The 72,089-nt window shown below is 38.9% G+C and overlaps 1 protein-coding gene across 2 annotated transcripts; it reads right to left on the reverse strand.

The window, feature by feature from the left end:
- Positions 1–310: 310 nt before the first annotated feature.
- atp1a3a (ATPase Na+/K+ transporting subunit alpha 3a) lies at positions 311–36,197 on the reverse strand. 2 transcript variants are annotated; one of them, XM_030146836.1, is made up of 24 exons: positions 36,071–36,183; positions 35,793–35,908; positions 22,531–22,644; positions 21,442–21,501; positions 21,126–21,329; positions 18,392–18,505; positions 17,982–18,116; positions 16,622–16,739; positions 15,951–16,039; positions 14,622–14,801; positions 13,028–13,226; positions 11,255–11,499; positions 10,970–11,162; positions 10,159–10,334; positions 9,784–9,920; positions 9,112–9,262; positions 8,804–8,972; positions 6,387–6,541; positions 5,894–6,017; positions 4,663–4,808; positions 4,071–4,201; positions 2,620–2,721; positions 2,433–2,524; positions 311–1,933 (listed from the first exon to the last, which is right to left on the reverse strand). In XM_030146836.1, exons 2-24 carry the CDS (start codon positions 35,796–35,798, stop codon positions 1,905–1,907), a joined length of 3,069 nt encoding a protein of 1,022 aa, XP_030002696.1. In that variant the 5' UTR covers positions 35,799–35,908; positions 36,071–36,183; the 3' UTR covers positions 311–1,904. The 2 variants fall into 2 exon arrangements, with proteins under 2 accessions (XP_030002696.1, XP_030002695.1); XM_030146835.1 differs by having other exon boundaries at positions 35,793–36,197.
- Between the last annotated feature and the right edge of the window lie 35,892 nt (positions 36,198–72,089).

Genomic DNA, 72,089 nt, shown 5'->3' on the forward strand with positions numbered 1-72,089 from the left:
AAGTCTGAATAAGTGTCTTATACCTGTAGTTTTCTCACTTTTTGATTTAATTGGTGTTTTGTTTTTTTTTTTCATTTTCTTTTGAGTGGAGGGCATGTGGCAATAATGACATCACGACTGACTGACTTAAACTGGCGTCAATGTAAGAAATAACAATGTACGTCTCTAGTTTCAATGAAACTAAGTCGCTCAGTCATATTCAACATCTCCTGCTCCTTATACTTTTTATTCACTTAAAATGTGTAAACACTCACGTGTAACATGTGACTCTTGAGGTAAAAAACACATGACTTGACACTACTACCATAAATAAGAGTTGGTCACAGCATTTATTTCCATTTTCTGACAAAACTCCACACAAAACAAACTGGAGACCAAGCTGAAAAAAGAGAGATCCTTCTATTTTATTTCATTTTCTTTTTTCTTTTTTTTTTGCTGCTGTTTCGCAAGTTAAGGTACAGTGCCTTATTCCATATTTCCACTGCTTTAAATAATGAAATTGGAGAGAAATCTCTTTTTCCGAGGACACAGAAAGATTGTATTTTTTTAACAGGGAGGGGGGAGGGGGGGTTAAAGGTGGGATGGGGAGTCGTGGGCGGGGAAAGGGGCGGGAGACTAAGAGGAGGCAGGTGGTGAAAAGTGGGTGGAAGTTTACAAGGACGGAGGGTTTGCACGGTGTTCACAAACAGACAGACAAACAGGGACAGATAGACAGGCAGGGTGAGGAGGTGGGGAAGGTAAAGGGGGAACGTGAGAGAGAAAGAGAGGAAGAGGAGAGGAAGAGGAGAGGAAGAAGAAGGAGAGACAGTGTGCTTTGTCATGTCCGAATGAAAACAAGCAGCTCTCAGACCCACTCCAAACTTAAAAAAAAAAAGAAAAATAACCTTTACCAACAATTTTGTTTTTTAAAAAACACCCAGTCGTCTATTAGAAAACAACAACAACACAAGCAGAAAAAAAAAAACATGGGAGGAGGAGGGAGGAAGGAAGGGCGGAGGGGAGGAGTCAGAAGAAGTGACCTTTTTTTCCACCCTCTTGAGGGCGTGAGTGAGTGCTTCGGTTTCACGGTGAGATTTATTGATAAGGACAGAGGAAGAGGAGGAGGACGAGGAGGAAGAGGAGGAGGAGGAAGAGGGGACGGCAGTAGAAGATTGGCAGTGAATAAATAGAGACAGAGAGGGAGAAAAGGAGGGGAGAGGGGAGAGAAGAAAAGTCAAAATGGCAGGAAATGGCAGTGATTAGAGAGCTGGATCTGGGTGGCTTTGGAAAAAAACCCCAAACAAATAAATAAACAAATAAACAAACGCTGCCACCGACCCGCTCGAATCGCCAGTTTGGAATCTAGACGGAGCTGCCTTGTCGTTGTTCTGCTTGGCAAGAGTGATCGCAGTGGAACAGTCAGGATTTTTGTCGTTCTTGTTTATAATTAGAATCTTTATTCGGTTCCACACAGCGGTGTATTTTTAGTACACATATGAAGAGTGGCTGCATCTAACAGTGTAGTAATAAGCATTGGCACAACAGTGTTACTGGCAGACTAGTGCTGTAGAGACTCTGGATAGAAAAGAAAAAAAGGGGACAGAGGGACAGAGAGGACTGGGAAGATTTACAAACCCACCCCTCCCCCATCCTCTCCTCCTCTGTCGTTGGTCCTCTCGTCGTCTTGGCGTTTGGATTTTTTTTTTTTCTCGTTTCTTTATGAGATGAGGATGAGAGAGTGGCAGAGGGGGGAGAGAGGAGGAGGAGGAAAAGGAGGAGTAAACATAGTTTTCTTGTACAGTTTGAATATGTTGAGAGGAGAGGAGGGATGGATGGAGGGTAGGAGGAAAGAGAAAGAGAAAGGGAGATAGAGAGGGATGAGTTTAGGGAAGGACGGGGTGAGAAGTAAATGATGCTTTGATAATTTAATAGTACGTCTCTTTTTCCACCCAGCCTGCGGAAACACAGGAGAGAAAAGGGGAAAGAGAAAGAAGAGAAGGAAGAGGAGCGTTATTACTTTATAGAAGGAGTTCATTTTTACTGGTGCAAAAAAAAAAAAAAAGACATCTAACTTGATAACATGCAGACAATTGTCTATTGTCAAAAAAAAGAGAAGCTGTGTTTGATGTTTTGTATGCTGTTATTTTTGTTTTGAATTAAAATGGTACAGAAAAGTAAAGGAGGGTAAATTGTGATTGAAGTGAATACTGTGCTTTCATTATTGTAAACCTCAATTACAATATTCTGGCAAAAAAAAAAAAAAGGCCATATTTTGCTTTGAGGAGGAAGCGAAAACAGTGTTGCACATGTACACCGCCTGATTGAAAATAAACCTATGATAACGCTGTCATTGTTAAAGTACAAATATGAATAAAAACTACTGCTGTTTTTGTTGGTTTGGAGTCGATACAGATAGACAGTACGACACAGTGCACAGATGTGTGTTCGCTCACCTCCAGGGTTTCGGCGAAGGATGAGTTTTCGGATCTCATCGTAAACAAAGATGAGGAAACTGTACGGGAATGCGCAGAACCACCAACTGGGCCTGAGAGGGAAAGGAGTGACGGAGCAAGTTATGAGCAGTTCTGGTTTCAACGCACAGCTGATCTGTTTAATATAAAAGCAGTTCCATTTGCTTACTTGAGCGGGTACATCCGTAGTGCCACGTCCATACCAGGGCAGTAGGACAAGAAAGCAGCCAGAGCTGTTTCCTCAAACAGGCCAAAGATCAAAATCTTATTCCTGTGAAAACAAAGACCAAACACACATCAGATACAGTAGAAGGACCTGCAGATGGTGAAGGAGATAAGTCAAACATCATTTTGTGTTGGAATCCACAGTAGACGAATCTGTGCCCTCGGGTTCTGTGGTGGTCTTTTGGAGTCTCGAGTTTTGCTCCCTCTTACTCCTAAACACATGGACTACAATGCTCTGATACTGTTGAATCATAACATACTTTTAAAGTTGATTCCCTGCAGACAGACTGTGAAGACCGCTGCAGCAACAACCAGTGTGAGTTTGTGTGTGTGGAATATAAATGTTGTCCAGGTGAGGTAGAGAACAGACTGAGGCAGAACCACGAAATAAGAAGATGAACAGTGATTTCAACCATTAAAATCAGTCACACCTGACTCTGGAGTTACATCTAATAACTGAAAAAGAAACTAAAGAGAACATCGGGGTTCCTACAGGTTTCTAAAGTTAAACTTAAGACTTTTTAAGACTACTTAGAACTGAATTTAACACCCATTTCACACCCAAACATAAGAACGAAAGGCCCGTTGTTCACTTTTGAAATGAACTCTATCTTATTGTAGACTGCTAATCCAAATTTAGCCATATAAATATCATTTTTTATCATTTTTGTCAGCACCACAGATAAATGCGCTAGCTATATCTGAGTCAGGGAACATGCATTTAAACAGTTCGGCGAGTCTATCGTTGGCATTGTAGGACGTGTGTTTAGCTACAGTATTTAGAGTCCATAAACCCTCTGCTTTTAGGGTTCGGGTCAAACCAAACATTGTTCGGAGGTCGGTTTTTGCAGCTTGGAAATTTCCCACACACATTTAAACATAATACAGTGAATAAGTTTATGGCAGCATAACGTAAGACCTACCATATCAAGCTTAATACCTTTTAAAGACTTTTTAAGGGTTAAATGCAGATTTGTAAATTCAAGACTTTTTAAAACCCCATGGGAACCCTGGAACATGTTTTTCCTTTTTTCTCTCACATTATTTTGATAACTATCTATACATTAGAAAAAATCTAAGACCTGATAAAGATCTGCCTATGTTATCCTGTTTCTGTATAACTAGTTTTTTAGGTGATATCATAGATAAAGTTTACATCTATCACAAAAAATGAAGACAAGCCACATTAGGAATAGTGTTAAATATTAAAATTAGTTGAACAGATGTTGATGTGGACATTAGCTCTATCCATTCCTCACTACGTTCTGCTCCTTTTACGGCTCCAACCAATGAATAACAAATAGAGTGACATTAGTGAAGCTTGTTACAGTCCCTACATGGTGGGCAGTTGTTGTTCTGCTGCAGCATCACTCAGATAAATGCACTTTCACTTACTTCATGCCCTGCTGGAACACAGAGTTACGTCTGGTCTTGCAGATGATGACATCTGCCCACTGCACCACCACAATACTGACGAAGAAGGCTGTGTGGCAAGTAAACTCCACAATCTTTCTCTGCTCATAGGTCTGGGCAAAGAGAAAAGGGAAGAGAGAAAAGAATGTAGAACTTATGGATGTTTGGTTAAATGCTGACATGAGGCTTCATTTGCTTTTTGCTTCTTTTTCATCAGACACACATTAAACTGAGGGAATACTTTAGAAGATATGAATGAACAAACTCCTATGATAACAAATATGGATAATGATATAGTATAGCTGTATACAGTATTGTCATTTTGGTCTCTTTTCTTGCCATAAAGTGATTCTATTGGTCAGTCACATTGGCCTGATGGTTTTATAAATATTTAACCAATGAAAAGTGTTGAACTTGTGACTAGATCTCTAAACTCCATTCGTTTATTTTGAATATACATCGTTTTTCAAGTTTCCTGAAAAATAACTGTTTTGGACATAAGAGGTTTCTGCCTGACAGTGACGATACATGACATAAAAACAGGATGCGGGTGGTATTTTGGGGTGACTCATACCCATTGCTGCCCGTAGCTGTCCTCCAGGTCGTTGTTGGAGCGATCGTCCCAGTTGAGTCTGATGCCGACCAGTAGAGACGGCAGGAAACCGTTTTCAGCCATGATGACGAAATAGGCGAAGAATCCACCAAGAGCCTGGATCATACCTGGAGACACAGAGGGAAACTACTGGTGACTTTTAACTAGCATGGTTAAGTTCTGTGTGTGCAGTAGGGATGTGATTGGGATGTTGACTGAATAATATCTGAATGTCTGCTCTGAAAAAAAAAAAAGACTTTGAAATAAAACTAGGAACCAAAAACTGCAGTTATGTGTTTGTTTAGGCTGCATATTTTTTTAGTTACTATTATGTCTGTGGTGTCACTTTATTTAACTGTTGACTCCTATGGTAAGACTCAGAAAAGAACTGAATGAAGATATTAACTACTCCAGTACTACTATCAATATAAAACAGATGTGGACTGTATAGATTTCCACTAACATCTCACGGTTGGGAGCCTAATTAACCTCTTTGCTGATAGTTACAGCAAGCAACAAAAACTAACAAATTCCTCATCCAGTGCTACATCGTGGCAGATACAGTCTTCATGGTCACATGTTTAACACTGGGGTCATGATGTCAGTGATAACTGACTGGCGTTTAACCCATAAAGACGCAGTGTTACTTTTGTGGCAATTACAAAAATAATTTTTTCTTTATATTTAACCTTTCTTAAGTGTTCTATCACCATTTATTATAATAAAATCTTCTACATTTTGCATTTTTTAAGTGAAAATAAATTATTTTTCTATATTTAATGTACTGATCGTGTAGATGTTCATTAAAGCTCAGATTAAAGTTGAGGGTTATTATATCAAAAACAGAGAAAACAAAGAAAAAGTGTGTTTTCCAGCAAATATATCATTAACTGAACATAAAAAAGTGTCGCATTTATCAAACTCTGTGGGTTTTACTGGGAAATTGATGTTGTAGAAGATGACGGTGTTTCCACGGTAACTACGGAGCCTCTGAACATCCAAATGGGTCATATCTGATGACCATGAAAAGATGACAAACTGCATTTTATGTAAATATTTACATGTATTGATAAGATTACCAGAGAAGAAGTTATTAAATATTTTAGATCAGTAGATGATTTTGGTCTCCAGTGGCTGTTTGGGTTTTTATGGGTTCAAAACTGACCAGTATCCTTAATTCAATATTCGGAAAGGACATGAATGGGGCCCTCACCAATCTGTCCATAGGCGATACTGATCAGTCTCTCGTTGACCAGTTTGTCCCTCAGTGGGTTCCTGGGCTGGCGCTTCATGATGTCGCTTTCTGCTGCTTCATAGGCGAGAGAGATGGCTGGTACCTGATGGAGAGGGTGTCAGAATAAACAGCTCCTTCACTGTGATTTTACATGGTTCAATTCACTGAAATGGAAGGAGGAAGATGTGTATTTGTGTGACAGAGCTGCTTCCTGACAGTAGAGGTGTCACACTGCCATCTAGTGATCTTTATGTGTATATGCAGGTGTTGACTGTCTCACCACTACCCATTTGATGGCTCATGTCTACATTTTGCCATCTGGTTACCTGTCTGACATTCATTTTTTTTTCACTGTACAGCTGATGTTTACAGGTTTACTGCTCCAGTGTTATCAAATGCATGTATGTGTGAACATTAGTGGCACCAGTTAAAACATGTCGGACTTGTGATACACTGTTTCGCTTTCTCTTACCATGTCAGTTCCCAGGTCGATACAGAGGATGGTGATGGTGCCCAGAGGCAGTGGGATGTTGACCAAGATGAAGAACAGGAAGGGAGTGATTTCTGGGATGTTGCTGGTCAGAGTGTATGCGATGGATTTCTTCAGGTTGTCAAAGATCAGACGGCCTGTAAGTACAGAGATGAGCGAAGGCGCATGACTTACGAGAAAGTACCTCACATTAATGTTGACACCGCAAGACATTTTTTTGTTTTGTTTTATTTTTTTAGGGATATGAGTTAATTTATTCATGTTTCCTTTAAAATAGGTTGTGTATGATTCAAGGCTTAATAAACACTGTAACTAAAGGAAACACAACTAAGACTGGTTTCAGACATATTTTTCATAGTTTGCTGACAACAGTATGCTAAGCTAGCTAATGTTGGCTAATGTCAGACCTTAGAACAAATAAAGGAGTTCTCATTAATACTGATGAAGGGCAGATTATTAAAGTAGCTCTAAATACATTCTGTGGTCCTTACCTTGATGATATTCCTAACTATTATTATTTTTTTCATATATAATTTCATTTTTTTCATTTGGAGAAAAACTTTAGCAAGACGTTTCTTATTAAGGTGATAAGTAATCGGTGTGATCCTGAACTGGGAAATGAGTGTTTTGCAACTTATAACTGTAAGAAATAGAAAATCAAATTACTGCCATCAGGGATGGGTAATATTTAGGTTTGATTTTGATTCCGATTCAGAAGATTACAGTTATTTTTTTGTTTAATTTAGTTTATTTCAAATATGCAACAAGACAAAGTAATTCTTAGTAATTCTTAGTCCTTAGAAATAAAACAGGTAGTAAGAAGTCATGGAAAAAAACAAAAAACAAAACTTATACATACACATGACTGCATTTGCAAATTGGAAAAGGAGTGGGAGGAAGTATAACTTAATTAATCCCACCCCTTCTCCACACAACAGTCTATCCTTCGCTTTTAAACGATTATGAATGCACCCCGCAATTAAATAATATTTTTCTCACTGTATGACAAGTACTTGGTATTTTTAAAACTAAGTGCATTTTTAATGATCCACAATGAAAACAAGCTAATGAATTTGCTTCCATTGTCTTTTATTCAAACAACAAAAATGTGTCAACTGGAAGGTTCTACAAGTATCTGGCAGCATATTGGACTGCAAAGAACCAACAGGGAGATGAACATGCTTAATCATGTTCGTCGAGTTCCCATAATAATTAATTGGCCCTTGACACATCCTGCAAATACTGTGGCTTTTGTGCAGTTCCCCTCTCCCCTTGACTTCATAGAAACCAAAATGTTTCCATATATTCCCTTTTAGCCAAGTTGTATTCGTCGCATGGTTTGGTTTTTCTGCCATCTTTTTGTTTAGAGTGCGCGTCACCGTAAACTGTTTGGGGCAGAGCAGCGGTTGGACTTAAAAAAATAACATTACATTCAGAACATCGATTTTTGACATTTCTGCATCAATCCACTGCGAAGAATCAAATTTTTTTTCTGCACCCCTAGCAATATCACAACCAATTGATACAAGTGTGATTTACATTACAGTATTTATTTTGATCAGATACAGTTTCCATGGTATAAAAAAATCAAAGCAAAAGCATTTGAGACATTTGATGGACATTCAGAACAAATTTGGATTTAGACGTTTCAAATACATGTCTGTGGGGTCGATTTAAATTATCAGACAAATTAATTGTGTTTCATCATGATGTTGACATGATGTTGACCTTTTTGGTTAATATTCTTTTTGTGGCCGAAATTCCAGTTCCCTGCGATGAACAGGCGAAATGTCCAGGGTGTACCCCGCCTTCGCCTGTAAGTAGCTGGGATAGGCTCCAAGCGACCCCTGTGATCCTAATGAGGATAAAGCGGGTTCAGATAATGAATGAATAAATTCCATAAAAGTGATGACTCTTTCCTTTTTTTGGCCCAAATCCTCCTTGTCAGTGTTTTTCTGCAGCTTCTTGATCATTTTCAGGTAATAGTGAGCGATTATCCAGGGAAGGGCCGGTTGTATGTCACTGTTTATAAAAAAAAAAAAACTGTACTGAAGAACCCTCAGACTGATGTGAATCCTATTTTACAGCTTTGTCTTGTTACTTAAAGTCAAATTTCAGCCATGTGAGTTTGTCCTTTTATAAGACGAAGTTAAACATTCGTACTTTGACATATTACTTGACACTACACGTCCACTGTCTGACTAATACATGTGGACACTTTGAGATAACAGTACTCAAATGTGCAGCAGTTTAACATGTTTTAATTTACCACCTATTAGTTTTTGTTATAAAGAGAGGAGGTAAGAAGATAATCCTTCACAGCCTCACACCACTGCTTCTATGACTCCTTTTTTTCCCCCACCTCCTACCCACCGCCTCTTGCTTGGTTCATCTCTCACCTTCCTCTACTCCAGTGACAATGGAGGCAAAATTGTCGTCCAGCAGGATCATGTCGGCAGCTTGTTTGGACACATCAGAGCCTGAGATTCCCATGGCAACACCGATGTCAGCCTTCTTCAGGGCAGGGGAGTCATTTACTCCATCACCTGTCACAGCCACAATAGCACCCTGATGGGAAAAAAACACACACACACACACTAAGTATCAGGCAATCATGTCTTCATTGGAAGCAATTAGGAGGATAATATTTAGGATCTTTGTGCAGGTACAATGTCCAATTATCTGCATGCTCCAGTATATTACATACCTGTCTCTGACAACCTTCGACAATGATGAGTTTCTGCTGTGGTGAGGTTCTGGCAAAGACGATCTCTGTATGATTCCTCAAGATGTCGTCCATCTGCTCCTGAGTGAGGTCTTTCAGATCTGTACCATGGATCACACATGCTTTGGCATCCCTACAAACAAAAACAGCACTGGTCAGAATGTTTTCTTTATAAACAAACACTTCACATGCTTTTTGCCTTGAAACTCCCCCTCTGAAATTGTGCAAAATATCTTATTCTGTGAAAATACAGTTGCAGAAAAAATTACTAGACCATCAAAAGTAATTAAAAACAATGGTTATGCAATCAAGTACTAACTCCTGTGTGTATCATGTGACTAAAACAGACAAAAGAAAACATGGAATGTCTAAAAGCACTGTTTCTGTCAGTACAATGCCATAGATATTGATGTAAGAGCTTAAGTGATTTTGGTTATTATTAAGAAAACCATGGAAAATGGATAGATATCAGCTCTGAAATTAAACTACTATGAGATATTTTTGTTGTTATCATTATATTTGTCCAAACAAATGTACCTTTAGTTGTACCAGGCATTAAAATGAACAAGAAATTGAAGAAAACAAGGGTGATCTAATAATTTTTTCCGGAGATGGACATTTCTGCTTAGTTTGATTACATTTTTGTGTGTTTACCTTGGGTTAACTTGGCTGACGGGGATGTTGAGACGGGCAGCAATGTCTTCCACCGTCTCATTGCCCTCAGAGATGATACCCACACCTTTGGCAATGGCCTTGGCTGTGATTGGATGGTCACCAGTCACCATGATAACCTAGAAAATAAAACCGAGATGATAAGTTAGAAGAGTAAGATGGAAAGTACAGAACCGAACAGGAGTTGATAGAAGGAATACCTCAAAAAACACAAAACATGAATGTGGGAGATTCATTCTAATTCATAGTTTTATGAAAATATTCAGCGTATCGCATTCATCCACAGCCTTCATATTGAAGTGGGCCAAATGTTCTGCTTTTGGTGTCCTTTAAATGTCACATCTGAAGGGTGCCCACCTTGATGCCAGCTGAGCGGCATTTTCCCACAGCATCGGGCACGGCAGCTCGGGGAGGGTCGATCATGGACATGAGACCCACAAAGCAAAGGTTGTCGGTCTGGAAGTTAACGTCATCTGTGTCAAAGGCAAAACCTTTGGGGTACTTGTCTTCTGGCAGAAACAGGTGGCAGAAACCTGGAGAATTTAGGAAACAAAAGAGAGGACGAGATGGATGGATGGATGGATGAAAGAGAAATGATAAAACTATGCCAATAAACCATGTCACGACTAAACTAATTCCAGCTCATGACCATTTAAACAGTGAATTAAGACAGCGATTAAGACGGTGCTCCCCTGTGGGCGACGTTGCAGAGCTCTCAGAGTCAAACTTGTGTTTTTAGTACTTTTTCTCTCATGTGCAATATCCTGAGGTGCAATGTGTGGATAGTATTTATTTTTTGAAATTTCTTACAAGTCACTGTACAATTGTCTATTAATTGTTTTTTATCCTGCTTTCATATTTTTATACTTTTATACTGCTTATATCTTTGACTTTTATTTGATTATATCTTTTAACTTTTATGCTTGCACTCTGAGAGACCTCTGCATAATAATTCCCATGTACCTGAGTATACAAATAGTAAATCAATCAATCAATCAATCAATCAATCTATCTATCTATCTATCTATCTATCTATCTATCTATCTATCTATCTATCTATCTATCTATCTATCTATCTATCTATCTATCTATCTATCTATCTATCTATCTTCCGTCTGTTCGTCCATCCATCCATCCATCCATCCGTGTTATCCTGTCTCATCCTTACCCAGTACTCTCTCTCCCAGTCCTCCCAGTTCAAGATAAGCGTTCTGGAAAGCCTCCTTCATCTCATCATCCATGGGCTGCTCTTTGCCCTGCAGCATGATTGTGGTGCAGCGGTCAAGGATCCTCTCGGGGGCTCCCTTCATCACCAGCAGGTAGCGGTTATCGTTCTCGTCCTCGGTTTCATGGATTGAGAGCTGATGGGAGAACATGCAGCCTTGGTATTAGAGACGTGTAAGAGGCTGTAAGTAATAACTGGAACGGTCTCTCTGTGATCATATACACACACCTGGTACTTGTTGGTAGAGTTGAAGGGGATCTCAGCCACCTTCTTGTTCTTGTCCCTCACAGCCTTGACAGAGCCACAGGAGAGCTCAATACACTTGAGCAAGGCCGACTCAGAGGCGTCACCAGCAACGTCTCGCTTGAGGATCGGCAAAGATTCCTGGCCTGCCTTGAACACAGCGCGGTTGCAGAGAGCGGCGATGCGGGCCAAGGATACCCATGTTGTGGAACTCTTGTCAAAGGAGGAGCCTAGAAAATAACAAATCAACAGAGGTCTGAGTTTATCGCATTGATGGAAGATAATCTGGAAAATCCACAGTCTGTCTAATGTAGAATGTGGTGATTCTTAGTTGGACGACTGGAAAACAAATACTGAAATGATGAACAGGGTTTCTTTCAGCTAGGAATGACAGAGTTTAGGCTGATAAAAACTTATTAAAGAAAAGAAAAAGCGACAAGTGTTTGTCAAAATGTCTGATAATAATTCTCACTGCCTACTTAGACCATGAAGTGAAATGAATCAGCAGCCCATGTCTCACTGGTCTGAAGTGCACATGGCAAGATGTGAAAGTGGAAGTGATGACAGCTGTTGATGCCTTTTAACTTTTGCAACAGGGTGCTTCTTTAGGATCTCAGCTGTGACACAGTGAACACTGCCTGTGTTTTGTTCATAAGAAACATACCAGCAGAGAAAAACCTGTCTCTGCTGAATCAAATTAAAAGTGGTACTGCAATGTCATCTGAATGAGGAGAGACTGAAGCAACAGGTACACGTCACAGTCTGCGTAGACAACTGGACATGTACGAGTTTAAGTTTGTTGCAGAGAACTGTGTCACAACCAGAAAAAGGAGCAGCTCATTGGATCCATTTGGAGTCATGTAGGCCTAGGCCTGTCACATTAATAATAAAACATTCCAGTTAAAGGTGTCTTTCAAAACTCTCAAGGTCATTGAACAGAGAATTAGAACAAAAACAAAAAACCAATACAACAAAAACTAGAGTTTTCATTTGAACTGTCAGTTCATAATCTTACAAATAACTGTGATTAATGGGATTATTGTCTTTTAAGTTTATGCCACCTCAGTGTTTACGTCTAATAATAGTTTACTTGTATATATAGACCTTATGAAGAAGAGTTTGAAACATAGAGGGAATCTTAACCCTTTAGCTGCCAGAGTTATTATTATTTTTTTAAATATTCAATTTTGATATCAACATTTCAAAAAGCTGTTTGTCTCACTCAGTTATGTTGCTTGTCACAATATTGCGACTTTGGCACTTAAAGGGTTAATGAAAACATGACAGATATGACATAACTTGACTATACAAAGATATTTACTGCCATTCGATGGTCAATAAGGTAGAAATAATGAAAATTTTTCATTTCTCTTACTTTCACCTGAGTGTTTTTATACACATTAATGGAAAAATGGTCACATTTATAAAAAAATAATCATTATTCTAAAAAGCCACAGTAATATGGCAATCATGCATGATGTGACAGGTCAGTATAGGCCTAACTTGTATTTTAAGCAGCTTCAGAGTTTTACAAAAACTTTGTACAACTTTGTACATTTTAGCAGCTAATACTTAAGTTACTGTTACTGTTATTGATTTGAAGTGTCTTTTTTTTTTAGCAACCAAGTCAGCATTATATTTTTCTTTATAACATCAACTGTAAACAAGAACATGCCCCGATACTACATTTGAATATTAATTTAAAAAATTTGCTGTTAAAGACATCTAACATGAACATATGCTAATAGTGTATCTCACCAGACTGGTCCTCAGTGGTGTCGGCCTCGTGGATTTGGTTGTCGAACCACATGTGGGCCACAGTCATCCTGTTCTGGGTCAGAGTGCCCGTCTTGTCGGAGCAGATGGTGGAGGTGGAACCCAGAGTCTCTACAGCCTCCAGATTCTTGACCAGGCAGTTTTTACGAGCCATTCGTTTAGCGGTCAGCGTCAGACACACCTGAGAGAAACGAACGATGCAGAGGAAGGAAGGAGACGGAGGGAGGGGGGACAGAGCAGACAGGAACAAGTGAGAACAGACGCAAATAAAAGGAGAAAGAGTAAGAAATTAGTATCTATTTGTGAAACTAAAAAGAGGAATGAACACCTCCAGCCACTAAAGTCACTCATTTGAACAGACAGATCAATAAATGAACCAATAATAAAATCATCTCTAATGCCTGGAGATGTCCATTCAGTTTACCAAAACACAAGTCCCATAGCAAAATGCACTTATTCAGAAATAAAGACACAGCCCAAGGAGCGATGCAGAGAGAACACGATGCATGAACGAGTGAAGCGGTGAAGCAGAGCAGCGGTGCATTATGTTATCATGCCAAGTATGGCAAGACCCACTGGCCAAACAGAGCTAGCAGAGATCAAGCAGAGAAGGCCGAATTCTGTTTATGCAGCTAACTAGTGATTAGCCTATTGTTATTACATTAGCTAGCCGTTGTCATTGCAGACAGCACCGCAACTGGCCTGGAAGAGAGAAAGAGACATACAGAGAGAAAGATGGAGAGAGAAAAAGATACACAAACACAAATGGACTGTCCTGGGAGAGAGAGAGAGAGAGAGAGAGAGAGAGAGAGAGAGAGATGGAAAGAGGGATAACAGAGACAATACACCACCATCACCACACAGATATACAAAGATACACACTGGAATGCAAACTGACACACGGCGACATCACAGAGCAGAGGAAAAAAACAAGACAGCACACATATTAGAGAAGCAGAAACAAAAGCACACACGATGAGACAACATCAGCCAAAACACTCAACACAACACAACATGACAGAGGACACATATTCACACAGATGCATACACACACAACACAAAGTCAGACATGGGTGAAAGAGTTGTCACATTGTACCATTCAGTGAATAGTATGGGATTTACTGTAGGGACGACCTGTACTTCAATGAGCTGCACTAAATAAAAATAAAAACAAGGTGGCAAACCTACAGTGCCACCAGTCAAGGATTGTGCCCTCTAGTGGTACTATAAAAATGTCGAGGGATTTCCTAAAGCATATGCATCTAAATGAAGAAGATTTTTGAAGCTCCTTGATACAAATATTCTGAAAGAATGTTTAAATACAGTTTTCAGAATACTGTTTGACCCAAGTCTGCATAAAACAACTGGAAACTGACTCGAATCTCACAACTGCACAACAATACTGATCTCACTCACACACACACACACACACACACACACACACACACACACACACATACTGTAAAATCATCTCTGCCATCCCCTCCTAGACAGTGATTCCCACTGAACTGTTCAACACCTACCTGTCCCCATCTAACACACAAACACACAGCAGCGTCCTGCTGGTCCTACTCACAGTGACTGTGGCCAGCAGTCCCTCGGGCACATTGGCCACAATGATGCCGATGAGGAAGATGACGGCTTCCAGCCAAGAGTAACCCAGGATGAGTGACAGGATGAAGAAGGTCACGCCGAGGAAGACGGCCACGCCTGTGATGATGTGGATGAAATGCTCGATCTCCTTCGCAATGGGTGTCTGAGGAACAGGAGAAATGTCAAAACAGTGCTCGGACTCATAAATTACAAGTCAATTTGGAGTGTAAGAAAGGGTTTCTATAGAATAAAACAACTTAAAGATCATTTAAAGACATTTAACAATACAATTTATTTAATGCTCACAGTGACAAAAAAGTACAAAGGATGTTAAAAATCAAGTCTGACATGTGAGTCTATTATTATATATTGTCTACAGGCTTCAATCCAGCACTAAATGCACTCATCTGAAACCGGATCTTGCTGAACATGCACTTATGTCAAAGAAAAGTTAAAAAAAAAAATAAATAAAAAATTCTGATGTGTTATTTCAAAAAGTAGTTGTTATTTTGATGCAATGACACACTGCAGATATATAAGATGGGTGTGTTAACTGTGTTTGTGCTACTGCAGGGTTTTTAGTCGTAACATCCAAGGCATTGTGGTCAGTCCGTAAAACAAATTAATGTAAAATCCTCATGTGCAGCATCAAAACTAACTATATGACTCTTGCCTGATGTAATAGTTGGACTCCAGTGGATGTATTTTACAAGTTTTCTTTAATTTTGAGCGCTAGTGTGACATGTTGTAAACTGTATTATCTGTTTTTCTATTCTTACTGTTAATAACTACTCCTTTTAAAAACATATAATTGTAAATATTGTACATAATACTCTCCTTTAGCACTATTATGGTTCATTATGTAACTTGTTTTTTTGTTTTGTTTTTACTGTTTTATCTGCCTGTTATGCTGCCTCTTGCCCAGGTCATCATTTTAAATGGGAACTGGTTTTTAATTTACCTAACTGGTTAAATTAAAAAAAATAAACACTTTACTAGCTTTTCCAAAATTCGAACAAAATTGTAATAATAATTGGCAAAAATTATGTAAAATGACATGTTTCAATGAAAAATAATTATAGCAGAAGCCCCACACCTCTTTAGCTTCAACTGTTCCACATACCAAATGCTTTAACCCCGACAGAACTTAAAACTTATAGAAAACCCAGTGCTTGTTGGTTTCATGTTGCTTCTCCCTAAAACACGCTTAAAAGCAAGACATACAGCTCTATAAAAGCAATGCTAATTATGTAATCATGTCAAAATCCTACTTCAGACATTTAACACAAAACACTGACACAGAATGTGGTACCTTTCCAGTCTCCAGGCCTGAGGTGAGGGTGGCGATGCGTCCCATCACTGTACGATCACCGGTGCACACAACAATACCACGTGCTGTTCCTGGAGGGAAAGACAACACTTGGAATGTTAAATCCTTTTCTATATCATTACTAGAAAAAAACACAGAGAATGAAAAATGAACAGTATAGACGTTGTGACATGATAGCAGACAGGGTTGTAATGTTATGTAACACAGTGTCCACAGGAGGGCAGCATATACATTTCCCATCCTGCTCCTGTAAAGCTTTATTTGTCCTCTCTGTGTTTCCACCCACTGGTTTCCTCTGATGACCTCTGACTGTGACTGACCACTCCCTCCTCTCATCGCTGACTTTGACCATGACCTACAGTAAAAGCTCATCTGCAGCGTGTGTTTAACAGGACTATCTGATCACTGAACCGCAGCAATACAAACACAGACACACATGCAGCCAAATGAGTGAACACACACTCAGTTAAACAAGCGTGGAACAGAGACACTGAGAATAAACACACGCAGGTCGGAACAGCCTATTCTGTTTCTGCGCTGGGACAGAAAATCGACTTTTTCCGCATTAAATGTACAGTTGAAGAAGAATAATGGTTTTAATAATGTGATGGCCAGAAGCTGTTGCTTACACAAGCGGAGCGTTGTGACCTTACCTTCAACACAGTTGGTGGAGAAGAAAGCAATGTTCCGGGTTTCCAGGGGGTTGTCATGGGTACAGTCAGGTGACCTGGTCTGGGGCTCCGATTCACCAGTCAGGGATGAGTTGTCCACCTGGATTGAGCAAAAATACACCAGTTTATGCCTTTTTGATGTTAAGTGTAGTATTTTACCTGCCACTACTATTACCCCGCCCCCGGAAGAGGAGGCAAGGAGTACTGTTTTTGGTTCGGTTGGTTAACATTTTAGCAGCAAAACTATTGGTTCAGTTCAATCCAAATTGGGTTTATAGATTGCCGGTGACCCAGAATAGACGTGATTACATTTTGGGGAAGGTAGGTCAAAGTTCAAATGTTTTTATGATTTATTTTTGTTTTAAATCTTCCCATTTACTTAAAATGGGCAAAATACAATATGTGCTAGGGGCGGGGTTTGTTGTGCCTGGCATCACTTGTTTTCATTCGTATATCTTTCTTTTAAACATCTGGCAGATCACAGACAAAAATTAGCCTCATCAGCCAACACTGGCTCAGTTACAGTTCTTTTTGGCTTTATTAATTAATGAGCACAGACCCTGTCAAATAAAGCCATAAATGAAATGAAATATGATACATCGTCAGTATTCTGCTATAAATGTTTGTGTGGGAGAGGCAAATAAATAAATAGGCAAATAAACAGGCTCAAGCACAGTTTTTATCCACAAGTGGTTAAATGTGCCCCCCCACCCCCCACCTGAATAACCACCGCCCCCAATGTAATGGATGGTGCTATACTCATCCTACCTCAGTCCAGTAGCCACAACACATGCACCTTGTTTTTCTTAATCTACCTAGTACATATTCCATACTACCTGTATATATCCCATATAACCTGTATATATCCCATATTACTTGTATATATCCTATATTACCTTTTAATATCCCATTTTACCTGTATGTATCCTTATTTTTTGTACATTTCTTATCTGTAGTATAGAGATGGCGTTTGCATATTTCAGCAGTTTTTGTAGTACTTTAGTAGCATATGTATATTTAATATTTTATCCTGTAGCTCTTTGCACAAGCCTACATTTTCACTATTTTGTGTGATATTTCTATACAGTCTTTTTGCACTAAGTGTTTTTGCTGCTAAACTGATTTTCATTGTTCCTGTGGCAGTGACAATAAAGATCTATTCTATTCTATTCTAAATGGATAAACCAGGACTTTAAATCTATATCTAAACTTAAAATCTTTTCGTTGAGTGCTGAAGAAATGTTTATGAATGTACTAGTTCAAAGTTACTGGTCTAACTGGTCAGAAATGTGTGTTTTCTCATATTCTTCGTCCTGTACATTTATGTCTGCCTGTAACTGACCTTGCAGCCGTGGGAGGAGATGATGCGGAGGTCAGCAGGGATCCTGTCTCCACCTTTCACCTCCACCAGGTCTCCTGCCACCACCTGTTCAGCGTTGATCTGCATCTTCTCTCCCTCACGGATCACCAGAGCTTGCTGCAAATGGGACACAGAGACAGAGACACGGGTGAGGAAGTTATTTTTAAGAGATTACAGCGTTTTTAATAAACTGCATGGTCTGACAGAAAGCCAAAGCGTCCGACTGTTTCATGCCAAAAATAACAGAATCTCTGTGAGGTGACTATTTACAGAAGAGTGAGAACGAGATCACACGGCACTGGAGCAGATTAAGTGAAGCAACTAAAAATGAGATCAGAAAGACAGTGATTAAATAAATGAAAGCAGTTGTGTGAATATGCAGTGTCCAGTACCTGCGGGACCATGTTCTTAAAGGACTCCATGATCTTAGAGCTCTTAGCTTCCTGGAAGTAGGAGAAGCAGCCGGTGATGATGACGACAGCTGACAGCACGATACCCAGATACAACTACAGAGGAAAGAAGACAGAAGGTGCAAAGACCGATGAGAGTTTCATATTTAATGCACAAATTAATTAAGTGACATAGCTTTGATCTAAAAATGTATCGCATCAGAGAAAAGGAGAAGAAAAATAGACATAGACTAACTTCATCAGGCAGACAATTTGACAAGAAAAGGCAGACTTTGGAGAAAAGGCACCGGAGCTATTTCAGGAAAATGTGGCCTTTGTAAAGTTAGACTTAAAATACCATGAATCAGCTGAAAGCCTTTGATTTCACTTTCCTGTCCTGTAAGTGACAGCAGCATGTGCTCGTGTGGACTCGCTGACCAGAAAGTCGCCCATCTGTCTACTTGGTGAGCGTTTTTAGAATACTACTGTTTATACTGTCTCAGCTTTAATGGAGAGTGTAAATCCAGCCCTCTGATAATCCTCACATATTCCACTGCCCTCGGTGTCCTGCAACAACTAATTATAAGAGTCCAAATGTTTGTTTTGAGGGGGTGACACTCTCTTGTTCACTGACTCATCACTGTAGCTGTTTGACCTCCAGGCCTGCCCTGTGGTCGGTCTGATTCCAGTATTTTGTCCTCACGCTGTGTGTGTCACATCCTTTTAGCCTCAGCTCCCAGATCTCCTCTGCACTCTGACCCACCATAAAACACTCCTGACCCATAAGCACAGTTCTCTTACTATGCCATTACTGATGCCAGGAGTTGCACTCTCCCCTTGGTAGGCTCTCGGACTGGACGATATCTGTCACTCTATAGACGGGTGGGACGGCATGATTTGGACAAATCGCTGATGCAACCTTTTCTCTAGCAGAGGTCTGTCTCTGTGGAGTAGCTCCGTAATGACTCAGCACTTCACTTTGCCAAGTGATGTGCTGCACAAGAAGGAGCCCAGAACAACCTCAGGACATCCACTGCTTCACTTTATGCCAACTCAGGTGGTGTTTGATATCTGCAGGGTTCTGTAGCTTTCAACAAGATTTATTTAAGACTTTAAGATATTTTGTTAAAGGAATGATATTTTGCTTTTTAAAATGGAATTATGCATTTTCAAACATTTCCCTGTGGTCTACATAAACTGTAAATGCTCTGCTTGGGTCTGAATTCTTCATTAATTCAACTACACAGGTCCATCTTCAACCCTATTTCTGAGTAATGACGCCAAAAAGGTGGTTTTGAACGCTGGCCCTTTAAATGCAAATGAGCCACTTCAGGTCCCACCCCCTTCAGGTTGTTGGCTGTGCTGCTCTGTCCTGTTCGACCAACAACTGAACATTTTAGGTAATCGGCTCAAAGTTTGGACATATTTTCAGTATGGACTACAACTGCTGCTGCTGACAAACAATTATGTCATACTTGGAGAAATGTTCATCAGAAGTCTTGACCTTATATGCGCAAATGTCGTGATGTAACTAGTTATAAAACGTAATAAATTAAGCAGGAATTGAAACAGGTTGTAGAAATCCATTCAGTTTTTGCCAAAATGAATATAAAGATAGCTTTGCAGCACCTGGAGGGTTCAAATTCAAACTGTATGAACTATTAGGGTCCAAATACACAAATAAAGGAACCAAAGGCTAATAAAAGTGGGTTTAGCAAAATATGACCCCTTTAAGTCCATTTTGGAAGCAAATTAACACCTATTTACCGTCCCTCCTGGCAACAAAGTACAAAGGATATGAAGGAAACTGGAGTCCCAGAATTACTTGCAAAACACTCAAGCCCAATTCTTTAATTTGATGAGATTCCACACTAGCCCCTGCCCTACACTGCAACATATTAGCCGTCTAATCTAATAGGTTTAGGCCAGGCTGTAGAGTTTACATTATTAGTAGTACATTGGTTTTGTTTAATAGCTTTGTTGCAGCTTTATCAAAAAATTTTTTCTCCAAAACTCTTTTCTTAGTGAGACTGAAGTTAATACAACTTTAACCTATAAAGACCCAAACATCCACCGCTGACCAAAAGCATCTACTGATCTAAACTGTTAATCCATTAATCCTATAAATCCATGTAAATAATTGGTGTAAAATGCAGTTGGTCATCTTTTCATGGTCATCAGATATGACCCATTTGGATGTTCAGAGGCTCTGTGGTTACAGTGGAAACGCCGTCATCTTCGACAACATTGATTCACCAGTAAAAGCTATGAAGCTGGATCAATGACAGTGGATGGACACATTGGGTTTATGTTCAGTTAATAATGTATTTTACTGAAAAAGTCACCTGTTCTTCATTTTTTTCTGTTTTGATATAATAACTTTTGACTTTACCCTGAGCTTTTATGAACATCTTCATGATCAGTCAATTAAACATAGAAAAATACATGATCTTCACTGGAAAAAATGCTAAATTCAGAGGACAATATTATGTTAAATAGTGATAAATCACTTAGGAAAAGTTAAATAGAGAGAACAATTCATTTGGAAACTGCGACAATAGTCACACTGGGTCCTTATGGGTTAAATCTACTTTTAAGACCTGGCATAGTCATATTTTGAGGCCTAAAATTCAGATAACTGCATTTAGGATTTTAATACATTCACATGACTGTAAAAACAGCTGCTAAATATTTTTCTGTAAGTTCCAGTGACAGTGTCATGACATAATGGTCTTACATTATCCCCAGCAGGCTCGTCCTCTGTGGCAGCCTGGATTGCGTAGGCCAGGAAGCAGAGGATGGCTCCGATCCACAGCAGGATGGAGAAGCCACCGAACAGCTGGCGACAGAATTTGACCCACTCTGGGGTGGTGGGGGGTGGAGTCAGAGCGTTGGGCCCATCCCTGGCCAGGTACTCTGCTGCCTTGGCATTGGTCAAACCCTGTCAAGACCAGATTGGATGGAAAGGAAGGAGAAGAGACGCATGAGAAAACCCAAAAGAAAAGAACTGATGACAGGAAGGTGCCAGTTATGATCTAGAGTTAACAACTCACCTGGACGATATCAGTACTGTATTTCCGGCAAACCTCCTCCACAGACATTTTGTGTTCCGTCTACAGAAAACAAAAAATACAAATAAAAAATCAATTGAAAGCACTCTCAACATTTGTTGATACAAGAGATCAGATGTTCACATACACATTGTGTCTGACCAAGTTTTTCCACATTGCATTTCATGATATATTCCCTCTGTTATTTCAGTTAACAACCCAATTTCAATAATGTGAAATTTCAAAATTTACATTAAAATGAACATTAAAAATATTAACAGTCTATAAACTCTTCTGAGAATGTAAGAAAATAAAAAATCTGACTCCGTCTGTAATTTCACATCATCAAAAGAAACTAATTGTGCTAAATGAATTAGAGTAAAACTGAGTCTGAATGTATTTAGTTAGGGTGTTTGTAAGCCTCTGATCTAATGATACTGAACAACATGTATTGAAAGGAAACTGACTGTTCAACTGACTAGAAAAAAACAAAACAACAAAAAAAAGTAACCGCCACAAATCAAATAAAAAATACACACTGCTGCCTACATGCTCTACATGCCCAGGGCTGGTTCATTCACTTTACTCATCTTCTCAGAATCAATTGTTCATCTGACTCCTCTCATATAGATTTATATCCAGGGGATATCCTCAGTGTTTGGCTTCTTGCCTGATCGAGGAGCAAATCCTTCCACAATAGGATTAAATTACTCTGGCATATTACCTAGAACCACAACTGTACAACAGCTGCCTGTTATCTCCGTCTCAAACAGGCAGATTAAATTACAGTTGGATCACAGTTCTTGAAATACTGGACTGATGCCTGGACTTTCTATGAATTTATCACCAGGGATTTCTTAGCTTTTTGTTTATTTATATTGTCCAAAGTAGATTAGTTATGCTTTCATTACATGGGAGATTTTTAAGACATATATTCCAATTATCTGGTATTTCATGTAAGTGAAAAGAAACTAAAACTACATTTATCTATAAAATAAACAGCAGGATCTTTTATCAGGTATGATTCATTTATTATGTTCAGGGTAAGACAGTTCCAGAACATGACAGGAAGTACAAATGCCTCATACGTACGATGGGAACCTCCTTCTTGAGGTCATCCAAATCCTTGCCTCCCTTCTTCTTAGGTGACTCCTTCTCATCCTTGTCCTGCGTGGTGGCCACGCGATAGCTGTCCGACCGTCCATACTGCGACACACAAACAAGAGATCAGGATTCATTAACAAGCCTAATTGGAACTGTATGTGCAAAGTAAAGAAAGCCAATGTTTTCTTGAAACTCATGCTTTTTACATTCCATCCCATCATTGACAACTATTTAAACCATACTGTGAATTCTCCCTTTGAGTTCTAGCTAATCAACGACAAAGGAGACTGTAAGATCATGAATTGCAATCGACTCTCATTTTTCTTCCTAATATAGACCCAGTCAAAACGTCTACATTGGGATCCAAACATAGATCTTATCCCTGATGTGACAAGGGGAACTCGACACTTCTTGATTAGATCTGGCATCATTAGAGAACAGGTCTGTCTCAAGAGCTTCACTTCAGCTGCAAATTACACCGCTGTTATTTAGGCCACGGCTGCTCAGACCAGAGACACTGCTGTGTCTGAGAGAAGGAAAAACTCTAAAAACAGGGTGAGATGAAGGGAAAATGCATTAAGGCCCATGAGATCAGTAAAGACAGACAGAGAAGGGAGACACTTCATGGTCCATAATAGAAAAAGTATAATGTCTGTGACGTACATCATGGTACACTGATGACTGACAGTTTCCCACATTACATGTATAGCTTCTGTGTACGAGGCTTCACTGTCTATGTACAATGTCTACTTTAAGTCTATCTGTACAAACAGGATGCTTCTTTGACTACTGTGTCTTCTTTCTCATTACAGGAGGTCTGGATTTATCTTCTTTTTAATCAATTTTTGGTAAATTAGCCGATTATTCAAAAGCTTCAAAGACTAAGAGATATTAAATCAAAAGATATTCATGATTGTTTACATATTCTGCTTGTTTTCCTAGAAACTCTCTGCCAAGGTACACTTACAAATCTTCAAGAATCTGCAAATAACCGATAAAATACATTTCTAGACTTTATTCTGTAATGTATCCTAACTTTCCTGTTCTGTACACTTTTCCTTGTCTCTGAGTTCTACATTGTGAAGGTTCTGTACTATTAAAGCAGCTACATATCCCTCTACACCGTGAAATGTTCATGCAGTGGTGATTTTAGTGCTTACTTGGGTGCACTTATATTTTCTAAATTCTTCTGTTATTTGGCCTGCAGCATCTGGGATGCACATCCTAGGATTTTATGCAGAAGAACTAAAATGTCAGCCAGCTGCTTATTGCTTACTCGCCAAAAGAGCAAAATGGCAGGATGAAGATTTCTATTCCAAGACAAAATCTGTTGCACAGCAGTGATTCAGCATACTTTAATGTTTTGTTGAGTGTTTATACTAGAGTCCTGATGCATTCATTTCTATCACACACTCCCTGCCTGAGCTCTGTGAATGTTGTTTTGTCCTCTGGTGAAAGTACCAGGGTTTATAAGTGTGTTTGCAGTAGCAGCCCAAACAGGAGTTTAGAAGCACGGGTGTTACTGATAACATTAACAATGTTCCATTGAAATCCTCCATTAAGTCGCTGCTTTGGACCAATGAGCATAGCGACAAAGAAGTAAGACTAATAAAGCTAAATGCAGAGTAGCATTGTTAATTATATCAGTTTCACCTGTGTATTCTCAAAATGTCAAAAGGTCTGCTGTGAACTGGCTCTACAGTCCTTTCCCATGAAGGACATTCTGACATGTCACCGTAGGAAAATCACAGGCGTAAGTAATACAATTAACCGTGGCCGACTTCCATTTAGCTGCTGGCTCGCTGCCAAACCACGACCAGCTTCCCAGGACACTTAATTAGAACAAAGCCATCTTTAATATTAATGGTAACACCTGTCCAAGTTACACTCATGGTGAGCATTAACATTACTTACTGATTTAACAATAGCTTCCACAGCAGTTAAACACAATGTATTTAAGTGTATTCTTCACCAATCCATAACTGGGGAAATGACAAGTTATCAAAAAACCTGGCTGCTATGACAGAGTGCTATTGTATGCTAATATATGCTGTAAATGAAGCGTGTTGTTCCACATTAACAGCAGAGTAATAGAAGCTGGAGCTGCAACTCAAGTGTGATGACAAGGATTAATGACTAATAGGCAAACACATGAGTGGACGTTACCATCTAAATCTGATACATGTCTCAGAACATATACTGTAGGAAAACTAATAAGCCCCTTTTTGACCTTACATCACGAGAGGCAGGAACAGACTTATTTTGGGAAAGCTCTTATAAGGATTAGTGTGGACTGGGAGGTTTCACACTGATTTGATGGCTGTTTACCTTCAGATTTTTCCAGCTACATACAGTAAAATGGCCACACATATTCTCTTACTTGTACTCAGCTTTCTGCCAGTGTGCACACTAACAGTAAGTCTATCTCACATCGGTCTTTCCTTACCATACGTGTAAGAGTGTGTATAAGTCTGTGTAACTGCATAAAGGCAGTAACTGTCTTTGTGTCACATACTTGACCTCTGTTCATTTGACTAATAAATAATATATGCACATTTGGTTAAGAAGCAGGGTTTCTGCAGGTATGAGCAAATCTAATTTAATACTTTTTTATGCCCTTTTTAATGCCACTTTAAACCAATTTAATGCCCATGTCCAACTGCAGATACAGTTTTATATATAGTTTTATGACAGTTTATCGTCAACAGGCTTTAACCAGGTTCTGAATAGTTCCACCTCCAATCACTTCTGCTGAAACTTGCATTTTCCCATTTTTCTGACATTTGCTAATATTCCCCACGCTCTTTCGCCACAGCATGAAGCACACTCACAGCATGTTGCATTCCAAGCATCTGGTGTTGTGACTTCATGCACTGGCCATAAACAATAGCCAATTAAAGGGTTCCAACAGTCAATCATCACACTATACGTCTAATCAAAATTTTTAAATGTTTATATAATCAAAATAAATAGTGAATAACAATGGTTTTTTCCACCAAGTTAATTTAATTTTTTAATGTCTCCGGACATCGAATTTAATGCTATTTAATGCCATGTAAGGCCTTCATTTTCACAAAATCTATTGAATGAGACTTTCAATGCCTTTAAATGATGTTACAGGACCATATGTGGCTTAAAAAAAATAGGCAGCTCTAAAATGAGAAAGGATAAATGTGTATACACTGTAGAAGCAGGTTTAAAAAGCTGAACAATCCACTATCAATTGAACGAGCTTTAAACCAGTACACAAAAAAAAAACATGCACCAGCACTTGTTTATGTCTTGTTGATGAAACAGCTTCAGAGTCAATTAATCATCATGTACATTTTGTTTTTTAAATGATGCATCAGTGTTGATCAGTATTTTTTCCTCAGAAACTCTTTCAAATTCAAACAAAATTAGTCTCTTAACTGAAATAACTGAAGTGATAACGAGTCAAATCAAAATGTCATACTGTACAACAGAATTCAATCATTTCACAAAATCGACGGTGATTTACTTTACCAATTAAAGTGCCAGACGTGTGTCTACTATCAATAAGGGAATACTTCATTTCATTTGTGCAGTGGTGCACATGTGCTTTTTTTCTGCGTGACTGGAAATGTGGGCACGTTTCTACATGTTGTTTCAACAGTGTGTATATGTGTGTGTACAAATCTGCTCATGTGCTATATTTTTTGTGTGCCTGTGTGAGTGTGCGTTGCCATCTGTCAGGGGGTGCAGTGTTCCCCGGGCAGTCTCGTCCAACACGCCATCAGATTACTGCTGTTTACTACACGGACAGATTAACCCACTGAACAATAATAATCCCTCTCCATCACTCTCTCTGTTTTTCTCTCTTTCGTTCATCTACATTCACCTACGTACTGTACTTTACAAAAACATCTGGATTTCATCTGTACTTTTACATAAACTAACATAAGGCCATCAATAGGAAAAAGAGAGAGAAATCATTTTCACTTCCTGTTTGTGAGATGTAAAATAACACTTCTAGCTCCAGGATGTCAACTTATATGTACTTTAATCTTTATATTTGTTGAAGTTTCCTTTGGTTTCACAGTTTTACAGAGTTGGACATCCTGATCCGGTAACACCTCAGACCAGGGTAAATCCTGTCCCTGTCACCTCAGTTTGACATCCACACAACGGCTCTGACATGAGCAGCTCTATTATTATTCTAGACATTTTCTGGTCCTGTTCAAAGTCTACTCAGGCTTCTGATTCAGGTGACGACCGAGGTCATCTACTTAACCACAGACAGACCCTTCAGCGTCTTCAGATTTATCAATTCACTGAGGCACTATAAAGTGAACTAATGCCGCTACAAATCACAAACTGGTGCAAAGTTACAATCCAATTTGTACTTCTGTCGTGCAGTTTAACACTTATACTGCATAGCGCTATTTGTAGAAAAAAAATCTGATCAAACGATGAGCAGTTTAGGGCAAAAGCAGTTTAGGGCTATTAAAGCAGTTTAGGGCTATTTCCTAGAGATGTTAAAGTTACATTTATAGAACATTTATGAACATTAACCACTACACTAGCAAGAATACTTAAATCTACTTAAATTCATCAAGTACAATAATACTTCCCCTGCCATGCCTTGACCTTTTCACATGTAGAAGATATGCTCACACCAAAACAAAAGATTGTGTTCTGGCTTAACAGGACAGAATCAAATCCCCTTTTCAGGACCATGGACAGTGACACCATCCAAGCTGCTAAACCATATGATGTGTAACAGACGTACTGACTATCAAAGTAATTTATAATTTTACAGCTTCTTCTTTAAATTTAGGCATTTTATGGTCTATTAGTGGAGTGACATTAAAGCTGCAGGACCTGACATACAGGTAAAAATGCCAGAATTTGAGTTCTTTCCTCAGTCTAAATCAATAGACTCAATATAAATATTGATGACTCTGACATTTAACGTCGTTGTGGTAAACAGAGAGCCATTTTTCCAAGTGTCTGTGTTTAGTCATTGAGTAGAGCAGTAAGGTCAAGTCTGAACAATGATCAGAAATTGTGTGTTTATCCCGTATTTAACCCCCCGCTGTCTGAAAAGATCTGTCATTAGTCAAAGTCTGCAACCTAAAAACCACGTCCAAGAGGTGGTTCAATTTCTTTTATTCTGTCTGACCATTTTATTTAGAAAACACCGCAAGGAAACTACGGACATTTGGCTCAATTATGTTAAGCACTGCAGCTTTTATCACTAAAAGGGGGTTAAATGTTATCCTCACTGGTAGGACTGCATAATTGATCAATTTTAAATCAAAATCGGATTATTTAATTAGGACGACGTTTAAAAAAGGGTAATCATCCAATCGAATTTCATCTCTCTCGTGTCTTCGGGCCGCGTGCCTCCATGCTACCGTGGGCTCCTCCTCCCAACAGTCTTTGGTCTCCACACACCAGTACACAAATGGCATTTGCTAAGGAGAGTGAGAAGTTTGTGGCTAAAAATAGCAAGAGCAAGTCGGTTGTGTGGAACTGGTACAGCTTCGAAGCTTCCGATGAAGACCAAATCATTCTTCGTTGCAAACTGCCTGAAGGCGGTACCAGTCAAAGACCACAGCACAACCTACTTATTTCAGCACCTCAAACATCATCACACGCCAGAGTGGGAGCAGTACGTTGCATTGTGGGCTGCAAATGAAAATGACATGCCGACTTCTGTTGTTTTTTTGTAATTTTACTCAGAAATGGAAATTCGAGTTTTTAGAGGAAAAAAAAAAAATCGGGATATTATTTTTGGCTAAAATCTTGCATCCCTACTCACTGGGGATAAAAAATTATTCATAAAAGATAGTGGGAGTCCCCCGTCACTGAGGTAAATTGCTCATTGCTACTACTGGAAACTGAAAGGAAATCCTCTGTTTATACCAACAGTTTTGGTACTTTCTGAATTTTTCTTGCCTAAAATAACAATCATCTAAACTGCATCCCAGGTGGTTTATTCCACTTCTGTGTGCACTAACTTCCATAAATACTACTCTACAGACCATATGCAACACAGTGACATGTGTTGAGTTCGGCGTTCGTTTTCATGCATAAATTACCTCCTCTGTTCGAGTACACAACATGTGCTCAGTGTTTAGTTAGAGGCTGTAAAACCTGAGGTGGGGCTTCAGTCTCCAGATGTTCTCTGCTGAGCTACACAACAGATTGTCGTCCGTTATATCTGATGGAATAGTGTATCCGGCCTGGCCCGTTGCTCAGGGGCCACAGGTCTGAGGAAACCCGGCTAAGCCATTCTTTAATCTGCGGAAATCACTGGCCAAATGAATCGCAGATATCTCACATACATTTTAGCAGCACATCATAGTTTTAACTATAAATGCAGTTGGTACCATATAATACTTTAAAACGCTGGATAAAATGTGCAGATCAGGATACAGATGTTTATGCATTTATACGAATTATTTCAAGTACTGTGGTAAAATCATTTCTACACATGGAGACATTAACTGTGATGATTAACATCCCTGAGATACACTATATTTTCCAATTTATTTTCATATTTTAATACATTTAAGTTAATGATCAGCAGCGGCTGAGGACGTCAGATATTTAACTTGAGTAAAAGCAACACTGTTAAAGTAAATTGTTCATAAATAAAAAGGTGTTAGCATCAAAATACTTAAATTACCAAAAGTTGAACTGCAGAATGGCCTTTTACATGGGTTATAACAGAGTAATAATATACTGGATTATAATTATCAATGCATTAATGTGATCCTCTGGGATTAATGCTGGGGCTTATTCTAATTGCTGTGCAGACTCTGGGGTAACTAATCTATAATACTATTAGATTTTTTATTTTATATTAATAATATGAAAGTTGTCACTACAGTTATTTGTAATGATTGTGGAGTAAACAGTATAATATTTTTCTAAACATGGACTAGAAGTAGAAGGAAAATACTCATTCATTCAAAGGAAGCAGATCAGATCTCACTAGTCACAAGTGTTTGTTCCTGGAGGATTCTGAGAGTCTGGTTTCGACCACTTCTATATGCAGTGTCATGAGATAACTTTTGTTATGATGTGGCGCGATCTAAATAAAATTTGATTTGATTTGATCAGGAGACCTAACATTTTTATCTACATCCTGTTAGTGTTTGGTCAGGGTTTCCCATCCATACTGGAAGAGCTTCCTCAAATATCAGTTACAAGAGAATAGCACCGTTTAGAAAAAGAAAATGTGTCATTTTCGATCAGGTTGTGTCTTTGTCAGATTTTTTGAATGGAGCATCTCACTCCAGTGGAGCTGAGATCACTGCATCCACACACACACACACACACACACACACACACACACACACACACACACACACACACACACACACACAAAGAAATGGATTATCACACAGATCAGTGGACTGACCGACCTAGAAAATACTGATGGACTGACTGCCATGCACACACACACTCTCAGAGTTAGAGGGGTCCTCCATCATCCACCCACCTACCCCCCCTTCCTCCCTCCCTCCACCATCCCACTTTGTTTACATTCTCCTCCCTCCAGGCTGCCCATCTGCTTCTCTGATCTACTCATCTGCACTGAGGTTTAGATGTAATCAAGAGGAGACAGACGTACTTCTACTGTGACATGATGCTGCTTTTACTCTTTAAATTGGTACATTTGTTGATGCATTGAGATGAAAGCCATAGGGGGATGAGCGATCAGACTCATTTATATTTTATTTAATTCTGTAAAATGTTTTACCGCTGTAACTGCCAAGCCTACTTTATTTATTTATTTATTATTAAAGCAGATGAGCGGGTTTTGTGCTGTTGCCCACCATTTAGCAGTGCAACACCTCCTGCAGAGCTGTGTGTCTGAATAGAGTGTGATAGAAAATGGCAGTGTTTGACAAAATCAGATTGACAGCATCTACTTGCAGCGCGTTGTTAGATGGGGATTTAAAGGTTTCCTAGCAACAACCAATCCACTGGGTCCATTTAACTGATTAAAGTCAATTGTAAGGAAAGAGTGGTGTTTGATTTTTAATGGCGTGCTTATTGTGAAGGTGTGCTACGTAACTGTGAAGTCCAGGCTGTGTTTCTGCTTTCTAACCATCAGGGTGCTACTCTTAGTCTTTCTATGTTCACTGCATTTTGGAAAAGAGTCACTAATTATCGGTCACCCCGTGCAATCAATGCAAACAGGATGTGATGTCAAAGTGACCTCAGATTTCACTACAGGAAATGCACACTGCCCTGACCAGTGAAGAAAGGTAGTGGTATTGGAAATCCCTGATCAGTAGTATGGATCTGTACTATTTACTCACTGGTACAAACAGATGGAAAACACGTAGGTCCACGAGGTTAACAGTCAATACTGAGGAAATAGACAGACTGGAACGATTATGCAACTGAGCATGACCAAAAATAAAACAAAAGGAAATGTTTTACTCTGAGATTCAGTTTTATTTGAGTTAAAATGGACTGACAGGAACTGTTCACTTCAAAGAGGCCAAGAGGAAATGTTACATTTAAGATAGAAGCTTTTATTTGCTCGAATGAAACGAAAAGAGAAAACAATAATTAGTCAAATGTTGTGTGTATTTAACCCATAAAGACCCAAACATCCACCACTGACCAAAACCATCTACTGATCTAAACTGTTTAATACCTGTTGCTCCACTAATTCTATCAATACATGTAAATACTTGGTGTAAAATGCAGTTTGTTGTCTTTTTATGGTCATCAGATATGACCCATTTGGATGTTGAGAGGCTCTGTAGTTACCATGGAAACACAGTCATCTTCTACAACATTGATTCACCAGTAAAAACCATGGAGTTTGATTACTGACAGTGGATGGACACACTGGGTTTAAGTTTAGTTAATGAGAGATTTGCTGAAAAAGACCCTTTTTCTTCAGTTTTCTCAATTTTTTTTAATATATAATAACCCTTAACTTTACTCTGAGCTTTTATGATGAAGATAAGAAAATACATGATTTACACACACAAAAAAAAACAAAACAAAACAACACACAAAATACAGAAGATAATATTACAATAAATGGTGATAAATCTTTTAAGGATGGTTAAATACAGAGAAAAATTCATTTGGAAACTGAAACAAATGTCACACTGCGTCCTTCTGGGTTAATGACTTAGTTATAATGTTTGTCCATCTGATTGAATGATAGCATATTACTCCATTTACTAGGCGAGGATTGAGGGTTTTTTTTTTTTTTTTTTTTTTTTTTTTGCATATGCTACAATTTTTCTGGCTTATGTGAGATTTGAAAACACCAAACAAGTCATGATCTTCTATCTGATATATAAGATAACATATGACTCAGATAAGTGACACTCCTGATGTGGTTTTTCAGCCACTTTTTACTATAATAGTGATGTTACAACTGAACAAAACACCAGTTAAATAATCATTTGTGTGCAGTTGCATTATTAAGAGATCTGATTAACTGTTCCGAAGAATGATTATTCTCACAGCTCAACTTTGCATATAAAAACATTGAAATATTCAGTCACTATTGAACATTTTATCATTACCAACATTTTAATCTTATCCTTAAATCATCACTATCATTTATCACTAAGTTGTACTTAAGACTGTCATGATATTGAAATTCAAATTGCCATTAACAATATTATCATGTTATAATTTTATCTGTTTATGCCACTCCTGTAGTAAAGTAGAGTAAGCGTATTTACAACAGAAATAAGTAAGGCTGGGCAATATGTTGAATTCATTCAATTAATCAAGATTTTGCGTTCTAAAAATTGTGAAAAATGCCTGAATTGCAAGACAAATTAAAAATGCAACCTGCTTGGTTCTCACAATAAAGTATTTGTGAATGTGTTGCTCCAGTCATGGTTGAAAAAAAAAAAGTTGCAAAAGAAGCATGAAGTGCATTATGATGATGTCAGTAAAAGAATACCAGTCAAATGTTGAAAAACAATTCATTGAACTGTTTTTGTTCAGGTGAAAGGCAATGATTAAGGCAATTATATATGCAAAATAATTACTCTAATCATGATACACTCATTATGGATTTACTGACACAGGTTTGGGAAGAAATATGCATTTCAAATAATTTAATAAGTCTTCACCGTGAAGTTCAATTTTGAACATAACTGATTTTAAAATTAACATTACATTAAACGGACATAATTTTTTTTTTAAATCCTCAAGATTATTAATTTGCAGATACAGTACAGTGAGCAGTACAAGATGCTCAAAAACAGAAGAGCTTCTTCTGTTTCTAATCATATTAAATGGGTGTGACTAGAGCTATTTCATAACATGTTTCAACCATGTTGCAGCTGTAGTTCAGACACAATATAGGCAATTATTACTAAGACTGAAATGGAGCCTCTATGATGAAGAGAGCTCATAATGTGGAGAGCATCATCATGTATGGATTAGACACCATGAACTGGAGTGGGTTTGATAAGTGAGCTGACACACACACACACACACACACCATCAGTCCTCTGCAGTGATTGGCTGCCTTTGTGACGCTTCCGCACCAAGTGCATTATGGGCCAACTGCAGATGCATTCATTCTTGTGCATCCCTCTTTTTCTCCATCTATCTCAGAACTCATCCACACATTCTTCTCTTCACACTGCACTGCCATTCCCTCCTTACTCTCAGTGCACACGAGCAGCCGGTATCCCAGTATGGCTTCCTGCATTCCTCCATCCTTCCCTGTGTTCACCCTTCTCAAGGTGACTCACCACTAAGACGTCACTTTCTCTCCCTTATTCGTGTCACTCAACAGCTCTCAGGCAGTTTTTGTCCAAACATGACTTCTTCCCTGTAAGGCTGACAGCTGACCTTCGTTTAATCCCTGCTTTTTCCATGCCTTCACCAAAAAAACCCACTGTTTCCTTTTGTAGCTTCAGTCCTGATCAATCAATTGGCCCGGATCAAATAGCCCCAGTTGCCTCCCTCTGGTCTTCCCCTCCCCCGCCTATTTCACCCAAATCTGCTCTCCCTTCATCCCTCCCGTCCTGATGACAAACCACAGCCTGAACATGGGAGTTTCCACTCTCCCTCCACCCTCGTCCTCTCTTTGGTGCAGCAGCCCGAGCTGTGAGTGGTTTCCCCCTCTGGCTATGTAGTGGACAGCATCACAAACCATGACAGAGCGGCCGGCACCATTTCTACGACTCGGCCTGAATGCTCTCATAACCCAACCCCCTCAAACACAGACATGCAGCAGAGGAGAAACTACTTCCCATCCTGCCACATCAGAAGGAACGTACAATGACACCAAAGAGAGCTGCAGCTCATGTTAGCACAATGCTAAGACACGCAGATAAAACTTTAGTTGTCTTGACTATGAGTATGAATTTAGAAAATTATATTAAAAATGGAGTTGTAAGATTGAGATCACTATATTTATTAAAGATATTAGCACAGGAGCATGATTTATCAGTGGGAATAACATCATTTGGGCTAAAATTAGAGGCCAGAACAGGATGTCCTTCATGACCTGTCAGATCAGTGATGTTCCTGAGACTCCAGGGGTAAAACCGGGCGGTGGAGGTGTTTACTGTGTCTACCCTCAGTGACAGGACCCTCCTCTGGGGCCCATCCATGACATTTTTAGGAGCAAGTGGAGTGGGGAGGATGAGTAGGATGGGGATGGGAAGGGGGGGGGGGGTCGCACCACTGCTGAAGAACCATTTTGACGCATCTGTCTTTGACCATTTGACATCCACACCAACACAGAATCCACATCCACCGTCAATGACAGCAACAAGAGTCACCGTCGAATTATGTAATGTTTCCATGAAAATGCACCAAATGGTCGGCGAAAAAGAAGAGCAGAAAAAAAAAAAAACCCAAAAAAAAAAAAACCACACAGTCTTGACGGTTTTGCATCCCAGCCCCCACCCCTGCACGGATCAGGATTTTGTTACATCGCGTCCTCGTGGTCTAAAAATGATAAATTAACAGGTTTCTTGTTCTAACGGGGCTTCTACGTGTCCGATTAACTGACAAGACACAGCTGCAGCCGTTGTATGTGACGATTCCGGAGTTACTGCAGTCATACTTGGAGGAATGACATGATATTCCGCAGTCCGGGCTGCGGTTTTCAGTACCAGTAGTTTACGTATTTCCATGCGTTAAAGCGCGTTCCACCTGCAAATTATTCACAGACCATTTCATATCTGACTCCTGTGCGTATGCCATCAGCCAGTCCTACTAATCATATATTTAAGAGCTGTGAATTTCCTCAATGGTCTGCAGCGGATCCAGATGTTCGACAGTGCAGTCTGGTTTTCTGCAACCGGTGCCTCATCATCGCGTACATTTCACCACTCCGACACCATTTAAAACATTAAAGCTATTCACGGTTTAGGCTCGTGGTTTGACTTAAAATAAATGACGATGTAATTATTAGGCCCATTTGCTGATTTGGTAAAAGTATACGTTACGTTACTTTAACGTTACAGCGTCAAAATGCTGAAAAAACTCCTAAGATGCCCAAAAGTGCACGCAACAATCAAGCGTTTCATGTGTGTGTGTGATTAAATAAAAGCAAATACAGATGATGTTAGGCGTCCTTTTTGTCTGATGAGTCATTAAATGTGGGAGAGTATCCATTAGATCCATTAGATTACACCGGTATTTGGATTAATAACAGGAAAATTACGCACAATCTGCAGATGTGTGCAGGCAATATGCGCATATAGGCTGACGGCAAAGCTTTAAGGTTTGGTATTTAGGTGGGAGCAGTAAAAAAAAAAAAAAAAACACTGCATAAAAAAACTAAATGTGGATCGTTACTGTAACGTCGACACGTTACCACCCTGCACCGGTTCTGTCGCACCGGTTGATGCGGAGGATTGACTCACAAATCTGGCGCATGTGGAAAAGACAGAGTCCTGGCGGTGAGCATCCCGTGTATTATCCGTTAATCTGGGACGTTATAATAAAGACCGAGACGTTGATTTCATGTCAGAAATGCCCTAAAAATGACTGATAACGTAATGATTTTGTGACAGTAATTAAAGTTGGATCCGTTTATCCGCAAATGAGCACCACATTTAGCGATTTGAATATCTGACATAATGTTGGAGCTAGCTTAGGTGCATTTCCCTCCGTGTTCAATGTCATTCTAACATCATGCCTGTGCCTCCATGCACTTTAACCCTTTCGTTAAAGGACACACAGACTAAGCTAACTTTAACACAAGCGGCATTTTACAACATATTAGCCGAGGACATGTCAGCAAATGCGGCTCTTACCCCCATTTCGGCGCAGTCAGTCGGGTCTCCTCAGAAGATGAACTGCTTTTAGGCTTGATTTAACCAGAACAGCTGGCTTTAAGGCGGGGAGACGGGGCAGAAAACAGTTTTTTTGTCTGGTAATGAGAAGAAAAAAAGCCTCCCTTCAGTTGACAGCTAATGCTCTGATGACAAAAAGAACCCAGTAACTAGCTAACATAACAGCCTAAAATAGCATTTTTTTGTTGGAATACGAACGGGCAGACGGTAACTTGACAAGGCAACGTTACATCAAACACCTCGGCAAAGCTGCACCCCGTTCACATGAAAATGAAAAGGCCCTTTTTCGGCATAAAATGTAAAAGTAGGCGCAGCCGTTGGTGACCGTTCACCAACCTGTCTCCGGTAAGGCGCAAATGATGCCGGTGGAAAGTAGAGCCGGACGGCAGGCTTCTTCTCCGGATGCTGTGTCCCTCCGCGGCTGCGCTCAGGCCACCGCGACACTCAGGATTCCCTAGTTGTTTTCCTCCGCGGATTGAAGGAACAAATAGGTCGAGGTAAGGCTTCAGTGATACGGGTTCAATTTGTGTAGAATTGTAATAGAAAGACAAGGAAACAGAACATTTTCAGTCTTAATTTGCCATTAACTCACAAAGACCCAGTGCTTCTTTTATGTCAGTTCCCCAGTGAAATTTTCTCTATATCTATATCTAACCTTTCTTATATATCGTCGGCTTCCCGATAAAACCTGCTACACTGTAAGCCCAGAAGTGGCATTCACAAAAATGCTTTAACCCTTTCATGCACGAATTATAAGAACCTCAATCAAAATTTTTTCCTGAGAGTTTTTATTCCTCTTTAGGCATGAAAAAAACAATGCAATTGAAAAATTTCTTCTGAAAAATAAATAAATAAAAAAATAATAATAATTTAAAAAATTTCAAAAATACATCAAAAAATAATGAAAAAAAAAAACTCTTATGAACCTATTTTTCATTAAGTTGCAAAAATGTCCACTCAGCAGGACACCACACGTTTAATTTTTGACGCACAGAAACGTGAATTTAGTGATAAATGGTGTGAAAACTATGGGGAGAGCTTGTGATTCTGGGGGTTTATGCTCAGGAGAGATCTACATAAGGTTACCAGTTCATGTCAGAAAAGATATATAGTGTCTTAAAACTTTAATAAAGATATGTGTAAAAAAACAAAACAAAACAAAACAACAAAACAACAACAATGAAAAGAACAACAAAATCCATGAATATACAAGAGAACAGCTATAGAACAGATGACCACTGGAGTGACCAGTATGCATGAAAGGGTTAATTACTATGTACTTACATGATTTAAGTGTTATGACATTACTATAAAATGTTCAGTATATTCTACTAATTTGTAGGCATAGTCGAAAGTACAAAAAAGTTTAAGTTGAATGGATTTAAATTACTAAGTTTTAGTCATGACCACACCTTTTTTTATCTCCGCATTGCATTGTGGGTATTGGGCATGTTGTTGAAAGTGTGTTATTTTTATGTGCAGGGGTTCAGCGGGGTTGTGGTGTTACTGTGAATTTTGACTTAATGTGTGTATGCCAATGTTTATTGGCCTTTTTGTGTTTGTTTTTGTATTTGTATTTTTGTGGAGCCGCACCATGAGTCAGAGCCATAGGAAGAACAATAGGTTTCCTGTTTATCTATAACTGGTTCAAGCACTTTCTATTCCGTTACACAATATTGTTGTGATGTCCATTCATTCAACAATATATTAAGTTAAATAATCTTTTAAAGCACTTTGCGTTACAAAAGCATTTAATTTAAATCAACTTTGAATAGAGTAAATGACCTGATATGAAGTTTAACAATTAAACCTAGCAAGTGACATTGCAAAAAATTTTAAGTTAAATTAACTTGGCATTTAATGTGTTGTACTTAAAATAGCAATTCCATTCAAATCAAGCATTTAAGTTTAATACACTCAAGTTTTCATTACTCATTACTTAAATTTTTTTAGGCAACGAGTTACCTGAGATTTTTTTAAGTAAACTCAACTATCCGGTCTTACAGTGTAAGTGACATTTTTGGTTGGGAATAAAAACCTGCTATCCCCCCTATTATAGCTTCAAATTTCAGTCTCCTGTGAAAGTTGTTTACATTCCATCATAAGTAGCAACATTAAAGGAACAGATTTTTTTTGGTCATATTTCAATTTCCTGTTATATAAACAGTTTTTTGTTTCTCCTGTAAAATTTGCCAAAAGTCATATAGCAGGTTTTATCAGGAAGCCGACAATATTATCCTTTGTCTTTTGCATTTTATCTGTATAAATCAGGTATTTTCCTGTATTTAATTACTGATCATGAAAACACTCATAAAATGTCAGATTAAAGTTGAGGGTTATTATATCAAAAACAGAGAAAATTTTAGAAAAAGTGACTTTTTTAGTAAAATATATCATTAACTGAACATAAACCCAGTGTGTCCATTCACTGTTGTTGATCCAACTCCATGGGTGAATGAATCAATGCTGTAGAAGATAATGGTGTTTCCGTGGTAACTACGGAGCCTCTGCACATCCAAATGAATCATATCTGATGACCATGAATAGATGACAAACTGCATTTTACACCAGTTATTTACAAGTATTAATAGAATTCCTGGATAAACTGGTGTTAAACATTTTACATCATTCGATGGTTTTGGTCACCAGTGGCTGTTTGGGTCTTTATGGGTTAATTTCTCCTTTCTGCCTCTCTTTTTATGGTTTTTATTGTGTATATATTTTATTTTGTGTTAAAATGAATCCATGGATTTTCATTACTTAAATATTTGATCTAATCAGTGTTTCTGATGTCACTGTTTTTGCTTGACATCTGTTGTTTTCAATAGGATTTTAATATTTATATAAATTAATTTGACTTGAAAATACTTACCATCATGACCATAATGTTCTCACTTCTGCTTTAAGCATTTCAAGCATATTAAGCTAAAAATGCAAAAAATAAGAAGAAACTACAGATTATATAAATATAAGAATATTAAATAAAAATAGTGAGCAAGTAAAGTTTATTTTTAAAGCGCTTTTCACAGATAAAAAAAAAATCACAAAGTTCTGTACATAAAATGGGTGCAATTAAACAACATAAGAATAATTTTGTAAAATAAATAAAAAGGAGAAATCCATCAACCAAAAGCTTTCCTAAATAACAATGTCTTGAGCTGCTTTTTAAAAGATCCAAAGAGTCGACAATACGGAGGGACAGGGGCAGGTCAGTCCAGAGTCTGGGGGCTACAAAAAAAAAATAAAAAAAAAATAATGCCAAACCATTAAAAAAAAGCCCAAAAGGCATGAATAAACTGTTGAACGGTGTCCTAGCATTACATGTTTTGGCACCTTCTGACCCACCACCATCTACATCTGTCCACCTGTACATGTATACTAGAGACACAAGATACTAGATATTTATTGTACATGTACACTATAGACACAAGATACTAGATATTTATTGTACAAGTCCAAAAACATGTGGTTTGGATCAATATATACCTAATTAAAACCTCTCCAAATATGATTATATGCTACATTGACCTAAAGAATGAATGATGAGGATATGACTATGTGTTACTGATTGTATTACTTTGTCATGAATCAAATTTAAGAATATTCATGCGAGTAAAATGTAATAATATTACAAAAATCATTGAGCTGGGTTGTTTGTGCCCCATCTGGGTGTGGGGCAGCAGCCGGCTCTACTCTCTGAAACCCCCTCTGACATTTAGAGGGGAATTAAATTCATCTGAGTCGCATGTACACATTTACATCCAGCAGCTTTTTTGTTTTGATAAAGAACAGAAATGTTTCACAGCCACATCTGCATCACTGAAGGTATCAGGGGAAAAGACATTGGTACAGACTATTCTCTAAATGTCAGATTAGGTCTGTGTTATTATTGTTGTTGTTGTTGTTGTTTAGGACAGCGGTACAGCAAATATCCCAGTAATTGGTATTTTAGATTTAACAAAAGAACACAGAGAACAGAGTCAGTGATGTTAGTCATAAGAACTGATGAGAATAAAAGGGAAAGAGAAGATAATAACCACAGAGAAAGAACACAGATAATGGGATTAACAAGGAGAAAGACAAAAAAACAAGCCTATTCTTTCCCTGGAATCACAGAGGTCTAAACACAGCTTACCCTGCGCTGACACGGGGAAGGAAAACTCTGGCCAAGACACACAGAACACGCAGCATTGAGTGACAACAGATATCACATGGAAACAATGTGATATTCATGGCTGATCAGAGCAAAAGCTGCAGCCTGACATGCTTTATTTCTGTATGCATCACCTGCTGTGAAAGATTAGACAATTACACTGCTGTTTTTAGACTTCAAATGGAGCAGGAGGCTATGAATACTGTGCAGCTGCCATAGGATGATCCCACCCGGACTGAGGTGATTCACCCGCAAACACTGTGCAAATGAATGGAGGGGGAGCGGAGTTGTATAACGCATGAGGAAAAGGGCAGTAAATGAGAGAGCGCGTGCACATGCTTGGTTGTTAGAGCAAATGTATGTGTTGCTATGCAAATGTTTGTCTGTGAATGCCGGGGAGACTGGTTTGGAGTACATGCCGGTGCGTCTGGGTCTCTGCTCTCTGCACCCACTGTGTCCAGATGGGATCAATATTCCCCTCCATTATAATTGAAGTATGGCCTGGTTTCTTCATTGCTTTGTCATCCCTCCAGCATGCAACATCCATCAAGATTTTTTTTTTTTTTTCTGCAAAACTGGCAAAAACTGGGCTGAAAAAATAGTTAATACATACAAATTCTGCTGAAAAGTCAGAAGGAATGATAAGAATCTGGAAAAAGTCCATCTAATATTTATTTATTATTCAGTACATAAGGTATAACAACAGAGGTCTCAAACATGCGGCCCGGGGGCCAAATCTGGCCCGCCAAACAAGGGTCCAGTCTGGCCCCAGGCATGAATTTGTAAAATGTAAAAATTACACTGAAAATATCAATGATTTTAGTTCAAGTTCCACGTACAGACCAATTTAACATCAAGTGGGTCGGATCAGTAAAATACTATCATAATAACCTATAAATACTCACAACTCCATATTTTTCTCTTTGTAAAAGTAAACATTGTCATGTCATTATACTGTATTTACACTAAAACAAACTATCATTTCACAAAAACACAAATAACCTGAACAAATATGAACATTTTGAAATGTCTGAAATTTTCCAATATTCTGCCTGTTATTAAATGTTTTGTGTATTTGTAGATCCACTGTGATCTGTAAATTGTAACTTACATGTGTAAATGATAAACTGAGACATAATATTGTTAAAATTGGACTTGGTTTTCTCAAGAATTTTCAGTTTGTTCATATCATTTACATTGTTTTAAAGGATAGTTGGTTGATGTAAACATTTTCATCGCATAATTTAAGTTTTTTCACTCCAAAACATAGAGGAAAGTTTGGAGTTGACATTATTAACATATAATTATGTTATTATTTCACTGGTCTGGCCCACTTCAGATCAAATGTGGCTTAATGTGGCCCCTGAACTAAAATGAGTCTGACACTCCTGTATAATACGAATAAAACAAGAAGGATAAGTTACTGCAGTATGACCTTAAAGTACCTGACATAACTTGAACAATTCCAATTTTGACATACTTTATACTCTCATATAGGGCCTCGCGATTAATTGATTTTAAATCGAAATTGGGTAATCGTCAAATCAAATTTCATCTCTCTAGTGTCTCCGCCTCCAGGCTACTGTAGGCTCCTCCTCTGGGTTACTGTAGGCTCCTCCTCCTAACTGTGACAGCGGTCTCCACAGTCTTTGGTCTCCACACGCCAGTACAAAAATGACGTTTGCTAAGGAGAGTGAGAAGTTCGTGGCTAGAAATAGCAAGAGCAATTCAGTTATGTGGAATTGGCTTCGAAGTTTCTGATGAAGACCAAACCATTCCTCACTCCAAGGTGGTATCAGTTAAAGACAGCAGCACAACCAGCTTGTTTCAGCCCCTCAAACATCATCACACACCAGAGTGGGAGCAGTGCGTTGCATTGTAGGCTGCACATGAAAACAACATGCCAACTAAAACATCACCACCAACCCGAATCGAAGTCAAAACTTGAGTTTTTAGAGGAAAAAAATCTGAATTTTATTTTTGGCCAAAATCGTGCAGCCCTACTCTCATACAATATATGCATCTCAGGCAAATATGGTACTTTTTACTCCAGAATATTGATCTGATGGCTTTAGTTAAATTTTAGAATTAAGTTTAAATGAAAGCACATGTCTCTAAATGTGTTCATTTTGAATGTTTCTGATACTTATACTACTATCACTACTATCCCCTTTACTACTACTTCTACCACCACTATCTCCCCTATTATAGCCTTTACAACCACTATTACAATTACCTCTCCTACTACTTCTACAATTGCCTCTACTGCTACTACTACCACCTCTACTATCAGTAGTACTACTACCTATACTACTTCTACAACTACCAATGATAATGATAACAATTATAATATGATGCTAAAGGTAATAAAATAATTTGTAAAAAATAAATAACAATTGATAATAAAATTAAACACATAGCAAAGTAATCAAGCGTCTTCAAAAGAAAAAAAAAAGGTATTTCTTAAGAGGAGATTTAAAAATAGACAGTGACTCAGACAACCTGGTTTCCTCAGGCAGATCATTCCAGAGCTTTGGGTCTGCTTTAGTTTTCAACCTGGATTCTGGGATGAACAGAAAACCACTGCATGAGCATCCCAGATAACACATAGGAGTTAAGGGTGTAAAATATAACTCTGAGAATCAGTCCTAAAACAAACATATTCATTGTAAAGAAGCTAAAACAGGTGTGTTATATTCAGATGTATTTGCTCTGGTTAAAATTGTCCAGCTAAGTTCTAAGGCAATAATCAACCCAAGAGGCAATAAAAGCATGTGTAATTATTTCTGCATCTCTACAAATTAAAATGGGTCTTATTTTGGTTATACTTCCTACATGAGTGTATTGGCTGATTAACACACTGTTCAAAGCTCAGGTTAATATGATGTCCTCCATATGATGAACTAAAAGATGAGGTAATGTGTAGAGAATCCTCCTCCTTCTTCAACTAAACAAATCACCTTGGATTCATTGGAAAATGTATTGTCACAAAACTGAAAACAGCCCAGTTGTTACATGGAATATGATGCACTGATATAAATTAAACTACAAATAGTTAATGAAGTAATTCAACCTTTGACCTCTCTTCTTGCTTACCCCATAAAGACCCAGCGCTACATTTGTGTCAGATCCCAAATGAATTTTTTTTCTATTTCTACCTTTCTTAACTGATTTATCACCTTGTTTTGTAACAATATCCTCTGTATTTTGCATTTTTTTGGTGTAAATCATGTATTTTCCTATAGTTAATACACAGATCATATAGATGTTCATGAAAACTCAAATTCAAAGTTGATTATATCAAAACAGAGACAAATGACGAAAAATTTACTTTATTTATTTTTTTTTTTTAGCAAAAATATTGCTAACTGAATGTAAAAACATGCATCTCCATCCTGATCCAACTCCATGGGTATTACTGGTGAATCAATGTTGTAGAAGATGACGGTGTTTCCATGGTAACTACAGAACCTCTGAACGTCCAAATGGGTCATATCTGATGACCATGAAAAGATAGAAAATTGCATTTGACACCCATTATTTACATGTATTGATAGGATTAGTGGATCAATAGGTATTAACTAGTTTATATCTGTAGATGGTTTGTGTCACCGGTGGCTGTTTGCGTCTCTATGGGTTAAATCCACACAATGGACAACATTACAGAATTAAAAACTTAAAATCCATCTCTTTAGGTAAGTACTCAGTGCTGTTCTAAACATGTTATTGTGAAATTCATTTCTGTTTTGTTGCTTATTGTACATTTTATTATTGCTTTTAATTGATAAGATGCACTTGACTCATGAAAGGAGCCATTAAAGGAATTATTAGTACTAGTATTAGACTACCCTTCAGCATCTAAAGCACTAAAATGCAATTTACTCGTTAAATAAGCAGTAAAATGAATCAAAAATACAATTTATAATAGAATACTACATTGCAACTACTCTTACTTTAGGTATTTAAGAAGATTCTGTTGATAATACATAGTTTTCTGGAAACACTTTTTGACTTTAAATATTTCCACTATGTTATATTAGTGCTTTTACTCTTAAATAAAGACTCTGAATACTTGTGATCAGCCCCATGCAAGTTGGTAAATATTAAAAACATACTTTTATGAGTGAAACATCTGCTTTTCATTTTTCCTGTTACATTGGCAGTCCATATTTGACTACAGCGCTCATCTTGACGCTGTGAGCTGCTTAAATGTATTATATGTTAGAAGATTAGAGTACGCTCCAACAATTTAATGTTAAAGGTTTTCTGTTTTATCTGTGTTAATCTTATACTTAGGTTGTCCTAGTTATTTGGGGCTTCTTGGGGTTAAAGGCTGTTGCACAATCAGAACAAACAGTCTCAGTGTAATTACACACAATATTTTTGCACACTTATTATGTATATTTCTTTAATTATCATATTGATAATATATTGTCTAGTACATATTGTACAAAATGCTGCTGTAATTTTGTGTCTTAATAGAGGGTGTATGTTTAGAGCTTTATATATATTTATATATTTTTCTTTTCTGCTGTGTTGAAAATTGTTTCCTGCTACTTTTTTTTTTTTTTTTTTTTTTAAATTACATTTGAATGGAGCGACTGTAACACCCAATAATTTCCCCCTGGAAATAATAAAATATTCTGATTCTGGTATTGTATTTGCATTCTTAACCCATAAAGACCCGAACAGCTGCTGGCAACCAGAAGCATCTACTGATCAAAAATGTTTCACATCTGCTGATCCACTAATCCAATCAATTCATGTAAATAACTGGTGTAAAATAAAGTTTGTCATCTTTTCATGGTCATCAGATATGACCCATTTGGACATTCAGAGGCTCTGTAGTTACCATGGAAACGAGAGCTGCAACCGATTAATCGATTAGGTGCTTGAAGCCAATGCAAAAATTCTGGATTTGATTAATTGACTGGAATTGATTGAAGGGAAATATTCTATTGCAGTTTTTCTGAATTGAAGCTTCTTTGTGCGTCACAATAAGTGTCCGTGTGAAACACAACAGTGGAACCAATGTTTAACAGCAGAGAAATGGAGGAAACAAAGCTTTGATTCAGGAGAATTGTGGTTGAATGATTTTTTTGGATCACTTTGAGTCGATTAATCGGTTGCAGCTCTAATGGAAACACCGTCATCTTCTACAACATCGATTCACCAGTAAAACCCATGGAGTTGGATCAATGACAGTGGATGTAGACGCTTGTTTTTACATTCAATTATTGATTTCTTCACTGAAAAAGTCACTTTCTGATATAATAACCCTCAACTTTAATCTAAGCTTAAAGGAAAATACCTGATTTTCACTGAAAAAACACAAAATGCAGAGGATAATATTAGAAAAAATGGTGATAAATCACTTAAGAAAAGCTAAATATAGAGAAAAAACTATTTTAGAACTGCCACAAAAGTATAACTGGGTGTTTATTGGTTAAATGTACTTTTAAATTTTCTTTTTTTGTTTAGTTTTGTAACAGTTTGCTCCAGTTCTGTAAAATGGCCAATAATTGTTTTGCTCATACATGAAATGGATGCTGTGAGAGTGTTGTTTTTTTGTTTTTTTTTTCCAGTTTTCATAAGTGTGTGGAGGAGTGAGTTGAAAAAGGCGAGTCTTTTGTATATTATGATGACATGTTGTTTATCACTCACTACCCTGAACTGGATAAAACATGTGTTTAACAAAACTTAAATGAGACTAGAATTCATTTTTACTTCATAAAACAGCGCAACGAAGACGCTCAGAAGCAGATGCTGTTTATTTTTATGCAACAATCTCTTGCTCTTTGAAAAACAATGCACTACCTTCAGGCAAAGAAAGTACAATTACCGCTTGAAACGTCATTTTGTGTTTGTTTTCCATTCTTCCCAGTACACCACCCACCTTTGCCTCTTCTTGCCCCTTCCTCCTCGCTGTCAGAGTTTGTGTTCTGGGCAGTTTCCCCCCGTGTGGGATGTAAACCGTGAAAAAAAGAGCATCTGAAAGGCTCTGTACATCTTTTCATGAAGGTTAAACAACAAAGGGTGTATTTTAAGACCGGAGAGAAAAGCAGAAATACTGTTAAGAGAGGAAAGAAAACATTTCAGAGACCTGGTCACCATAGCAACAACTGTCAGGTAACTGCGGCGCTCTAATCATCCAGCTGACACAAAAACAAAATTGAGGAAATTGGGAACAGAGTGATTCAGTGGAGGGAGATGAAAGCAGAGCCAGAGGAAAGCAAAATACAAAGATAAAATAATAAATAAATAAATTAATAAATTAAAAGTAGTGATGTAATTGGTTGAACCTCGCCGATGCTGATGCAGATTACGTCTTAATTATGTCCCGCAGAACGAATCAGACTAATGGATGCCAGAAGAAAAATGCTTTGTCACTGTTCCTATCCAAGACAAATGGGGGCTGCATTTCATTTGTAATCACAAAGGATCTGGGGATTGATTTCTTAGTGGTGCTGAGTCCAGTCTATCACACAGCGGGAGGCGGGCGCTGTCAGAAACACACAAACTATCACAAACACACACCATAAAAACCCCACAATGCTCCGCTTCAGGGTTTTATGGAAGAACGAGAGCAGATATACGACAGTTTCTTATTACAGCTGCACACTTTGACATCAACTCGACGTAAATGAACCGCTTTATGGTTTGATTTATGGTCAGTGTGTGATTAGTGGTTATGAAGTCCCTGGGATCTATAGAAGCACTATTAACCCTTTAGAGGTCACTCAGAAATACTCTGAAATTGTAAATTTAAACCTCAGTGTGTGTGGAGGTCATAAGACTTTATTACTTTTGGGATGTTTTTTTCTAAATTTGTCATTTTCAGGTAGAAATTCAAGGTCAATGAAGTTACCATATTTGGTTTCTTGCCCATAAGTTACAGTGGCAGACAAGTGCAAACACGCTTCATATACAGAAACAACTTGAATATTTAAAGAATGTGCTGGATATAAGAAAATAAATGCCAGACGAAAACGCTGCAAAAACAGAAAAACGTAGCAAATACAGAAACACTCTGTAAAAACCGAAAAGTGTTGCAAATACAAAAACATGCTGCAAAAACCGAAAAGTGTTGCAAATACACAAATGCGCTGCAAAAACAGAAAAGTAGACTACACTGGACCTTACAGACCCCGTAGACCACATTGGACCTTCCAGACCCTGCAGACCACATTGGACCTTCCAGACCCTGTAGACCACACTGAACTTTACAGACCCTGTAGACCACATTGGACCTTACAGACCCCATAGACCACATTGGATCTTACAGACCCTGTAGACCACATTGGACCTTACAGACCCTGTAGACCACATTGGACCTTACAGACCCTGTAGACCACATTGGACCTTACAGACCCCATAGACCACATTGGATCTTACAGACCCTGTAGACCACATTGGACCTTACAGACCCTGTAGACCACATTGGACCTGAGATTGTTCCCTCACTGTAACTGTTGCTGTCACTGTCTTATAATGTATATGGAAATGATCAAAAACAGTCACTTGCCTGATAAAGGGTTAATACTGTTCCATATTAGAGATTCAACCATTTCCCGGTATAAGTCTTCATACTGGTCACCACTGAGCTGCTTTAGCAGAGCAGATGGGGGTTAAGTGCCCTTCTCTGGGGATCTCTGTGGTATTCATGGATGCAGTGGAGGGTGTTACTTGCTCATTTCCTTTGCCAAGACTTCCCCAGTATGTCTGGGGATTCAGGCCACAAGCTCTAACCTTTAGCTCATACAATCTGTAAATGCCAAATTGTGAATGTCCTACTTTTGGGCCTAATGGTGCTCGTATCGGATGAGTAGCCAGTAATATTACCTTAAAAAAAAAAAAAAAAAGTTACTAAGAGGAGAATAAAGTTGTCAGTGTGAGAGAAATACTCCAGGAATCAAGAGTACAGTGTGAAAGTCACAGCTTGTAAATAACAGACAGACAGATATGTTTTCAGTTTAGAAGAGAAGAGAAGAGAAGAGAAGAGAAGAGAAGAGAAGAGAAGAGAAGAGAAGAGATCTTGTCATTGTTACAAGAACGAACACAACTAAAAACAGGCCTGTTGGTTTTTTTTAGAGATACATGGAACATGATGCCCTGCTGTAAATTAAACTACAAACAGTTAATGAAGTCATTCAACCTTTGACCTCTCTTGATGCTTAACCCATAAAGACTCAGCACTACTTTTGTACTGTAATCAATATTGAATAAAAATGTTTAAATGATACGTTTTTATGAACACAAATATGTTGTGACACAGAGACAGGAGTTTGTACCTTGGTTCAGTATCATAATAAAAGACTTTACTGGAACTAAAACCCAACAAATTACTAATAAACTTTTTTTTTAACATACATATTACAACTGAGGTGACATACACAGCTAATAGCAGAGCATATTTGACTAATAATGTAATTGTACATAACCTTTCTATATTCACAGACTGAAAATAACACTTAAACAAGCAAGAAAAAATGTTATTATTAAAGTCAATACTGCATTTACATATTTTAGTCCTTTTTAGGTTAAATTTTATATTGATTATATTTCTTATATCTTTTTTTCTACAAGTGATACTAAAATTTTACAAACAGTTCCATAAAATACAGTTTTGAACCCTCCGGTATCCTGTCCAGCAAGGCCCTTACTAAGCACCAAGTGTGCCTTTTTGGCACACTTGTGGAATAATGTCAAAAAAATGTTCATACATTTTGTTTTTAATTCTTTTACACTTTTTTCTATTTCATCAACTTGAGCTGTAAATAAAAATACCAAATACTCAATAATTGTCACATTTTTTAACCCTTTAAATGCCATGTTTGTAATGTAAACAAACCATTTTTTTTTGGATGCAAAAAACACAAAAAAGTTATTTTTTTCAATGTTCTACATAAAAAGTGGATCACATATTTGATTTTTGCAGCCTAGCATATGTCAATGATTAACTCCAACATCGGTTAATTTGCATTATTATTTTTGGCGCAAGGTCAAATGTTCAAAAATACTAGCATCTGTCACCAAGTGTGCCAAAAAGGCACACCTATAAATCAAACTATTAAATATTATATATTGATTTATTTTTCTGCTCTAATTTGATTTTATTTTGTAAATCAAGGTCAGCCCTAATCATCATACATATCAAATAATCATTAATTTTACATTTTTTTTAACCTTTTAAATGATCTCTTTTCATCATGATGTCACTACATTTTTTGATGCAAAAAACACGAAATATGTTGGGTTTTGTTTTCAAAATACTACATAAAAATTGGATTACATATTATTTGATTTTTGCAGCCTGGCATATGTCAATGATTTACAGCGACATTAACAATGTTTATAAATTAATTTAGACCCTCACCTCTCAAATGGAGCCCAGATATCCGTAAAAGCAGGATTTATGCCTTAATGGCTTTGGGATAAAAAACAGTGGTTATATTTATAATGGAAGAAATAGTGCGTTTTAGGCACACTTGGGAGACAGATGCTGGTCTTGTAATTTTCTTTTGTTTACAATGTGCAAATTTTAGTTGGTAGCCAGAATTTAAAAGATTATGCACAATTGAACAACTTTTGATTTCTAACCTTATTTAGACTGTGAAAAATAATATGAAGTTTTTAACACGAAGTGCAAAGTGTGCCTAAAAGGCGCACCCGGATACCAAAGGGTTAAGCTAAAATATTAGCCTATATGAGAAATGAATTAATTTTTGACACTGGTGTTCACTCTGGCCCAATGGTGGCCTATGAAATTTGCACAGTGCTCTACATTCAGGAGGATATCAAAACCTACATTTTCATTTAAAATTAGTGCAAAAAAGTGTTTAAAACTATCATATACACTATGCACATACAGTCTCAGAAAAAATGATTAGACCATCAAAAGTCATCAAAAACAATGGTTATGCAATCCAGTACTAACTCCTGTGTGGATCATGTGACTAAAACAGACAGAAAAGAAAACATGGAATGAATAAAAGCACTGTTGTTGTCAGTACAATGCCATAAATATTGATGGAAGAACTGAAGTGATTTTGGTTATTATCAAGAAAACGTGTTAAATGGATAGATATCAGCTCTGAAATTAAACCACTATGAGCTATTTTTGTTGTTATCATTATATTTGTCCAAACAGATGTACCTTTAGTTGTACCAGGCATTAAAATGAACAAGAAAATGAAGAAAACAAGGGGTGGTCTAATAATTTTTTCCATGACTGTATTCTTCAGCATCAGAGGTTGCAACAAAAATATTGTTCTGCGAGAATTAAATCATTCACAAAAACGTACTACCACTGGAAAACGTACAGTTTATAGAGTCAAACCACAGAAAAGGCCGTTGGGTTTCCTTCCGGGTTTTCAGTAGTAATGAACTCTGTGACTTGTTTTGGCAAATAACACAAATAGCACCAGTTATCAACCATGTGTGTGTGAGCGCTGGAAATAGGGCAGGATGCCGTGTGCTCTGACGACCATTACGGCTGCATCAGTGAGCACAGACATGTCCTGCAGGTGTAAACACACACAAACACACACACACACACACATACACATACACACAAACGCACACACATACACATACACATCTGAGAGCTAAATGAGCAGCACTAACACACAACAGGTATTTGCATGTTTCAGGTGTAATCGCTACACACACATGCAGATCCGCAGCTGCAGACGTACACACTTGGTTGCATAAGGTTCTTTCAGATGTGAAAATAAAGGATGTCAGTGGTCCATTTTTGCTTGAAGTGGTTGGTGGCTTACATAAGACTCACACAAACACATGAAAACACACAAACATGCGGTCAGTCATGTCACCGTTATCATCTATTGAAGTATCTCAGTTGGTCTTATCTAGACTAGATACTGATCTAGAAGTGACACAGTTGGAGAAAATATGGAAACTTTGTGCAGTTTTATGGATAAAGAAAATAATAATAGTACAGGAAAAAAAGAGATGCATAAATAACCTTAACTTTTGAGGGAAGACTGCAGCAAAATATGGATATCAGGCAATAAAATGCGAAAGACGACTTTGGAACGGCCTGCCCGAGGAGATAAGGCTTGAGGAATCAGTGACATCTTTTAAATCACTTCTTAAAACACATTTTTATAGACTCGCTTTTATGTGATGTCTGTCCCTTTTTAATTTTTAATTTTAATTTTTTAAATTTGATTTTTATCCTGTTTGATTATTAATTTATATTCTCATACATGATGTTATTTTATCTAATTTCTTCATTTTTTGCATTGATTTGACTGCATCATGTTACGTTATCCCTGCCCTCTTTACTCCGATTCACTTAATTTATTTGAAGTGCCATGTTTTTTGCATTTGTTGTACACATGTCTCTTATTGTGTTGCTTCTGTTTTACTGTTTTTACTTGCTTCTTGTATCCTGCTGTTGTGCCCTCTGTCAAAGCACTTTGTAAACTTTGTTTTTAAAGGTGCTATACAAATAAAAAGCTATTAAAGTATATGACATAAACATCCCAAAAAACTTGCCTAGGATGGTACAATCATCAGTGATGGTTCCAGGTTGAGCTTCCCAGGCATTAAGTTTAACATTCTAAAGCATCAATTAAAATCAGCATTTCACTAATATTACAAAAAACACAGATGTGTAGTTGCAAATTCAACCATTTTATGGAAACAAGACAAGTAAAATACTATAGTTAACCATTCTAGGGTTTTCCAAACAGTCAACTTTGCAACTATCCTAAAGGAAAAAATGTTTTAATGTGTCAAAGTCATTAAAACCACACTGTAGGCACATAAATAACAACTACAAGGAAACATGGATGGACATATAACCAAGAGAAAACCAAAATATAGACTCTAAACCACAGTCTGCAAAAGGTTTCACCTGGTTTAAACTTGACTTTTTAAACTGAAACTCTCACATTATTGTAGTTCTGAGAAGCAGAGGTGAGTTGGCTCTATTTTGGTGTAGATCACACAAAGAAGATGCAAACAGTGTGAAGAAGAGTAAGAAGACAGTTGAACTAGCTGACAGTCCCTTTATCAGTGGCTGTGTTTGGTAAGAAGTCGCCTGAATCCTTCCAGTGTAGAATAGAAACATTCAGCACCATGGACAGCACCCACCACAGCTCAGCCTTAAAGAGATTCTGCAAAAAAAGTTGAACTTCTAAATTTGTTTGCACATGTACGGTAATATGTGCAAACATGTCAGTATGACTCTGTTTTCCACTGTCCTTACTTTCTGTCCTCTTAGTTATGCGTTTTGCGTTATTTTAATCTTGGTCTTCATTTCCTGTTTTCTTCTTTTATCTCTCTCAGTTTTTGTGGAAGTTTCTGGTTCAACTTCCCCTCCTTCTAAAATACCTGAAGAAGAACAACAACTTGCTGCATGTGAAAGACTCCGGCAGCATTTATTGTATATATGGTCACAGAAAAAAATGATTAAACCACCCCTTGTTTTCTTCAATTTCTTGTTCATTTTAATGCCTGGTCCAACTAAAGGTACATTTGTTTGGACAAATATAATGATAACAACAAAAAGAGCTCATAGTAGTTTAATTTCAGAGCTGATATCTATCCATTTAACACGTTTTCTTGATAATAACCAAAATCACTTCAGTTCTTCCATCAATATCTATGGCACTGTACTGACAAAAACAGTGTTTTTAGGCGTTCCATGTTTTCTTTTCTGTCTGTTTTAGTCACATGATACACACAGGAGTTAGGACTTGATTGCATAACCATTGTTTTTGATGACTTCTGATGGTCTAATCATTTTTCTGAGACTGTATAGGATCAGTAGTTTTCTTGCAGATATTTTAATTTATACCTTTGCAATTACACGCTGTTGTAAATATGTATAGAGTCATCAGAGTTTTATTATCTATTATCTATTATTATTGTTATTTTTATTTTATATTGTTCGTCTCTTGCACTATCTTTATGCATGCACACGTTTTTTGCTGCATTGACCTTTGAATTTCCCCTTTGTGGGAACAAAAAAGTCTCTAATCTAATCTAATCTAATCTAATGTAATATAATGTAATCAAATCTAATGTAATCTAATGTAACCTACTCTACTCTACTCTAATCTAAATTAATCTAACCACATCTAATGTAATCTAATCTAATGTAATCTAATGTAATCTAATCTAACCTATTCTAACTTAATCTAATCTAATCTAATGTAATATGATGTAAAATCTAATCTAATGTAATGTAATCTGATCTAATCTAATCTAATGTAATCTAACCTACTCTAACCTAATCTAATCTAATGTAATATGATGTAATTTAATCTAATGTAATGTAATCTGATTTAATGTAATCTAATCTAATGTAATCTAATCTAACCTACTTTAACCGAATCTAATCTATTCCAAACTAATCTGACCTAACCAAATCTAATGTATTATATTGTAATGTCATCTAATGTAATCTAACCTAACCTACTGTAATCTAATCTAATATAATATAACATAACCAAATCTAATGTAATCTAATCTAATCTAATCTGATGTAATCTAATCTAACCTACTCTAATCTATTCTAATCTAATCTATTCTAACCTAACCTAACCTAACCTAACCTAACCTAACCTAACCAAATCTAATCTAATGTAATCTAATCAAACCTACTCTTACCTACATTAATCTATTCTAACCTAATCTAACCTAACCAAATCTAATGTAATATAATCTAATGTAAACTAATATAATCTAACCTACTATAATCTATTCTAATCTAATCTAATCTAATGTAATCTAATGTAATCTAACTGGTTATGTATTTTCTGAAGGTCACTGGCAGACATGTGTTCTAATCTAACTTCAGAGGTAAAAAAAACCCCAACCAGGTTGGATCACCTTGAACATGTGCTGTTTCAGTCTTTGACCTGCTCTGGTTCTCTGTCCTCTGGCTGTGATCTCCAGGCATTTTGTCCTACCTTCATGCATATTCATTACTCTGAAATCCTTTACATAGCCGTTATCTGAACCGAAAATCATAACTTGACTTAAATTAATACAGAATAAAGACGTGTTCTGCATCGTCCTCCCACTTTCACCTCTTTTCAGGTTTCAGGTCAGACTATTCTGTAATTTATTCCCCATCCCTCCTGTTTTTTTTTGGTGTATTTAGCTCCATTTTGCCATTAAACACTTCTTCTAAGGGCGCACTGGGTACAACTCTTTTTTGGAAGAGCTGCACTGTTGTATAAATAATTTACACAAGCATATGGAAGTTTCTATTTGTGTATTTCTGTGTGTGTCACCAGCTCAGCATCCTTCTCCTCCACCTACGCTTAGTGCACTTTCTCCTCCAGTCAGATTTCTGATCTTATAATAGAAACGCCGGCCAAGTCGCAGCTGCAGCTCTGGATAGGTTTATACCAGCGAAGACGGAACGAAAAATAACAGACAGCACCGGTCGTGAGGATTAAAGTGTGAGTGCGTTATTTAACCATAAAAAATGCTTCTGGGGGAAACTTATGTAAAGAAAGGTGGTAAGATAATAATAAAAACATGAGAAAATAATGACCCAGAAAAGGCACTCCTGACCTCCATACTTCCATCAGCCAAACAACATCAGATCCAGGATTTGCCTCTTTTGGATCTGCTCCAGAATGTAGTGGGTTTGTCCTTGGACCATGCTGTAACCTTCCCCCATGTTTCTAAAAAAAACAAAAAAAAACCCAAAAAAACATTATAAGAGATTTTGCATAATCCTGCAAAAAGACAAACAAATGGAAATGAACATTTTAACCCTTTCATGCACAAATTATGAGAACCTTAATCAAAATTTTTTCCTCAGTGTTTTTATTCCTCTTTAGGCATGGAAAAAAACAATGTGACTGAAAACTTTCTTCTGAAAAATACATTTAAAAAATAATAATAAAATAAAATAAAATAAAATAAAAAAAAACATAAAAAAATAATAATGAAAAAAAAAAAATTCTTATGAACCTATTTTTCATGAAGTTGCAAAAATGTCCGCTCAACTGGACACCATGCGTTTAATTTTTGACGCACAGAAACATGTATTTACTGATAAATTGTGTGAAAACTATGGGTAACGCTTGTGATTCTGGGGGTTTATGCTCAGGAGAGATCTACATAATGTTACCAATTCATGTCAGAAAAGATATATAGTGTCTTAAAACTTTGATGAACATATGTGTAAAAAAAAAAAAAAAAAAAAAAAAGAAAACAGCGAAAAGAACATCAAAATCCATGAATATACAAGAAAACAGCTGTAGAATAGCTGTGCACTGTAGTGACCAGTATGCATGAAAGGGTTAAAGCACTCAGAGGAAATAATAAAAATACACTCAAAGGCAAAATTAAAAGGACAAAGTCAAACCAGGTCAAGTTCACAGAATGGACACAAATAATAATAATGAGAATTAAAACAAAATGGAAAAAGTTTGGATGAGAAAAAGCAGAGAAATGATTCCCAGTTACTGTAAGCACTATTCCTACAGGTTTCTACCAGTTAAATTTAAAGGGGTCATATTTATCTAAACCCACTTTTATTAGTCTTTGGTTCATTTATTTGTGTATTTGGACCCTAATAGTTCATACAGTTTGAATTTGAACCCTCCTGGTGCTGTAAAGCTGTCTTTATATTCATTTTGGCAAAAATCAAGTGGAATTCTACAACCTGTTTTAATTCCTGCTTAATTTGTTACATTTTATAACTCGTTACGTCACAACATTTGCACATATAAGCTCAAGACTTCCGATGAACATTTCTCCGAGTACGACATAATTGTTTATCAGCAGCAGCAGTTGTAGTAAAAACTGAAAATATGTCCAAACTTCAAACAGATTACCTAAAATGTTCAGTTGTTGGTTGTATTGATGAACACAAGTGGCTGAACAGGACAGAAAGCACGGACAACAACCATTCGGATGAAACATTAACTCATTTGTTTTGGGAATGTGCATTTTGTCAAATATTTTGGTGTGATATCAATCTTTTTTTAAATAGAAAGCTGGATATTTCTTTTAACTTCAAAATTGAAGATATTTTATTTGGTTTCTTTATTACTGATTTGCCTGTTCGGAAATTGTTTATTCTTAATCTCATTTCTATATTAGCTAAATTTCATATACATACAAGCAAATTTGCTAATCAGAAACCCAGCTTTGTGGTATTTAAATCTTATTTGAAATCCTATTTAGACACACTCAACTTTTGCACCAACCCTAAAGCTGTGAAGACTAAAGCCTTATGTAACGAATTTAGGTTGTAATTTATTTATCTTTATTTTATTAATTAATTAATTAATTAAATTTTTTTTCTTTCTTCTTTTTTATTCCTTTACTTTTTTAATTTACTTACCTATTTATGTAATCGTATTTAAGTTCTTCCTGCCTCACCTTGAGCATTATGTTATGTTGTGTTTTTTTTTTTCTTCATGCCATGTTCTGGTCTATGTGTATACAATATTTTGTAAATAAAGTATGAAAAAAAAAAAAAAAAAGGGGGGGGGGGTGCGGCATGAAGTGACTCATTTGCATTTAAAGGGCTAGCACTCAAAACCACCTTTCTGGTGTCATTACTCAGAAATAGGGTTGAAGATGGACCTGTGGAGTTGAATTAATGAAGAATTCAGACCCAAGCAGAGCATTTACAGTTTATGTAGACCACAGGGAGATGTTTGAAAATGCATAATTACATTTAAAAAAGCAAAATATCACTCTTTTAAGACTCTTTAAGATCTTTTTAAGACTACAGAATTTAATGTCCATTTCACAGCCATACTGGCAAAAATTTGTGACTCCTAGAATTAAGGAAAATGTATTTATTTACTCCAATACCCTGATTCCCACCATTACGAGTCATTTCTCACTGGGGGCTGCAAAGTTACTGATAATTCCTTCCTAATTTCCTTATAAACTGTCGGGTTGGAACGGGTGGAACTGAGTAGACCAGGAGTGTCCAGTCCTGGTCCACGAGAGCCGGTATCCTGCATGTTTTAGATGTATCCTTCTTTCAGCACACCTGACGGACACTATCAGGCTTCTGCAGAGCTGGATGACAGGCTTATCATTTGAATCAGGTGTGCTGGAAGAGGGATACATCTAAAACACAGGTGTCAAACTCCGGTCCTCGAGGGCCGGTATCCTGCATGTTTTAGATGTTTCCCTCTTCCAGCCACACCTGGTTCAATTAATGATCAGCTCATCATCATGCTGTGCAGAAGCCTGATAATGATGTAATGGGTTCCAGGTGTCATGGAAGAGGGAAACATCTAAAACATGCAGGATACCGGCCCTCGAGGATACATGCTTCTTCTACCCCCCCCCCATGTCAGGTTCGGCATCGAAATGTGGTTCAACAAAACTCATAAGAAACGCAGTAGAATATCAAAGGGTGCTTCATATACTTTATGAAGTTACCCTTGGCAAAGCAAATTTGTTCAGCACCAAAAGGAACCAGACAACCATTCTGCTGTTACGACACTAGACAAGACAAGTAGAAAAAGAAAAAAAAAAGTAGTGTGAGATACTCCCTGGTAAAATGTCCAAATAAAAGAGGATACATAAGCAAAGGTGTCAGAAAAATGGGCAATGTGTCATGTCGGCTGTTGGACTTTGTCTGTCTTTTCTGTTTTGTTTGTCGTTTCCTGTTTTATTTTGTTAAGTTTCCCTCATGTGTCTTGTCTGTTGTCTTTACTTCCTCTCCCTGATCATGTTCACCTTTTCCCTGATTACCTGACTCCTCCCTGATTATCTCCACCTGTGTCTCATAGTCTTCCCGCCCTCCTGTGTATTTAAACCCTCAGTCTTCCCCTGTTCAGTTGCCAGTTTGTGCTCTACAACTAGTTTGTGTTCACTTACCAGCGTTTCTTGGATCCTGTTCGTTTGTCTGCCATGTTTGACCTGTTTTCGTCCCTCGACCATCGATTCAGCCTGTTCCTATCCTGCCTGCTTGTTCCCGACCTGGTTCGTTTACCCGACTCTGTCTCTGCCTGCTCCTTATATTACCTCAGCCTCCAACGATCACCTGTGCTTCGACCCTAGCCTGGATATTTACCGTGAGTTTTGCCTGTCCCCCATGTCCCGTTGCTTGCATGATTGTCTTCCCGTGTATGACCTGGCTTGTTTATTGACCACCCTCTGTCTGTCCCTAGTGGGGATTCCGTTGGGGTTTTCCCGGCTCGGCCCAGCCGACCACCTGTCGTTACCACCCGCAGGCCAGACGTTTATCCCCGGAACCAGAGGCTCCACAGGAATTAAATATTCTCTGTGTTGTTCCAATTTCTCTGTTAAAGTGTTTAATTAAAACACTAAACTGTATTGGTCTCTCGTGGTCTTGCTTTTGGGTTCAGCCTCTGTACTCGGCCTTTCACAGTACAAACTGGCCAACAGTATGAACCCAGCAGACCTAGACCAGGTCCGGGAAGCTATCCGCCTACAGGGGCAACGCATGGGGGGACATGAGCAGCTCTTGCAGTCCCTTATGGACCAGATGTCTCAGCTGTCCTCCCAGATTTCCCAGCTCACCGGTAATCAGGCGTCCGCCCAGAGTCCCCCGAGCGAACCTGAACCCTCAGATCCATCTGTGAGGGCCACGGAGGAACCTAACATCCCTCCTCCCTCAAAGTACTCTGGTAACCCGGACACATGTCGAAGTTTTTGTACCCAGATTCGCTTAATTTTTGATTCTCAACCCAGACGCTTTTCTTGTGAGTCAGCTAAAATTGCTTATGTAGCAAGTTTGTTGGAAGGACCTCCATTAAGTTTTTTCAATTCCCTCATGGAGCAGAATTCCCCCCTAGCTCAGTCTGCATCTTGCCTGTTGGCCGAACTTAAAAGAATATATGATCATCCTATTCGTGGCCAGCAGGCTGCGATGAGACTTATGAGGCTGAGGCAGGGAGACCGATCAATCAGACAATATGTGAGTGAGTTTCGCTCTTTGGCAGCTGAGTCGGGTTGGAATGAGGCAGGATTAATCACTGCTTTTCAGTCAGGACTGAACCGCACCATTGGGCGTGAGATGGCGCTCCGTCGGGAACTACGCACTCTGGATGACGTCATCTCAGCTGCCATCCTGGTCACGGACCAATGGGGCATCTGGCAGACTGAACCGTCTGGGTTTCGACCAGCTGATCGTGACAAGAAGGTTGTAGATCCTCCGTTACCCGTACCGGAATCTGGCCAAGCCTCGAGGGAGGAGCCGATGCAGTTGGGCCGCACACGTCTCTCCGCAGAGGAGCATCGCCGCCGTCTGACAACCGGACTGTGTCTTTACTGTGGACAAGATGGACATCGGGTCGCCAGCTGTCCGCTGAAGCCCAAAACTCCGGCAGGTGAGGGCGCTCTCTTGAGCCATACTGTGTGTATGCTCAACACATCTCGGGTGCAGCCTATGGTTTGTTTGTCTTCTAATTCTGTCTCGCTACAGCACTCCGCCCTGATAGACTCCGGCTCAGACGCTAACCTCATGGATGAGAGACTGGCTAAACAGCTAAACCTGGAACTGGTACCGGTGCAGCACCCCCTGGAGGCACGGGCTTTGGACGATCACATCATCTGTCGTGTGGTGCTGCGCACTCAACCAGTTACTCTTCAGTTCCAGGATGGTCATTCAGAGAAGCTTAGTTTTCATATCTTCCACTCTGATACTCAACCCCTCATATTAGGTCACCCGTGGCTCATACTTCATAACCCCCGGGTAGATTGGAAGACAGGAGAGGTCTTGTCTTGGGGAGAGGCTTGTGTGGACCATGGGGTAAAGGACCGGTCCCAGGGTCTCCCATCCGCTCCAGTCCAGCCTGTTGTGGCTTCTGTGGAGGCCCTGAGGGAGCCAGAGACTGATTTTCCTGCCCTTAATAAGGTACCAGAATGTTATCATGACCTGAAAGAAGTTTTCAATAAGGCCCGTGCCACTGCTTTGCCTCCTCACAGACCGTATGACTGCGCCATAGACCTGCGCCCTGGTACCAGCCCCCCTAAGGGAAGGTTGTATTCCCTGTCGGGCCCGGAGACAGTCGCCATGAAAAAATACATCGACGAATCATTAGCAGCTGGTTTAATTCGGCCCTCATCGTCTCCAGCTGGTGCTGGTTTTTTCTTTGTAGACAAGAAAGACAAGAGTCTCCGCCCCTGTATTGACTACCGTGGCTTAAATGATATCACTGTCCGTAATAGGTACCCATTACCACTCATGTCATCTGCTTTTGAGCTATTACATGGTGCGAAGGTTTTTACTAAATTAGACCTCCGTAATGCCTACCATCTGGTCAGAATCAGAGAAGGTGACGAGTGGAAAACGGCTTTTAACACTCCCAGTGGGCATTATGAGTACTTGGTCATGCCATTTGGTCTCACCAACGCCCCCGCTGTTTTCCAAGCCCTGGTAAACGATGTACTGCGTGACATGCTCAATGTTTTTGTATTTGTCTATTTAGACGACATCCTGATTTTTTCCCCGGATGTCGAGTCACACGTCCATCATGTCCGCCAAGTGCTCCAGAGACTCCTTCAGAATCAGTTATTTGTAAAAGCAGAGAAGTGTGAATTCCACCGGCCATCTGTGTCTTTTCTGGGGTTCATCATTGCAGAGGGACGTGTGCAGATGGACCCGGAGAAGGTTAGTGCAGTTAGGGATTGGCCTACCCCTAGTTGTCGAAAGGACGTCCAGAGGTTCCTTGGATTCGCCAACTTTTACAGAAAGTTCATTAGGGGGTTCAGTAGTGTGGCTGCCCCCCTGCATGCTCTAACCTCTCCTAAGTCTGTGTTTAGATGGGGTCCCGAAGCTGAAAAAGCCTTTAGAAGGCTGAAGGACGTCTTCACTTCGGCCCCCGTTCTGTCAGTCCCGGATCCAGTTCTCCAGTTCGTCGTGGAAGTGGATGCTTCTGACCTGGGGGTCGGTGCGGTCATCTCGCAACGGTCGCCTAAGGACAACAGGCTCCACCCTTGTGCCTTCCTTTCCAGAAGATTGACTAAAGCAGAATGTAATTATGACATCGGCAACAGGGAGCTGTTAGCCATAAAGGTCGTGCTGGAGGAATGGCGACATTGGCTGGAGGGAACGGAGGTGCCGTTCCTAATATGGACTGACCACAAGAACTTAGAGTACCTGCGGACCGCCAAAAGACTCAACTCTCGTCAGGCCAGGTGGGCATTATTCTTTACACGTTTCAATTTCTCACTCTCCTATCGGCCGGGCTCCAAGAATGTGAAGCCCGATGCCTTGTCCAGACTGTTTGCACCTGATACAGCCAGTGTTGAGCCCGAAACTATTTTGCCTGAGTCCTGTGTGGTGGGGGCGGTGCGTTGGGAGATTGAAAAGTCTGTTTCTGAGGCCTTAAAGGCTTGTGACATCCCGGCTGGCGTCCCGCCAGACCGTCTGTTTGTTCCCCCTAACCTCCGTCCACAGGTGATTCACTGGGCCCATACCTCTAAGCTGTCCTGTCACCCGGGAGTCCAGCGAACCATGTTCGTCATCAAACAGCGCTTCTGGTGGCCAGCCATGGAAAAGCTGGTGGCGGAGTACGTCGCGTCCTGTCCCGTCTGTGCAGCATGCAAGACCTCCAACAAACCCCCGGTTGGTCAGTTGCATCCGCTTTCCGTCCCTAGTAGACCCTGGTCTGATGTGTCATTGGATTTTGTGACAGGATTACCCCCGTCTGAAGGTAATACCACTGTTCTAACTATTGTGGATCGATTTTCTAAGATGGTCCATTTTGTCCCGTTACCCAAGCTCCCCTCTGCTAAGGAGACTGCTGAGGCGGTTCTGTTTCATGTCTGTCGTCTGCATGGGTTCCCTAAGGACATTGTTTCTGATAGGGGCCCTCAGTTTGTCGCACGTTTTTGGCGTGCTTTTTGCTCCCTCATCGGGGCATCTGTCAGTTTGTCCTCGGGCTACCACCCCCAGTCTAACGGTCAGACTGAGCGGCTCAATCAGGTGTTGGGGGCCGGTCTTAGAGTTTTGGCCTCCCACAACCCTGCATCCTGGAGCCGCCAGCTGATCTGGGTGGAATACGCCCACAACTCGTTACCCTGTGCTTCCTCTGGTCTGTCTCCATTTCATGTAGTTTTTGGATATCAACCTCCTCTGTTCCCGGCCCTGGAAAAGGAAGTCAGCGTTCCGTCAGCCCTGGCTCTGATAAGGAGATGTAAAAGGACCTGGATTCGTGCCAGACAGGCTCTGCTTAAGGCGTCTGGCATCTACAAGACTGCGGCGGACCGGCACAGGACTCCAGCTCCGGTCTACCAGCGTGACCAGCGTGTGTGGCTGTCGACCCGGCATCTCCCTTTGAGGGTGGAGAGCCGAAAACTGGCACCCAGGTTCGTGGGCCCTTTCCCTATATCAAAGGTTATTAATCCTGTCTCTGTACGCCTCAAATTACCCAGGACAATGAGAATTCACCCGTCGTTTCACGTCAGTCAAGTCAAGCCCGCAAAGGAGAGTCCGTTAGTCCCCCCCACCCAGCCACCTCCACCGCCCCGGATCATCGATGGGGACCCAGCCTACACGGTGCGCCGGCTCATTGCAGCCCGTCGTCGAGGGAGAGGGTTCCAGTACTTGGTGGACTGGGAGGGATACGGCCCTGAAGAGCGTTCCTGGGTGCCCGCCTCCTACATATTGGACCCGGACCTGATTCGGGAGTTCCATCAGCGCCACCCGGAGGTTCCTGGGCCGTCCGGTGCCGTCCCCTAAAGGGGGGGGTACTGTCATGTCGGCTGTTGGACTTTGTCTGTCTTTTCTGTTTTGTTTGTCGTTTCCTGTTTTATTTTGTTAAGTTTCCCTCATGTGTCTTGTCTGTTGTCTTTACTTCCTCTCCCTGATCATGTTCACCTTTTCCCTGATTACCTGACTCCTCCCTGATTATCTCCACCTGTGTCTCATAGTCTTCCCGCCCTCCTGTGTATTTAAACCCTCAGTCTTCCCCTGTTTAGTTGCCAGTTTGTGCTCTACAACTAGTTTGTGTTCACTTACCAGCGTTTCTTGGATCCTGTTCGTTTGTCTGCCGTGTTTGACCTGTTTTCGTCCCTCGACCATCGATTCAGCCTGTTCCTATCCTGCCTGCTTGTTCCCGACCTGGTTCGTTTACCCGACTCTGTCTCTGCCTGCTCCTTATATTACCTCAGCCTCCAACGATCACCTGTGCTTCGACCCTAGCCTGGATATTTACCGTGAGTTTTGCCTGTCCCCCATGTCCCGTTGCTTGCATGATTGTCTTCCCGTGTATGACCTGGCTTGTTTATTGACCACCCTCTGTCTGTCCCTAGTGGGGATTCCGTTGGGGTTTTCCCGGCTCGGCCCAGCCGACCACCTGTCGTTACCACCCGCAGGCCAGACGTTTATCCCCGGAACCAGAGGCTCCACAGGAATTAAATATTCTCTGTGTTGTTCCAATTTCTCTGTTAAAGTGTTTAATTAAAACACTAAACTGTATTGGTCTCTCGTGGTCTTGCTTTTGGGTTCAGCCTCTGTACTCGGCCTTTCACACAATGATGACTGGGAGTACAGTTGGTGTCGGCTGCTGCCTTATCGGTACAGACAGCTGCCTGTCAGCCAGCTGAGCCCATAAAAAAAGAAAAAAAAAAGAAAATAAATAAATAAAACATGCAGGATAGTAGTCTTCGAGGACCAGGACTGGACACCCCTGGAGGAGACCAACGTTACTTTCTTTGCAGTTTGGACATTTAACAGACACATTTAACCTGTTTAACCCTGACCATATTTTCAGGGGAAAAATGCCTAAACAGACATACCCAAAGTAAATGAAGAATTACTCCACAATATTAAGGTTCATATGGATGTTCTTGGTGTCTATGGACATTTAGAGACCTCACAGAATCTATTCCCATTGTCTAAAATATTGTATCTATTCCTATGCCTGAGTAAACTGTAACAAACTAAAAGAGAAATTAGAATTTTTTTATCCTCGCCTGTTTTTTTTCGGCTGGATTGACGATAATATGCATAAATTAATTGTTCGTGTCGGAGATTTTTAATAGCATATATTTCACCCCACAAAGATTAAAAATCATGCTTGAACATTAAAGTTTGCACTAAAATAAACTTTTGATTTAGACAGATCAACTGGAATAGATCAATCACATAGTAGTTGTAGAACCACAATTCGTAGATTCATGACAGAACTGAAACTGGTAGACATATGGAGGGAGAGAAATTCAAACGTTAAATTGGCAGTCTGCATGTGCTTTTGTACACTCCGGTTCCATTAATATACGCCTTCGACTAATCCAGTTTAAATGGTTGATGCGAGTCTATATTATGCCAAAAGATCTCAACTGATATAATAAGAATATACCTGATGTATGCTCCGAATGTTCAGAATGCAAAGGAACACTGGTTCACTGTATGTGGTACTGTCAACAAACCGCATTGTTCTGGAGGGAAATTAGGGAAATAATTGAAAAAATCATTTCTAAACAAGTCATGTTAGACCCAAATTTATTTCTGTTTGGCATATATCCAGAAAAACATAAATATACAACAAATGAACGGATTTTTATAGACTTCAGTCTACTTATTGCTAAAAAATGCATTTCGTTATTTTGGAAAAGAACTCATAAACCAACTGTTAGTCAGTGGATACGGCAGATGCTTTCTACCCTTCCAGTAGAAAAAATTTCCTATATTCTTAAGGGCAAACAGGAGTCATTTGAACGTGTTTGGAATCCTTTCATTGTGTACGCTAAGAATCTAAATTTACTGGAGGACAATGCAAACATTTGAAAAAATTACTTCTGTGGTTTCTGAAGGTGGATGTTCAGATTTCTACATTTTGTATAATTTTTTTTTTTTTCTTTTTGTAAACATAATGATGTTTGTGTTTGTAGTCAGCAGGTTGCATAGATCTGATGTATGCACTGTTGTTTGTTTGTTTGTTAAAATGATAAAAATTTAAATAAAAACATTTTGGCAAAAAAAAAAATACACTTTTGATGTAATTTTATTAACATTAGGGTCTAAACTTTGAGCAAAAGTTGAAAAAAACTCAAGACTTAAGACTTTTTAAGAACCTGCAGGAACAATGGTACAAAGTCAACTTGTTTCTGGTTGGATCTGATCTCAGGATTCTTGGTCATCACATCCTTCGCAGACCAGACCAGACCAGACTCCATCCTTCTGATCAATTCCTTCATCGATGGATCAATCGAACAAGAGCAGAAAAAGTCCAGCCTCGACTCGGTGGATCAGTAACACATCGACTCACGTGACAATAAGATTTAATAGAAAACAATCAAATACATTTAGACGAGGAAAATAATCAAATGTCAAACAAACTTCATTTACATGTATCTCAAAGGTAGATATTTATAAATCCCCCCAAAAATTTCACTTCTTGATTGAATTTTTTCATTAATTCTTATTTTGCTTTATGAGTTACTGTTAATAAATTTGGGACTTTTCCTTCTACTCATCACAATAAACATTCTCTCGTGATATGACTCCATTTATTAGGACTTGACCCATTTTTTTCTCTGTAATTCTATCTTTCCATGATTTCATTTTCCTCTGTCTTCGTGAATCACTTTCTGTATATACTGTTAATAAACCTGTCTCGTCTTGTCTAATAAGATCACCTGATAATTAGAGTTTGCACTGGTGAAATGATCAGCTCCTTATTCTTATTCTTCTTTGAGGATTCACTCGTGGTTGTGTTTGGCCGTTTTTCATTTACAGGCATTTTTGTCTCATTAAACGGCGCCAAGGATCCACAGATGCATCCCTGAGTCAGTCCTTGGAAGGATCTCGGACGTTGGAACGCTCCTCTGGCGAAATCCAACTCTGAAGTATTTCGTTTTCATAAGCTTTACAAATCACCCCATTTCTGTATGATTCCTGTTTTTCTATCTCTGCATGTTTTTAGTGGATGTACTGTACTGCATGCATGGTCATTACTCTTCACTATTCATCTAAAAAAAAAAGGGGGACATTATGTGCTTACAGGATGGATTTTCTATTCAGTCTGGTGTTGTTTACTCTGCAGAAAAGAACGACCATTAGTCTCTATAAAAGCTGTCTGGAATAATTTGGACTTCACCATTGTAGAGGTGGTGTTAGTGGATCTGTAAATAGACCTGTGGTGTGTTATTCCTACTTGAAAATAGACACATTTAGAAGACCAAATAAGAAGAATTTGCTGCTGGGTTTCGGCTACGTTGCGTTGAAATGCTAAATTCAACCTTTTCATGCATAGTGGTCCCTGCAGCGGACACCTATTCTCCAGCTGTTCTCTTGTATGTTCATGGGTTTAGTTGTTTTAGTTCCATGTCCTCCTGAGACGTAGCAATGCATTTTTGTCCTCTATAGGGGACAAAATTTTGACAGTTTCACAAAAAAAATGCTGTTCATTGTGAAGGACATTCCATTAAAAAATAGATAAATAAAAATAATTTTAAAAATGTATCTGAAAAAACTGTTGCATTATGCAGTTTCCAATCAAGATGACTGTTTAATGTAAAAAGAAAAAGTGAAAAATGTTCACTTTCCTGGGTCTCAGGAGGATATCAACCAACACAGTGGACGCTCATGCATCATCTACACTGACATTCAGACCATGACTGTAACTGTGCTGTTCCTGATAAACCTGATCTGCACTAACATGTCTGAGTGTAAATCAACTGCTAATTTTCTCAAACAAAAAGTTTTTTGTTTTTTTTGCGTATTATCTCCATAACTAGTATTAGAATATGGTAAAATGTGTGAAAACATGAGATTAGCTGCATTAAAAATATATATATATTTCATACCATACCATACCATACCATACCAACTTTATTTATAAAGCACTTTAAGAACTTTACAGCAGGCCAAAGTGCCGTGCACCAAACATAAAACAAGGGATTAAATAAGTAAATAAAACTAGTGATAACACAGGGTGTTAAGCGGGCTAAGAACAACAAAATACAACCATCATAAAACAAAGACAAATGAAAATCTGTTAAAAACAGTATAAAAAAAAAACCAGACATGTCACTCACTGATTAAAAGCTAATGAGAAAAAGTGCGTTTTTAGACGTGATTTAAAGACAGATACAGACTGAGCCTGTCTAACAACTAAGGGCAACTGGTTCCACAACTTAGGGGTGACAACAGAAAAGGCACAATCCCCACGAAGCTTCTATTTAGTTTTTGGAACCACAAGCTGCATCTGATCTGCTGACCTGAGAGCACGAGGGGGGGCGTAGGGGTGGATCAGGTCAGACATGTAGGAGGGGGCAAGGCCATTCAAACATTTAAAAACAAATAAAAGAATTTTAAAATCAACTCTACAACGCACTGGTAACCAATGGAGTGAAGCTAAAACCGGTGAAATATGTTGATGTTTCAGTGTCCCTGTTAAAAGCAGAGCTGCAGCATTTTGGACCAGCTGCAGTCGGGAAAGTGCATTTTCACTCAGCCCGGCATAAAATGCATTACAATAGTCAAGTCTAGTAGTTACAAAAGCATGGATCACAGTTTCAAACAGATCCCTGGGCAGAACAGATTTTACTTTTGCAACATGTCTTAAGTGAAAGAAACTGGACTTGACCACACCACTAATTTTTGGTCGAGTTTAAGATTGGGGTTCATTTCATAGTTTTCACACAATATATCACTTTATGATGATGGGTTTTAAATATGTTTCTTTGCTTCAAAAATCAAATGCATGCTGTCCAGCTGAGTGGACATTTTTGTAACTCAGTGAAAAATAGATTCATAAAAAAAAAAAAATTCAATTACATTATTTTTTCCATGCCCAAATAGGAATAAAAACACTCAGGCAAAAAAAAATCTTGATTAGGGTTCTCATAATTCATGCATGACAGGTTAAAGGCTGTAATCTCATTTTATTTGAACATGAGAACATAGCCAGAGTTCGTCCAGTTCTCTCTCGAGCCAACACGGAGATGCTGATGCATGCTTTTATTTCCAGTAGGATTGACTACTGTAACGCCCTGCTTTCTGGTCTTCCCAAAGACAGAATCTCACAACTCCAACTTCTCCAAAATTCAGCCGCTCGAGTGCTGACGAAGACCAGAAGGCGGGCTCACATTACACCGGTTTTAAAATCACTGCATTGGCTCCCCGTGTGTTTCAGGATTGATTTTAAGGTCCTTTTAATAGTCTTTAAATGTCTTAATGGTCTTGCGCCTTCTTATCTTTTAGACTTGCTTTTACCCTATGAACCCTCGCGGACCCTGAGGTCCTCTGGCACTGGCCTTTTAACAGTTCCAAAAGCCAATACAAAAACCCATGGAGAGGCAGCTTTTCAGCATTATGCTCCTCGCCTCTGGAACAGCCTGCCAGGGAACCTCAGGGCCGCAGAGAATGTAGAAATTTTTAAAACCAGGCTCAAGACCCACCTTTTTAATTTGGCTTTTAACTGATGCTTCTGTTTTATCTACGCAAAGGTTTTATAGTTATATTTAATATATATATCTTAAGATTCTTTTAACCAGTGCTTCTGTTTTATCATTTTAATGTTTAATATTTTTATTATTTTCATATATGTCTTAAATTTAGCTTCTTTTAATCAGTTCTTTTATATCTTTTTAATGTTTCTTATTCTCCGGTGTTTCATCAGAGGGAGCCCTCCATGCCGGGGGGCGGCTGTGGACTCCGGGGGCTGTGGCGCCTTCTCTCACTGGGGTCCGCTCCTTTCTGGTGGGTGGGGGTCCCAGTTGGCCCTCTCCCGCTAGTTGGGATGCGGGGCTGTGTTGCTGGTGCCTGGTCGCCGGGGTCGGCGGCTGCCTCCTGGTGCGGATGGCTCCCTGAGACAGCGCCTCCTAAATTGATGTTTTACTTTTACTTGTACATTTTTGTTCTGGTCTACCCGTGCTCAGTCAGTCTTCTTAAGTATGTGTGACCTTGTGGGTTTGCATGTATATGTGTGTGTGTGTGTGTGTGTGTGTGTGTGTGTGCGGGTGAGTGGGTGGGTGTGGGTGGGTGTGGGTGGGGGGCGGTACTGATTTTTAAACTGATATGTAAAGCACTTTGTGCTACAGTTTTTAATGTATGAAAAGTGCTATATAAATAAAGATTATATATATTTATTTATTTATTTGACAGGGACAATGCAGTCAAACATAGTTACAAGTTTGCAGCTGATGTGATGCATATAGAGTTTATAGCTGGTGCTAATTCTCAACTCCAGTCCCTGATTGAGCTCTGCCACAACACTGCAGTCCAATATAAAATTTTCATTCATTCATTCATTCATTTTCTGAACCCGCTTTATCCTCACTAGGGTCACGGGGGTCGCTTGGAGCCTATCCCAGCTACACAGGGGCGAAGGCGGGGTACACCCTGGACATGTCGCCAGTTCATCTCAGGGCTGAACATATACAGACAAACAATCACTCTCACATTCACACCTATGGGCAATTTAGATTAACCAGTTAACCTATCAGTGCATGTCTTTGGATGGTGGGAGGAAGCCGGAGTACCCAGAGAGAACCCACGCAGACACTGGGAGAACATGCAAACTCCACACAGAAAGGTCCCACCCCCCGTCGACTGGTGTTGGAATCGAACCCAGGACCTTCTTGCTGTGAGGCACGAGTGCTAACCACTGCACCACCGTGTCATAATAAAATATGTATCCTTTAAAACCAGGGGTGTCAAACTCATTTTAGTTCAGGGGCCACATTCAGCTAAATTTGATCTGAAGTGGGCTGAACCTGTAAAATTATAACATAATAATATATGAATAATGTCAACTCCAAACTTTTCTCTATATTTTACAGTGAAAAAAGTCAAATTAAACAATGAAAATGTTTACATCTACAAACTGTCTTCTCAAACAATGAGCATAACTTGAACAAACTGAAAGAATAAGTGTAATTTTAACAATATTCTGCCTCAGTCTATCATTTCCACATGTTCATTATAACGTACAGATCACAGTGGATCTACAAATACACACATTTAGTATCAGGCAGAATATTGTTAAAATTACACAAATTTTTCTTAAAACATTTCAGGTTGTTCATATTTGTTCAGATTATTCAAATTTTTTGTGAAATTATACGTTGTTTTAGTGTAAATACATGAAAATATTTATATTGATCATTCATTCATTCATTCATTTTCTGAACCCGCTTTATCCTCACTAGGGTCACGGGGGTCTATCGCCTATCCCAGCTACACAGGGGCGAAGGCGGGGTACACCCTGGACAAGTTGCCAGTTCATCGCAGGGCTGAACATATAGAGACAAACAATCACTCTCACATTCACACCTATGGGCAATTTAGATTAACCAATTAACCTATTAGTGCATGTCTTTGGATGGTGGGAGGAAGCCGGAGTACCCGGAGAGAACCCACGCAGACACGGGGAGAACATGCAAACTCCACACAGAAAGGTCCCACCCCTGAATATTTATATTTACACAAAGAAAAATGTGGAGTTGTGAGTATTTATAGATTATTAAGATAGTATTTTACTGGTCTGACCCACTGGAGATTAAATTGGTCTGCATGTGGAACCTGAGCTAAAAATGATTAATTTCTGAATATCGATTTTTGCATTTCACAAATTCATCCCAAAGGCCGGACTGGACCCTTTGGCGGGCTGGATTTAGCCCCCGGGCTGCATGTTTGACACCTGTGCTTTAAAACGATCTTACCATGCATAAAAATATAAAAATATAATATATATAAAACATACATCATTTAAAATGGTCATACCATACAATTCTGTGTGAAGGGCCTTTTTTTTTTAATACTTATTTTTATTTGTTTTATCAACAGACATTAAAACACAGAAGCTAGGGGTCACCGGTTGAACACAAAATATTTAAATGACAAAAAGTAGCTGTTTTGTTTATAGTCCAGTCATTTTCTCCTCCTATGTTCCTTAAGCTGTAGATAATAAGTTAGTCTTTCCACAGAGTAGATTAAAGGGCCATGGTTTTACTCGTATCAGGATACACGGGGCTGTAGAGTTTTATGTTAAAGGGTTGTTGTATCTATAAATACTCCGGCTGAAAACAAGTGATCAATATCTACTGAAGGACAGGAAGTCACTCTGACCTTGCCGTCTCTTTAGAGGCCCAGAACAGATTGGGAACAGCCGTCACTGCTACTTTTAAACACTATTTCAGCTCCTGGCAATGAATATTTCAGCAGGATGAAAGAGGCATTTTGGGAAAATCCGTGAGTGTGAGGCAGGAGTTGCCAAACACAGTCACGCCTCCCCCAGCTGGTGCAGCTCAGCAAAGATGGCTGCTGTCCGGAAAAAAAAAAAAAAAAAAAAAAAAAAAGGGCCTATGCTACTGTCTCTTTAAGGGACTGCTATGCTGCAACAGCCAATCACAGGCCAGGAAATGTGGCTAGACCGTCCTTGTCGACGACCTTGATGGAAAGAGAAGTGAAGGAACGGATGATGTGTGAGCTGGGATGGAATGATGAATGGAGGGAAATGACAGGGAGGAGGTTTATAAACGAGCAGGTTCGCCTTTTCCTTCCCCTCCTCGACTCTCATATAGACTCCAGTCACCGTTTCTCCCCCTCCTCACAAACGCACACATATATGCATATTGGTGGGTCCGTCCCTCTCTTCTGACAGCCCTGCAGAGTGTTGCATAATTCCCAGCGTGGGGGAGGGAAGACAGGCTGGAAGGAGGGAGGTGAGGAAGGGCGAGGAAGGCAGCAGGGAGAATGAGTCACGATTCAACATGCACCACAACGCCACACTCAGTTAAGAGCTGAAATAACCCACCACCGCTTTGTCACCAACATGCATGAAGAAGAAAATCACACTGACTTCAACACCACAGTTCAGCTGCAACTTCAACAGAAGACGTGATCAGCTTCTCTTCTCTGTTAATCTATGCTTTTGGACACATTCCTTTACATCAGGGCTGTCAAACTCATTTTAGTTCAGGGGGCCATATTTAGCCCGATTTGATCTCAAGCAGGCCAGACCTGTAAAATAATGACTTAATAACCTATAAATAATCATAAATCCAAGTTTTTCTTTTTGTTTTAATACAAAAATCCCTCCAATTAAATTATGAAAATATTTACATTTTACAAAAAAGATGTGAATAACCTGAAAAAACAGAAATTTCATTTGAAAAATTAGTGTAATTTTAACAGTATTATGCCTCAACTTATTATT

The sequence above is a fragment of the Sphaeramia orbicularis genome, chromosome 11 (assembly GCF_902148855.1).
Source record: "Sphaeramia orbicularis chromosome 11, fSphaOr1.1, whole genome shotgun sequence".
Taxonomy (NCBI): domain Eukaryota; kingdom Metazoa; phylum Chordata; class Actinopteri; order Kurtiformes; family Apogonidae; genus Sphaeramia; species Sphaeramia orbicularis.

What these genes read in the sequence shown, in the direction of transcription:
- atp1a3a (XM_030146835.1), bottom strand. An exon ending in ACAGTACTGATATCGTCCAG is followed by an intron (nt 21,330 to 21,441) that starts GTGAGTTGTTAA and finishes TGGTCTTGACAG; the next exon opens with GGTTTGACCAATGCCAAGGC. An exon ending in CTACGGATGTACCCGCTCAA is followed by an intron (nt 2,525 to 2,619) that starts GTAAGCAAATGG and finishes TTTCCCTCTCAG; the next exon opens with GCCCAGTTGGTGGTTCTGCG.